Below are 58,591 nucleotides of genomic sequence, written 5' to 3' on the forward strand. Positions count from 1 at the left end.
AGTACAACAGTAATGCTGCTGAAGAGCTACGCGAACATGCGAAAGTAGCCGTTATTATAATTCCTTCAGCTACGGTCATGAAAGGGTAAAATTATTGAGCGAAAAAGAAGGAATGTTTAGGAGACAGCATTCGCTAAAAGCAAACTTCAACATAACTATTCAAATACATCTAAAACTCATAATTTTTTTGATGAGACACTCGTTGGAGCAGTTTAAGTTCAATTTGTTGCTCTTGAGGAAAAAAATGTTAACTGTAAAAAGCGGAATATTTATTCAGGACGGCTTCTCTTTCAGAAGAAGAGCCTAATATCGGCAAGTGTGAAAAAAAAAAAGTTCGAGGATGCTTAAGCTTAGCCTTTAAGAGTGGAATTTTAAAGCGCTCAAAGATCCTCGACTGCTTTTCACTCTTCCCGTCAACTGTAGCTTATGTAACCGTAAAGTTTATGGGGAAACGCTGGCAGCGAACGCCATGCACGCAGGCGAGCTTTTCGGTAGAAACGCGGCCTTTAACGTGGGCTCGTGTTAGTGCAAAGAAGCGAGCTCTGCCCACCCTTGAATGAAAGGTAGACACGCTGGGAAAGGCGTATATTTTTGAGTTTACGCCTAACAAAATTATGTTTTCTCTGATTTTCAAATTACAATCCGACGCTGTCAGGCCTGTAGGTTGTGTGTGAGTCATTTTTGACGCATTTTATTTAAAAAAAGTCAATAACTTCAGTAAACTCTCTGCGCTACAAGGAGGGTCTGTGTAGTTGGGTTTGCGCGGTTCGGAATCATTTTGTCGCTCAACGATGGTAGACGCTGCACGCGGGACGTCGACGCCGTATTTTCTGCGACACTGAGAACTTAAACCTTTGGCATTAAAAAGTTGGAGGACGCTTATGCTTCACCTTTAAGAGTGCAACGCCGATAGCATTAAAACATTCCTGAGTTCTCCTCACTCTTCCAGGCAACTACAGCTTATTTAACCGTAATATTTACCGTAAAACGCTGGCGGCAAACGCTATGTACGAAGCCGAGCTTTCTAGAAGAAACGCAGCCTTTTGCGCGGTCTAATCGCGGAGGTAATGGACGGCCGCGCCCCAAAAGATGCAATATTGTCAGATTTCTGCTGTTCTTTCGCACTTTTAGCTTTTGTGTCTGAGAAGATTTACCACGAAGGCACGCGCGGTCAGCGTACTGTTTCATGACATTTGTTTTTGGGCTGTCATTTTCACAATTCCGAGGAATAACTTGTCAAGAACGTGAGACAAGGTATGAGCAACTTCAGGGGTAGAATGGCGTGACAATATAACCCGCTTATACCGCGTGTCATATAGTAAGCCGTGGCCTATACATATACCTAAATGTGTACGGGAATTCTTGCTTACTGGGAGCCGGCTTCGTAGCCAAAGTGCCGGCTGCGGCGCTACACTCAGCACCAGGCGCTGTCTTCTCGCGGTACTTGCGGGGTCTGTTGGCCTGTACGGGTGTTTCAAAGATCTGTCGCTACCGCAGCTGCTGCGCTGTTCACTTATCGATTTAGTTGGGAAGCGCGATATACCGCTCATACTCATCTGTTGCTCGTTACTAGTACATGTCTGTCGATGGCTGCTCGAAAAACCAGAAAAAGAGGACGCTTTGCCTAATTTAGCGCTGCAACATACACGGACACACGAGAAGCTGGAGTTTGTGTGGCGTGTATTTGCTTGGCGGATTTCCCGCGGCGCCTGATAACCACCATTGTATAGCTACTTTCATTCAGCATAAAAGACTTCGGGTCCCGAAAGTTTGTTCGGTGGGCATTATCCTTTCCAATGTACACATGGCGATAGTGTAAGCCTTGCCTTAGTGTACGACCTCAAACCGCGGTAGCGCAGGATCGCTGACCATTAGCCAGCAATATTGACTGACAATATTGTCTCGGTGAAAGTATCCACGTCAAAAGAACAAGCGCCATTGTGCACCTGCCTTTGCACAAATATTTTAGATAAGCAACAATTTTTCTTTAAACTATGCGCTGGCTTGTAGTGCGCAAAGGCCAAGTAAGTGCCTTCCGACACTTGCATGGCGTAACAGTCTATTTTGAATTCTTTTGTAGGGTTCGAAAGAGAGGTTACCTGAAAGAGGAGCGACACAGAGCGAGTCGGCGGCAGCAAGATGCCAACCATCAGTGACGAGGACAGAAAGGCTGCCACGTTCGGGACGGCCATATCGGCCGGAGTATTGCTCCCAGCAGCTGCGGCTGCTGGTCCCTTTGCACCGCTGGTGGCAACAATTGGACTAGCAATGGCTGGTATCGGATGCCTTGCAGGATTCATTACTGTTCAGGCCCTACCAAGCGATGAAAAAAAAAAGTAACAGGTTCGTGTCTGCACTTGTCTCTATTGCGGTGGATTCTGTGATAAAATATTCTATGTGTTCGTCACCAAACACGACAACCAATTTCATTTATATAATAAATAGGGTAATATTTAATCATTTACTATATTATGGGGTTTTACCTGCCAAGTGCAGTTGAGTTCACATATAAAAAATAAGGAGAGTTTACGTTAGAACACATAGCAGTCACGCAATTTTCAAATCTAATGCAGCTTCTCAGTTTCTGCAAGCAAGCTGATAATGCCGTAGGCTTGTTGATTCGAAATAAAAGTTTGCGCTTTAAACTCATACATTCTCAAACAATCTGAAAAGAAACTTTAGCTTCCTTTACGGCATTCTACAATTTCATACTTGTATTTCCGTGTTTGTCATGTTTGAATGCCCATTAGCTTAAACCCTGGTTCCTGTTTAACTCATTTCATTTCTACATTTTCGCAAATTACAATTACACACTGGTAGTAGCAAAAAGCCGCAGCTTCGCCCAAAACGCCAAGCATCCGTTGCGATTGCAAATTAGTGGACAGCTATACAAAGTAAGCATAGTAGTTTCATCGGCCGTACAAACCTGTAAACATTGCCACACTAACTAAATTAAACAGTATGGTGTCCCCCGTACACAAACAAACCTGAACATATCGCATTTGATGACCGCGGCGACTCGGTGTAAAAATGCCAGAGTGAGGAAGCGCGGCAGCAGCATCGAGGGAATTGACATTCGTGCTTGAGCAGCACGCAGCAAACTTTGTGCAGGACGGCATGGGAGGGGAGGCGAAGGCCCAATATTGTCGGAGGCCGAAAACTTATGAAAAGAGCATTTCAAGATCAACATATACGTTGCAGGTGAATAAACGAGCATATCCGCTTATTGAAGAGTTGTGCCGAAGAGGTGGTAGATGTTCGTAACACCCTTAAACTTTTAAACTTAAAGCTACTGCGGTTCTGGCGCAGGACTCGAGAAGAGACAAAAATAAATTTGCGCTCTTAGCAAATGCACCATGTAATCTGTTTTTTTTTTATTGCAAAAACATGACGACTGTGTTTTTTCTTAGCTAGTATTGCCCTAACTTATGTAGTCAATCAAACACGCGTGATGTCTTTGAGTAAAACAAAAAATGCCCTCATTAAAAGATGCACAATATTAGGCGTGTGCTCACGCACGCAAGCGCAACTAACAGGCGGGCTAATTCCATACCACAACAGCTCGCTTTATGACGTCACTTTGTCGGTAAAAAAAAAACGAGTATTGCATTTGGGATCCCTTTTGCTTGAAGATTTGAAGTATGCATTTGTCTGGCTGAGCTTCAAAAAAACATTTTACTGTGTTCTCCGTTGCACTACTCTGTCGGGTCAGAGAGCTACTTACGAAGGATCTTTCTGTATTTGCAGGCACATCAAAGAATTGAAACCGTAAGGCGCCTGAAGGCAAATGACCGATGTCTCGCTTCTAAGGGGCCACCTGCATAAGAAATGGAAGAGCAAGCCAACGTAGTGTAGAAAGGCCTATTTGTGATTTCTGGAATTATCTAAACGCTTTGATGACATTTTTTGTTAATAATAAAAATGAGGCGTGTCGTACCACATTTATGCTACACTGGCCGTTTTTTTTTTCTTTACTTTAGCTGGAGAATAGCATGTGCAAAATCAGAGAAAAATGCAAAGGACTTCTGCGCATTTCCCAGTCCTGGACTTATTGACTGCGTCTTCAGCATCATCTCACAGTTAAGAGAATCATCACGTATTCCCTTTCCGTATTTCTTCCTCAAATAAGTGCGCATATCAACTGTGGGGTAGGAGGAAGAAAAAAAAGCAAATATTGGCAGACAGGTTCGCCAGTGTACGTATCGGCTGGCTACGCTGTGCAGCTGAGCGGGGTAAACGAAAAGAAAAGGACAGAAGGAAGAAAGGCATAAAAGAGATTAGAAATTTGCACATAAACGTGATCCAACGTGTTACATCTCTCACAGTCGGTCACTCAATCCACATGTCCTTTAATTTTGCAGCAATGCGTTCAAAGCGTAATGTGTCGAACACGGTCTCTGCCATATGGTGTTCTAGGTATCCCTCCTCCACCAGAGCACAAAACCTACAGCTCGCCAAGCACCATCGAGAGCAATCTTGTTGCCACACAGGCGCCAGCGCCTCCAGACAACTAACCCATTACAGCCTTCTTGCAGCTGCAGTTGTCGCAAGCAGGATGGTCGCAATTACAGTGCGGAAGGAGAACGCAGTTGTGAATTCCAAGCCGGAGCCACAGGTGGTAGAGAAATGTTTCTCGACCTTGTGAGGTACTTGGTGGAATACACAGCTGCCGACTTGTATCTGAACTTTGGAGACGTGCATTGAGAAGTCCTTGCTCCCCTGACAGTGTAAGTTCGTGCAGAATGGCTAAAAAGTCAGCGGTCATGGCATAGTGAAGAAGTAAGGGGTCTAGTGCAGCAGAATATGTAGTAAACATACGCATTATGGAAAGTAGGTATCAGAAGAAAAAAACAATATCTAACTTATTATTTGCAGCATATGTGCAAGTCTTTCGCATCACCTGAAGAAAAGTGTAGCTTACACCAGACACTTTTTTTGCAGTCACATTCCTCTGCGCATAAGTTATTCGTCCATGCTATGGAATTCAAAATATTATGTAAAACTTCAGCACTCTCAGGTTTTTCATATTTAAGCCTACTCGAACAATGTGCATCCTAATGTTCATAGCAATCTACCGAAAGCAATATAACATATTTTTTCAGGCAAATATAATATTTAGTTTGAAACCATTTATTTAGGGCTCTCGTGGTCAGTGTTACGTTAACTTATGTATAACTTGTACACACCTGGTAAACGAGAAGAAACGGGGTTAACCAAGAGGCCTGACTTATATTACTCATATCATAAGAGCCCAACAAACACTGACGCCAAGAACAACATAGGGGAAATTACATGTGCTTAATAAATGAAATGGAGAAATAAGAAATTAATGGAACCGAAAGTGGATGAAAAAGCAACTTGCCGCAGCTGGGGAACGATCGCTTTCGAAGAACCTTGGAACGAACGAACGATCGAACAACCTTCTCATTTCGCGTGCGATGCTCTACCAGTTGAGCTGCCGCCGCGCCGTTTCCCCATCCCCTTTCTTGGGTATACATGTTTCCTAGAAGAACTCTGGGAGTGTTCGTCAGCGCCGCCACTCACAGACCTTGGCGGTGGATGTGGAACATCCATTCTTCCACAGGCGTCACGAGAAAATGATATTTTTTGGCTGAACGAAACCGGTCTATAAACCCACACATGCTACCTGAAGGCATCAATGTTGCTGGATTCGAGACCGTAGTTATGTAATAAACGAGAAGAAAGAGGTTCACCGAGGGGCCCGATTTTTATTAGTCGTATCGTAAGAACCGAACAAATACTGACACAATAAATAACATAAGGGAAATTACTTGTGGTCAATATAATATGAAAAAAAGAAGCGATAAGTAATGGAAATGAAAGTGGGTGAAAAAAACAACTTGCCGGCGGTGGGGAAAGCTCCCACAACCATCGCACTTCGCGTGCGATGCTCTAGCGATTGAACTACCGCGGCGCCGTATTCCCATTCACTTTCTTAGGTATTTATGTTTCCTAGTAGAAGCCTGGGAGTGATAGTGAGCGCGGCCACTCAGACCTTGGCGGTGGATGTGGAACATCCATTCTTCAGCATCCGTCACGAGAAAACGATATTTTTGGGTGAAGGCAACCCGTCAACAAACCCACCCATGCTTCCTGAAGGCATCAATGTTGCCGGATTCGAGACCCTCGTTATGTAATAAACGAGAAAAAAGGAGGTTAACCGAGGGGCCCGATTTTTATTAGTCATGCTGACAGGTGAACTTGTTTGTCTTTTACCGGAGAGTGCTTACCGTCCACGAAATGTTACCGTTACCGTCCGTCCACGAAATGTTAGTGCTCAACGCAGGACGCGTTTACATGTATCGGAAGTTTCTAGAATGTTAATGTTTCTAGAAATTTAGCTCCCATCAGGGAGCCAAATGGAACAGAGTAAAATCACTATGTCAAGAGCATCTTTGGTTATCAGGTATAATAAGTGAGAAAAACAACTTGGCGGCGCGTTACCTATTTGTGGACCGAAATTAATTGCACAGGGAAGAATAAAAAGTTAGCGGAGTGCATAAGTGCTGATGTTAAGGGTTTGAGGAATGATGCGAAAATTGTGCTATTAGGTGACCTGAATGCCCACATACAGAATTTAGATGGTTACACGGACAACAACGGGAATTCAATGCTAGACGTCTGTGAGCAACATAACCTTGTTATCTTGAATACAGGCCCTAAGCGTGAAGTGCAGATCACGTTGGAAGTGGGAAACCTCCGATCGACCATTGATTACTGTCTGATGACAGAAGGAATTCATGACTAGTTGAGAGAAATGGTCATTGACGAGGAAGGGTATAGGGGTAAAAGGAATGACCATAAGTGCATCATTTTGAGAATGGGACATAAAGTTGGGAAAGTGAGCAGGAAGCGCAAAACAGACAGTCCCTGTTTTAACGCGGAACTGATAACAAATATAGTCACTAGAATCTAGGAAAAACTTGGCAAATGGCTAAGTAAAGAGAGGGTATACCGTGAGTAATAACGACATAAATACGGAAAAAGAAACAACGTGTGCGTTGGAAACGGAAGAAGAAACCAAGAGGCTGGTGGAACAGGGTGATGCGAAAAGGGATCGCTGAACGACAGAAAGCATCCTGAGAGCACAGGTAGGCAAAGAAGGCGCAGTTGTTGCATGAAGTTAGAAGCAAATGGCATCATCCGCTCGGCGTACAAGGTGGCAATGGAACTACCCCAGTCCACCAGCACATAGCGTCTCCTCCAGCTTGGAGTATACAACACCCTCACAGAGCTCGTAGAGTCACACAAGACTCCACAGATACAGCGTACTTTTCACTCTAAGCAAGGCCGTTACATAACAACGGGTGACACAACACGAAGGTGAGCCAGGGGTGCGCCAGGGGTGCGCTTTATCCCCACTGCTGTTTATGACGTATATGGTTAGGATGGAAAGGGCGCTGGAAGGAAGTAATATCGGGTTTAATCTTTCATACAAACACGCGGGTACAGTGGTAGAGCAGTGGTTTCCAGGTTTATTTGATGCGGACGATATTGTGTTGGTAGCTAACAAGCAAAGTGATTTGCAACGTCAGGCTAATATCTTTGGACAGGAAGGAGAGAGTTTAGGTTCGAAATTTGGTGTTAGAAAATAAGGTGGTATGGTATTCAGTGACAACAGTGAACAGACGGTGGCAATACAGGGCGAGGAAATACCTCGGGAAAAAGAATAGAAATACCTCTGTATATAGGTAAATGAAGGCATTAGATATATGGAAACACAGGAAAAAAATCAATTACGATAAATGGGAACAGAAATGCTGCCATAATCTGCCCACCATCCCTCAACAAATCAGCTGTTACCTGATCCTCCCCAGCTTCCTTCTCCCTTTGCATAGCTCCCAAAGCTTTCTTTACTTCTTCCGGCGTTTTTTGTGGGATTTGAAATTCCTCTAGAATATTCTCTCTTCCATTATCGTCGTGGGTGCCACTGGTACTGTACAGATTTCTATATAACTCCTCAGCCACTTGAATGATCTCATCCATATTAGTAATGATATTGCCGGTTTTGTCTCTGAACGCATACATATGATTCTTGCAAATTCCTAATTTCTTCTTCACTGCTTTTAGGCTTACTCCGTTCTTGAGAGCATGTTCAATTCTATCCATATTATACTTCGTTATGTCAGCTTTCTTACGCTTGTTGATTAATTTTGAAAGTTCTACCAGTTCTATTCTAGCTGTAGGGTTACAGGCTTTCATGCATTGGCGTTTCTTGATCAGATGTTTCGTCGCCTGCGATAGCTTACTACTATCCTGTCTAACGGAGTTACCACCGAATTCTATTGCAGACTCCTTAATGATGCCCACAAGATTGCTGTTCCTTGCTTCAAAACTAATGTCCTCGCTCTGAGTTAAAGCCGAACACCTGTTCTGCTGATTGATCTGGAATTCCTCTATTCTTTCTCTGACCGCTAACTCATTGATCGGCGTCTTATGTACCAGTTTCTTCTATTCCCTCCTCAGGTCTAGGCTAATTCGAGTTCTTACCATTCTATGGTCACTGCAGCGCACCTTGCTGAGCACGTCCACATCGTGGAAAGAATCTCTACAAGAAGTCTAAACAAACCTGTGTATAGAAACAAGTCATTTCACAGACAATAGAAGTACAATAAAGGGTGTATTAAGGTCATATCTACAGCATTCTATAAAGTAATTTTTTTAGGATGTCTTTAAAACTTCTTAGGTGACCTGTCTATAGAATGACTCTTCATTCGCCCTCTATAAATGTTCTATAGATGGTGTATTGACATCATATTTACTAAATTCTATAAAATAATGTCTGTAGAAAGTTTTAACACTTCTAATGCGGCTTGTCTATAGACTGACTCTCCATTGCCCCTCTAAAAGTGGTTTTCAGAGGGTTTATTGTCATCATGCGTACAACATTCTATGCAATAATGTCTGTAGAAAGCTTTTTAACACTTCTAATGTGGCTTGCATATAGACTGACTCTCTATTCACCCTCAATAAGCGGTCTATAGAGGGTTTATTGTCATAATATGTACAACACTCTGTAGAAGAATGTTTATAGAACGTTTTCAGAACTCCTAATGTGGCCTGTCTCTAGAATGGCTCTGCATCCACCTCCATAAACTTTCTATAGAGGTCGTATTGACATGTTGTGCACCAAATTCAATTGAATAATGTTTATGGAACGTTTTCAGAACTTCTAATGCGGCCTGTCTATTGTATGACTCTGCATCTACCTTCCATAAACGTCCTGTGGAGGTCGTATTAACATCTTATGTACCAAATTCTATAAAAATGTTTATAAAACGTTTTCAGAACTTCTAATGTGTCCTGTCATTAGACTGACTCTCCATTCCCATTCTAAAAATGTGCCGTCATATTACATATTTACTGAATTCAATAAACAAACGTTTGTAGGACATATAAAGAAGCTAAAGTGCGGCCTGTATACGGCTCTATTAGCCCCGAGAACGAACACGAGCGGCGCTGCGAGCGCCACTCGCGTGACGTCAGGGCACGGACTCGCGCCTGTCGTCTGCTACAGTTCGGGCGTTGTCCGGGCGCTTTCTGCGGTGTTTTCGTTTGTTCGCCCTCGTTCTCTCTGCTTGTATACTTATGGTGGTCGTCTCAAATGTATTTTTACGACGTCTTCCATTGCGAACATTTATTCAAAGAGCTAATTTCTTAGACAACAATGCAGCTCTCGAAGGCAACGCTACTGCCAGCCGAAGCGACGCAGACCAGCCCATTGCGGGATTTTCATACGCTGATAGGCAATCGCAAAAGCATAGCCTATAGGAATCCAGTTATGATACCATACCTGCCACGGTGCAACAAGTATGTCACAAAGCTGGCTATATATGACTTATACAGCAGTCACGTTGATTTTATTCCGCTAAAGCAGGTTTGCTCACGACGAGTAGTTCATGGTATAATATCAAATTTTTGCATTTCCTCACAGAAACGCTCGGCAGTAGCACGGGGACATAACTAATACTGGAGCTTAGATTCTACACGCCTCACTTGCTTCTTTACCTGCTTGTCAACATTAGGCGGTTCTTCACGTGTTTATTTTTTTTAAGCGGCGGAAACTTGAAGTAAAGTTAATGAAGGCTTACAGCTATTTACAGAGTACAAATAGGAATGTACCAATATATATTCCCTTTTCCGTGCTTCACGTTCAACTCACCTCTTTAGAGCGCGTTTGTTAAAGATTAATAATGTATGTTATGTTCCTCATTTTTGGTCTATGTTACCTAGTGTATATCATTTATTTATTTCAATGCCGCAGTGTGTTTTGCATTGTTATTGTGGAAGTATTTCAATCTTATTTCATATATTGTATAACTGCAGTGTTTTATGGCCACTATATAAATGTAATTTATGTGGCGCTTGATGTGTTGCCCCATGCAGCCACATTGTACCTAAGGGGGTGAGGTTACCTCAAGCCGCGTCTGTGCGGCTTTTTCCCCTCATCCACCTCGGTTTACCACTCCTCTGTACATGGGTGTCTGTAAATGGAAATTAATAAATCAAATCAAATCAAACTCACTTGAGAAATTTACTGGTACTTGTTGCTTGAGGAATATACATGACGAATCTGTTTGGCGAACTGACACAGGCTACTCGGCCCAATTGTTTTAGTGAAGCATGCCTGCTGGACCGCATAGCTGCAGCCAGAAAGAAGTCGAAGCGTCAATGACTAGTAGTATGGGACATATTGAAGGTATCGAAATTCCCGCGGTGGAGGGTCAGAAATCAAGTGAAAGTATATGCAAGGCTTGTGGTGCTTTCTTTATGAATGTTTGCGATTGGATTGGAGCAAACTTAATTTAGCCTGCAAGGCTCTCTTTTATGTACCGACGAAGTGAATTGTTATCCGTTTGTATAATTAAACCACGCTGGATCGAGACATCGTGAGATAGAAGGTGCTTGAATTTTCCTTTTGTAGGCTATCTAAGCTGCGGCGTAGTAGCTCGAGAATACTTTAGCCATTCCAGTTGGCGCTGTAAAAAAATGCTTTATGGTTTTAATTCGAAGTTGTAGTGAACTGATGGGTTTCGCGAATATAGCGTGCCTCGCCATACGGACAGTCGATTGCAACCGTTACATGATCAGGGGTGTGCCATATTGTCGATAAAGGCTACTGAGGGCCACTATGAAACATTTCATCACTTTCAATTGAGTGGCTCTCGATCTCAACAACGAAACTTTTCTCTCAGGTGATTGCTACTATGGTGTTTGTGAATTAACTATATAAATACTCTACATGACGCGCCGTCGTGTTAGCAGCCATGAGCAATTCGTTTTTTGGAGGCCTGTTTCAGAGGGGGATGAATGTAGCTGCAAACTTTTTCATAAGAAATGCGCGCCTAACTATTTTTTTACGCATTAATGAATGGCCATATTTGAATAGAACAACACACCAGAGTAATAGGAATCATGATGACAGCTTCGCTGGGCAGTGTCTTTCTAACATCGGGTAACATGTTGACGCCAATTACCAAATTTTTCTTCCACGTAAAATGCAATGCCTCTCATTGCTAAATACTAAAGGAATATGTTAAGTGTTTAGCGAAGCATCATACACAACTTCGCGCGTTGAATTTGCAGATATTCTTTTTTCAGTCAAAATTTACGGATAGACACGGCGCATATATGCATTGCGAAACCTAGTAGAACCCTTTAACGCTACTTAGCTTGCGATATCCAAGTCGCAAAGTTTCTCGACTCACACGCTTTTGAAGAAGAAACTGTGGTTAAGGTATGGCAGCTGAAAGAAGCCGACGTATTCTTCAATACGTACGGCTCGAGCCACCCATACCCCAAGCATACACGAAGGGAACGAGCGCGCGCGGCAGCCGAGCGAGCCGGAGCGAGCGGCGTCCTGGCCGTGACGTCACTCGCGAGAGGGTGCCACTCCTAATTCTCGGGGCTAATATTTGCACTCTATAAACATTCAACTGAAGGTGTTGAATACTGTTGAATAATATCTAAGAGTGTCCTTCTAACTTGGGAAGGCAACAGTGCACCCATGGGAAATTTTGTGCATGGAACAAACGATATGAAAAAGTGATGTTCATAACTTCAGAGCGAAGCGGACAATTGCATTTGCCGTTGATGTGGAAATATGTGCTGTGATATTGACACATCGTAGTAAGATTTCCGCACCGCAAGACGTTTCGATATTTAGTTATTTAGTTCGATGTACATAGCCGTATCACCAAATTCTTGTAAATTTACTGCTCACGCACTGTTCGAGGAATAAAAAGCCTGATTATTTCAACCCCATTTCGGGTGTCTTTAACTATCGAGCAAGAGCATTGTTAAAAACACACTCATTGACGAAGGTGAACGAGACACTAATCGAAATGAAAAATACCTGAGTAATAAAATGGAAGCGCGCGTTGTGGTTTCTATCGCATATGCAGGTAAATCACAAAGACAAGCAAGAAACACTAAGCAAAACTGCGCGTTAGCAGCCGCGTCATATCTATTTGCAAGAATGTAGTGACTGCAGCACTCCGGGCGGGAACACATCGAACGCCGCCGCGCATTTCTGGCACACACCACTCAAATGCGACAAATGCACGCTGCAGAAACGTGATGTTTTTTTTTTGTTCGAGGAATCTTCATGGGTCACACAATGCACAGAGAAGGCACGGAGGACATGAGCGCGACCCGCGCACGAAAAGCACACCGCCACGAAAGCAAGATACGGAACACATAAGCGTAACCTGCGCTTAACGGGCAAAATTAAAAATCATCGTATGTTTGTTGCTGTGTGACGGACATAGTTAGAAAGCTCACGGAAGCATCACACACTGCACACATGTACCTCCGCGGTTGTGTCGAGTTGTATAGAAAAAATTCAAGAAAACTTTCTAAAAACACATGCAAATTTTTATAAGGCTTTCCTATAGGATAGGAATAACTTTAATATGGTGCCGACAACCGACGGTTTAACGCGTCGTGACGTGTGCCAAGCGTTGACCCGGATTTATACCCTACTCTGCACTGCCCCTGTTGGGCCCGTTCATAGTGGGTGATGAGGCTTGTGCTTTTCTAGCGCACCCTGGGCCTGCTGGATGGCCCATAGTTGTGTGTCCTTGTCTGCAGGTTGCAGTGCGCCTTGAAGTTCGGGCGGGTACGTCCTGGAGGTAGCTGCCATCGGGAACCTTGCGCAGTCGCACATGATGTGCCATTGGTCCGCCGGACCCGCTGCACAAATACCGCACAGCCCACTCGGATATAGCTCTGGGTGAAGCACGTGCAGCATTGCCGGGGCGAGGAGTGACGTGGTCTGTATTTGCCTTAGGATTACGGCCTCCTCCCGACTGAGTGCCGAGCGGGGAGGCGACATTTTCCGATTACCTAAACGGTAACGCTTGGTTACTTCGGCATAACTGGTCAATCTGTCATTGGTTCCGAACCACCACATAGAGCGGTAACTCTCGGGGGCGCGGAAGGTAAGCGCTCGCGCAGCCGAATGGGCCGTCTCGTTGTGGTTTGGTGAGGATACGCACTCGCCGGCGTGCGCCGGGAACCACTTGACGCGGATGGTGCTGCCGAGGTCTTGCAGTTGGAGCTTGCCGATGATGGTGGCCGCCGGCGCGCATATTCGCCCCTTGACAAAGTTGCGCACGGCGTTCCTCGAGTCGCTGAGCACGGTGCCACACTCGGACTCGGTGACCGCCAGAGCGACGGCAACCTCCTCAGCGTCTGTGGCGTTCGTGCACTGCACGCTCGCTGTCGTTGTCTTGGTGCCGGTAGCCGCCGCAACGACCAATGCCGCGAAGCCTTCCCGCTTGTATTCCGCTGCGTCCACGTACCGGGAGCTCGGGTCTTGGGCGTGTTTTAGAGCGCAGCTCTTTGGCGTCCGTTCCTGGGTTTCGCGTCGTCGTCGGCCTCGTAACCAGCTCCGCCCCCCTTTCATCCCCCCAGCGCTAGCAGCGACCGACTGATACCGCTGGATGCCGCTGACACCGCTAGAGAGTCAAGATAACGTGACTGCATAGAACACCGTCGCCGCCATGCAGAAAGAGGAGGAAAGGGTCCCCCCCCCCCCTGGTTCTTAGCGCTGTGGAAGCGAGGGTATCATATTGTTTGTGTTGGCATCGGCGGCGTTGTCCCTGAAAGCAACTCCGCAGCTGGGGTTGACTCACTATCGGCGTCAGCGGCATCAGTCAGTCGCTGCTATCTCTTCCCTCCTCCCTTTATCGTGTTGTCCGCTTGCTGCACGCGCTTCTGCCCCCATCGTTTGCCGCTGGGTGTACACGCCGCCCCCCTCCCACCTCTTCCTGCGAGTCTCCGGTTGTCAAAGCGCCGGCTCGAACTTTGAAGTTGGCGAACTGTGCGCCGCAAAGTTGCCCAACGGCTTGCTGGTAGTAGCTGTCTACTTCGCCCCTACCGCACTCACGAAAGACGTCGTGCACTTCCTGCAACTCGCATTAACCGTCCATCGATCCACACCGATGTTAGTAGTGGGGGACTTTAATGTTGACATAAAGACAAACAGCGATTTCCTAACACTTATGCGGGAGAACATCCCGTTCCTCTCGCTCGTAACGCGTCCCACGGCTGTGACAACCTCGCGAGGCACTTGTATAGATCTCGTCTTTGAGAATCAAGCATTGGTGTACCAAGTCGAACATTTATCAGTCTATTTCTCCGACCACAAAGCTTCCTTCATGACTGTCAAGAACTGTTAGTGGAGTCTTTGTTAAAGGAATACGTGTGAAAAATAAAAAAAAAATTCTGTGATAGCGCATACATGTGTTGCTCGATTTCTTTGCCTCAATCTATCGAAAAGGTGAAACAGCTTATTTGCTGCGCTCAAATTTCGCATTAGGAAGTAACGTAATCGTCGGTAATTTTTTTCGGGTGAGGACCTTGGCCCGCAGCTGCCGCCGTTCTTGGTTGTACTCTGGGTGCAACCAATTCTCAGATTCTCAGATACCGTTTACGTTGTCCTTATGTCTCGGCTGCATCACTAACAACGGGTGGTTTTTTGTTGACTGATACCCTGCACTATGAACTCATCATTCTCATTCACATAAAGTATGTGCCAAATTCTCTGAGACCACGTTCTTCGGGATGGGGTCCACGTAAATGCGGGCAACCACCTCCTTTGTGATCTCACACGGATGTCGGCTGGGAGCTTGGGGGTTGTAACCCATGAACGTCAGTCTACTGCGGCCCGTGTTGGTGGTAGAGAGGCGCTCCATTTGCACAATGAGTTGCACCTCGCCTATTTCTTCTAGGGCGTTGTGAACGCCAAGCTGCAGGAGCCGAGCCGTGCTCGTGGTCTCGGACCTCACGCGTCCTACCCGCATCGGCAACTCCGTAGCACGAGACACCACACCAGGCCTTACATTCATCAAAGAGAGAGTGATAATTTAATTGAAACAAGGCAGAGAGGTCGGCCTGAGCTAAGGCACTCTAGCCTGCATTGCAGGAGGATGCGCACAGGTGAAAGCAAGTTGAACACTCTGATGATAAACATTCACAAATTTCATCCATGAAGCCACTATCAGGTTTCGTATCAAGTCTCTAGTCACCAATTCAAGTGAAATTAAAAATACAGTCGCTAGTACGAAGCTGGTGTTTGGGCCTCCCCTCCATGAGCAGCACAAGCGCCAAAGAAAAGCTTTATAGCATATAAAGAGCTGCGATAAGCGGTTCCTACATTCACCAAAAATGACCACATGGGCAACGTAACATGGCACAACACGGGTGTCGACCTGGGCAATGACCACTACATCCTCGAAATTACGATACCCAACCAATTACGGAGCATTACCATCATACGGAAGTGGACGGACTAGGACGGATTCCGTGAGGGACGCCTCACCACACCACAAGAAATCACAGAGATCGAAACCTGGACGGCGGAGCTGCGCGATGCAGTGTGCTCAGCCACAAAAATAATAGAAACTGACAAAGACGTCATCATCGTGGACAGCCGCCTTGCCCTATATCCCTGCCGGTGAAGGCCATAGGGTGGGACGTCACCAAAAGTCATGTTAACTGGCATGAACAGCCCGTATGCACATTGTGGTAAGGCGTGAGCTCAACTAGAAAACAGCCGACACTGTAAAATTCTTATTGCTTCAGGCTTATGTGTCGTCTATAGATTGACAAAAGTCGTTAATCTCTGGCCAAACCGTGTGCGGTGTAACCAAGCGCAGGTACCGGTGGATAATACGGAGTTACGTTTGATATAAACCACTGGAGTTGTCTACTGCTGAGATTGCTGTAGAGCCTATTTGTAGACATTAGTATACACATCGTGTATACCTCCACATTTGTTAACTACATGATATGATCTACGTAGTCCCTCTCGGCAATCCCCAGGCAGTCTTCACATTTGTCATAGTATCAATTTAGCGGCAGCAAAATAAAGAATACAAAACGCCGATCCAATCGCAATAATAGTTGTTATCAAGGCCAACTATCGCTTCAAGCGGATTCGAAAGAGGCATCAAGCTAACAACACAGAGACTCGTGATGTGTGTAGCTGAGAACGCAGACTTTGCGACTGTACGACGAACCGATGTCGTGCGTGTAGTATGCGCGTTGTCCTTTGATCTCGGATGCATCACTAACATCGGGTAGTTTTTCGTTGACTGATACCCTGCACTATAAGCTCATCATTCTCATTCACATACAGTACGTGCCAAATTCTCTGAGACCACGCAGTATTTCGCAGGCGGTATGCCTGCGTGGCCTCGCATTGCTTTACGTCATTGCTGCATTGACTGCTTTGACAGAAAATTTGCACTAACCTATGGGCAGGTATCACATTTGGCGGTACGCTGGAAGATATGCTGCAAATGCACTGTATTACTGATCGTCGCTGGCGACAATGCAAGCGCCTCAAAGGCCCTGTAACAGCTGTTACAAACAGCGCATTCATCTATGTGCGAGCTCCAGTTTCATACTATAGCCCATAGCGTTCGTAATACAACTTGCTAGAGCATTTTCATCATCCATGAAAAAAAAATTACCGACGATTACGTTACTTCCTAATGCGAAATTTGAGCGCAGCAAATACGCTGTTTCACCTTTTCGATAGATTGAGGCAAACAAATCGAGCAACACATGTATGCGCTATCACAGAATTTTTTTTTATTTTTCACACGTATTCCTTTAACAAAGACTCCACTAACAGTTCTTCACAGTCATGAAGGAAGCTTTGTGGTCGGACAAATAGACTGATATATGTTCGACTTGGTACACCAATGCTTGATTCTCAAAGACGAGATCTATACAAGTGCCTCGCGAGGTTGTCACAGCCGTGGGACGCGTTACGAGCGAGAGGAACGGGATGTTCTCCCGCATAAGTGTTAGGAAATTGCTGTTTGTCTTTATGTCATCATTAAAGTCCCCCACTACTAACATCGGTGTGGATCGATGGACGGTTAATGCGAGTTGCAGGAAGTGCACGACGTCTTTCGTGAGTGCGGTAGCGGTCTCACGAAAGCGGTATCAGTCGGTCGCTGCTAGCGCTGGGGGGATGAAAGGGGGGCGGAGCTGGTTACGAGGCCGACGATAACGCCGACGACGACGCGAAACCCAGGAACGGACGCCAAAGAGCCATTTGTGTAGCCAGCCCTCCTCCACAGTCTCTCCTCCTCCCTTCCATCATCCTCCCTCGCCCGGAGAGACGACAGCGCGCATGCGGGGCGGCGGAGCAGCAGATTCGTCGGCGAGCTGGTTACGAGGCCGACGACAACGCCGACAACGCCGACGACGACGACGACGCGAAACCCAGGAACGGACGCCAAAGAGCTGCGCTCTAAAAAAGGGAAAATGGAAAAGAAAAGCAACCCATTCCGCACGCATGGCGCGAACACAGAGAGAAAGAGACAAAAAAAAAAAGAAAAGGCGCTCGGGCTCGTCGGAGCACGCACGCACTCTGCGCCCGGAGCTCCTGCGCATGCGCAATGGCAGTGCACCATCTGTCGGCGTCAATCTGAATTCTCAACGAGTGCGCCAGGCACGCCAGGCAACGCTTGTAGCGGTGTGCGGTGTCTGTCTGAACCTTGGTGTCTGTGTATACGTGTATTCTTTGTGGCATCACATGTCAACTACACTGAAAGCCTATTTAGCGCCAGCAAGCGAGGACGGAAGGGAGACCACACCACAATGCGCTAACTTCAACAACTCAATTTCCAGGAAATACACCTATATAACCCACGCACAGCGGCGCCACCTCATCGAAATCTTAGCCATCCAAAAAAGCCGTCTCCTTCCCTAACAAGTCGACCGAAGGGGCACTAACACACGTATCACTATTCCGCCAGATAGCCTGAGCCTCAATAATTTCTCGCACATCTTTATCTTTGTGCTTCGCAAGAACCCGGCAGGATCCATACACCGGTGCGCAGCTGCATTCCTGACAGTGAGTTGACAGATGACCGTATTGCTTATTTTTGAGGTTTAGGTTATGTTCCCGTAATCGGACATTAAGACATCTCCCTCTCAGTCCGATGTATTTTTCCTACAGGACAGCGGAACCTCATGTACAACAGCTTCTACGCAACCCACTGGTGCTTTTCGATGATTCGTACAGCATCCGGCAGCTCGCTTACGATACGGGTCCGTTAATCGACACATTTTTGCCAGCTTTTATGGTGCTGAAAATATCACTTTTCTGTCCACCCGGTTAAGAGGAAGCTTTAGCTCGGGCCCAACTCTGACGCGGCCTATTCAAATACATGTAAAAACGCAAAAACGTTTTTCTGAGATAACCCCTGGACCGATTTTCATGAAATTTGTTGCATTTGAGAGAGTAAGATAAACTCTAGTGATTGTTGCAAGCAGAATTTTGATTTAGGGCTTCACTTTTGTTACAAAGATTTTCAAAAACTCATATGTTTGAAAAAAATAGAAGCATGACGTTTACGAACTAATAGCTCTGCATCAAGAACAGATATCGCGGTTCTGTAAACGGCATCGATTAGATCATTCAAAGCGGACAACTATTATATGTCATTTTACATCTTACGTGAATTTGTTACATTGTTTACGAGGGTTCTGCAGAAGTTGTAATCACATATTAATACATTTTTTGAAGTTCATGTGTAACATATCAATTTTGTCCGTTTTAGATGTGCTATCAGGTACAATTCACAGAATTTCGATATCATTTTTTGTTATTGAGTTACAGAGTTGTAAACTTGATAGTTTCGTTTTCTGAAAATTTGCAATTTCTGTCAATTTTTTATAAAAAATTGACGACCTAACTCAAAAATTCGAAACCAGCAGTCACTACATTTTAAGTTTTTCTTTTAAATGCAGCAAACCCAGTCAAATTTGGTGCAGTGGTTGCCGAGAAAAACGAATTCTCCTTTTACATGTATTTAGATAGGAGCACCCGAGCTAAAGATTCCTCTTAAGATTATGTGCCGTTCCATGCTGGTAGGGCACTGCCACTACCTTCGTTCTGCGTTCCGTGTGTTGATTTGCCGCGTCTCGAATTGTGCTATCTCACCTGCACCTTTTTAGCAGCCCCTCTACGAGCGAAACTTGCTTAGTTAGCGCATTGTGGTGTCGTCTCCCTTCCATCCTTGTTGCTGGCGCTAAATATGCTTTTAGTTTACCAACACGCCCAAAACGTGGCAGCTACACTGAACGGTATGTTTTAGCAAAGATATTTTCCGTCAATAGCTCATGATTAGGTGCGCGCATTTCGTAGTACCAACCGGCTGCAGGTAGCGCAGATGTCTCGGACGTAGTATCGGTTTCTCGTTATCATGATTAGAAAACGCGCTCTTGTTCCCGCTTCTACTATACGGAATGTGGTTGTCGCGCTTGTTAAATTTAGCGTCATAGTTGACGCGCGTAAAAAAGAAAGTACACCATGTTTTACCTTGATACTGAGCTTCCAATAAGCTGATTGTGTTTCTTGAGCAGCCAGTGGGGTAGATCACATTTGGTGGAGCTCGAAGCAATCGAATGTTTAAAGATGTTATGGTGATAGTATAAGCTTCATGGCGTAATTTTGCTGGATACCTGAGTAGTTTACCACTGGTGATAAATTTTAGTCTGTGATTGTTAAAGAACCTGAAAAATAACATGAGTTAGCACGGCGCTAGACACTTTGGTATTTTAACGCGCACTTTCTATTTATTCGATGTCAAAATTGAGCGGGAAATTCTTTTAAATCTGCCACCCTAGTTTAAGAGCTTCAGGCCATCTTATTCTTTTGCATACACAACTTATTCATGAATTCCACGGTTATATATAACGATTTGGAGCAATTCCTGCTGAATAATTCTCGATGACTCGTTGTTTTGGTTAGTGTGACAGTCTCAGGTGACGTATGTGTACTCGGGGGTGATCCGTACGTCAAACGTCTAAGGGAAATCTTATTTTTCATGAACGCTTCCATGGTTGCAGTTGATCTACATCAACCAACATCCATGGTTGCAACCAACTGCAACATCCATGGTTGCAGTTGATCTACATTGGTCATCATGGCAAGCAAGAGGGGAGAGTGGGTGCCTCAACGACTTTTTCGCGATGAGTGCTACTAGAATGTCACTGCGCAGTTGCTTGAATGCGATAAACCTGTGAAACGTGGCGAGTGGCCCTGAACCCAAGTAACGAAGCATACCTCTTTTGCTGCCTACTCTATAGTAAGGGTGAACGTATGACGTTCTATTAAAATTGAAAACTCACAGCGGTCAGCCGCTGGATTCCGTACGTTAAACAGTGCGACGCGAACATAACTGTCTTTCTGGTCATAAGTGTCATTTCGCGCTGCACTGACCTTGTCACGTATTCTTGTCAACGTGCCCCTATCTCGCATTTATCTTGGGATAACAGAACTAATTAGGCGCCGGAAATGAACTTCCCTGCTTTCTGGGAAAAGCACGCGGCCGTCAAGAGCCTGTCACTGAATTAGGCGCTGTCGCATGACCTTCCCATATCTCAGTACATCCAAGATACCAACGTTCACTCCTTATCGCTAGGATTAATAGAAACGGTGCACTTGGAATTCTCAGAATGGTATTGGAATTGGAATTCTCAGAATGGTATTGTATGAAGTTTACAACTCTGTGAGTCAGCAATGAAGACTGATGTCACAATTCTGCGAATTGCGTCTAATAGTGGATCTAATGCGGAAAAAATTGATAAGTTACATATGAATGTCAAAACATTTCGTAATTTAAAAATACTGCTCTTGCAGAATCCTTGTACACAACTAAAGTCACATAAGCTATAGGTTGAGATATCGAATTTGTCCGCTTTTATTGATCTAGTGGATGCCGTTTGCAGAACTGCAATATTCCTTGTTTATGCAGACCTATAAATTTGTAAACTTCGTGCTTCTATTTTTCTGGAACTTTCGAATTTTTGAAAATTAAGAAAAATTATTAGAAATAGGCTTCCTCTTTCAAATGCAACAAATTTCATTAAAGTCGGTTGCATAGAAAAATTGCCTTTGAACTGCACAAGCGAAATCGTAGTTCAACATAAGATCACGCTGACTTTAAATAAAAATATCTAAGAAGTCGCACAATGGCAATTCATTCTCTCGAAGTTGTTCACTTTTTTTTGCTCACTTCAACTTTCGGCTTAATCAGAACGTTCGAGGTGACGGTGCTTAAAGCGATGTCGGAGCGTCGGATAATCATGACGGTGATCTCTGAACAGTGAATTTTTTTTCTAAATAAACCACTATAGCTTGGTTTATTGGGCTCCTTTCTCAATGAGTAGGTTTACTGATAGCGGATCTTTATTAATTTATTTTTCCACAACGGTTCAATCATCAAAATCAAGTTGCCATAATTTTTATTCCAACTTCAGCCTGCCCACACCCTGCCTACATCCTGCTATCCCAATTCCACTCCTCCCCCCCCGCCCTCTCGCCAGCTCCCTAGGACTCGCAATAATAATCAACAGAAATTAGTTTAATTTCATTTTCGCCTGCATTCTTGTGTCTCTGAAATAATACAGTTGACAAGAATGTCCAGCTACGCAAGCTGCTCAGGTGTCACAATTTGTCGTAAGTACACCGATTCCCCATTTCGTGCTGACTCTCGTACGGCAAAATTAAGCACGAAGTCACACACGTGCTATGTTTTCTTCCGCGGTGTCTGTCATCGTTCATACCACTCACTTCCTACGTCACTGGATGATGTCACAACCGCTGACGCAGCTCTTCACGCATGTGACGACGTTTCTGCGGCCTTTCGTCTGGGAGCGCGAAGGATTTCTCACTTCAGCTTGACGCCGTGTGCATTCCGACCAGACGACACGTCGGAACAGCCCCCAAGAACGAAAGAAAACCAGAAAAACACGCCTCTCAGTTAGAAGCAGTTCCCTCTGATGTCGCTGAAAAGCGCCTTCTCGTTGAACCTCAAAAAACGGGGAGCACGCAAACCGGAGCAGAGATAGTGAGAAGAGCACTGATTCAATCAGGAAAAAAAAAGGACTGGCGAGCTCCTGCCCTCAGTTGCCTTCTTTCCTGAGAGCGTTATTTTCACATTTGAGTAAATGGGGGGTTCAAAACGATGATGATAAATAAGGATCACAGAGGTGTTCAGCGCATCTCTTCTCGATGAGAGTATCGCAGCCACTAAAGATTTTGGCATTCTACCATGGGAGAAGCGTGGCTCAACTTCACAGACATGCTTCGTCCACTGGAGGAGTGAAGGGTTGTAATAACACATTTTCATATAGCGTAAATGCCGACGTTACTAGGTGGTCATCACATCTAGGAAACCTATTTCTAAAGTACTGCAGTTTAATTTTCTTGATTTTCTTTTTTACTGCTACATCTCGACGAGTGCCTAATGCGGATCGTTTTATTTTTTTGCACAATGGTTTTGCAAGGGATACTAGCTGCGCCGTTGTTTCATTGACATTACAGGGATGTTCTACATTGAGTTGTCTACAGAAATGATCGCCGCCTGCATCTCCCCCAGATATTTTGACGTTTTAGTGAGAAGTTCTGGTGGTCGCAATCGCTAGAAATACTCGGGGTGGTCATTGAATATAATAATAAGACAATCTGGCTGACTCGCATATTTATAGGGGCATAATCTTACAATCCCAATTATCTTCAAGTAGCCCGGAAAGTTCGAGAACATGCTACATTATTCAGTTCATACTTGTACATTCGGATAGGATGGGTCAGTTACTTTTAATGTTTGGCTGCAACACTCGATATGCTCGAATTCTCATGCTTCGAAAGTGCGTTACACGTGGAGACATAAGTGCAACAATGGGTATCATTCACCTTGTAGTGCGCTGAGAGGTAGTGACTACGATTTCTTACAGGGAACCACGCATTAGACAGGGCGACATGGAGAAAGAAAGCGCCTTTTCGTCCTGTCGGGTGCGCCCTTTCACCGCAGTCCGCTTCACACGACGCGTTGCAAGAGGAACGAACTCTAACTGGAACAATCGCTGTGTTTACTAAGTAGGTATAATGCTGACCTTCAGAAAATGTACGTGGAATGATACTGTGTTAGACTACGTTTCCGATAATGGTTTTCTGCTCTCGAGGCGGTCCGTTATTTATGGACATCTCAAATAGGGGTGAATATCTACAAACTCAGTTGAGTGCCTTCTCCACTACTCTACATATCCTGATCTATTGTCCGAGTCTTTATCGACGACCTCACGGCTACCCATGGTCCGTTCTTCCTGTCAACCTATTCCCTCTGTCACACGCCCGCACTAATGTAAGTGCGCAGACTCTGTCTAAAGTTAAATGTTTTTCTCAGTAGGAAATGGTACGCTGGTTTCCACAATTGTGTGTACTTCACTGAGCTAAGACTAAGTTTGTTACTTTTTTGTTATATACAGGCGAGGAGTTACACTCAGTATTGGAAACTCATTTGAGCAAATCCCAGTAAAATATTTCAGAAGATGTCATGCGCGGACCAATTGAACACGCCAAATACACATTCCATCGGAAACCTGTCACCCATGCCTTATGCAGAGAAGGACGAGAATACATTGAGTGGCTTCGCTGCGAGTTCCAGATGTAGTTGACGGAAAAAGAAACCTTCTTCAAATAGCGCCATTTAAGTGCTTCGACCTTCTGAGGTGCTCCACGGAAGCCTATCGAAATTTGATTCACATGCGTGGACATAAGTTGGGCCTCCAGTTGCTGCATCGCGTCAATAGTTGTCTTCCTAAGGCATATCGCGAAACAAAACTAGAGATGGTGAGAGGGCCTCGCATGGACATGACGCGATGGTGGCAACGACGGCAAGCTCACGAATGCATAATGCAAGGTACAGGCAGGAACGGCAACCCTGCAGTTACCATTTTTAACCAATTCTCGGGGTTATTTTTTGCGAGAAACTGGTTTCCAATGATCGACTATATTACGGAGTATTGAGTGCTCATACTGAGCTGTCACCTAAAATTTACATATTTTGTAGGTACCTTGGTCGCAAATTCGGAATGAACTTTACGACTCGTCATATATTCGATACTTCTAACCCAGAGCACTAATATATATTTGCTGACGCAAACTGATGAGCAACACAACATTTCCAGGTATAATCAGAACACTATGGAGAAAAGTAACGTGTCTCGTAATGATACTGTGGTTTAGTTCGTGATAACCCATAATATAACCTAATTTGTTTAATAAAAATGGGAAGTACTTATCTTGCATATGCGCTGGTGAAATACAATTTCTAAAATATAGGTACTGTATTGACCAGGCATTTGCTTTACGCGGAACAAGCAAGTGCTCTGCGATCCGGGTGCTCGAACAATGGTTCCTTAAAGGGATAATATAAAATTTCTCACGGAACTTTGGTAAAGGGATTTTTATTGAAACGAAAATTGATAAACGATATCTTTCATAAACCGCAGCTATGATATCGCAAGCAACAGCGCGCTGCAGAGTTACCAGCCGGACAAGTATGTTTGGTCTTCTGCTTAAAAATAGTGCGTATCATAATTTATAAGGTTGCTAGGACTTGCAAAATACATATTTAGTTACTAGCCAAGCAAGCGAAAATATAGATCCTTACAATAAATGCTTCTCATTTACTCGAATCCGAAAATCGAATGGATCAGGATTGGGAATGGTAATCTTTGATCAACTCTGACGGTTACCAGGAGTTAAAGGCGTGAAATTAGAGGGTTTTTCACGCTCCGAACTTGAGTGTGAGAGAATTGGGGCGCCAATCCACAACGTTTTTTACAACCACTGCGTACGGTTTTGCCTCGCTTCCGCATCACGCTGCTAACGTTAACATATTCCATCCAAAGAAACAAAACATCCTGGGGGTGCGATCGAGCGTTTTTTTTTTCCTCTGAAAAATGATCTCAAATATTGTAATCATGTCACTCTTGCATATCGGCATTTTAGTCCACTTTGCGCCATGTGAATACAAATAAACTACGCCCTTTACTTGTGTATGTATGACGGCTGCCTACAAGCTTCATAATTACTGTCAGGTATCTACTTGCTAGGACCTAAAGAAATATATTCAAATATATATTTAGAAGAGTGATGGTGTGTAAGATTTCCCCTAACGCTATTTGACTGCATTTTCAGCCATGGTAATCTATATGAGATGAGAAAATGGAGAGAAGGTGGCAGGGCGTCCATGTGTAATACTTCAATAAAGACTGCTGCTCAACGTGAGGCTATAAAGTATACAGAAAAGGTACTGCAATTGCCCCAATATAACCAGTAGCATCGCTACACTTCTATGTCAAGTGTTGAAACAAAACAGCAACTTTCTTGAGGCACTGCTCCTAATGCAAAGAAACTCTGATGGCTCCGAACCATGGTGCACAGACAATCCTTTCGTTAGATACGTCCGTGTACTCAATGAAAATTCGACTTCGCGATTCAATAACTATGGCGTCCTTTTCCTTAGAATGGTATAGCGGGTCAAATTTGGGGCCGTAGCGACGACCCGTATATGAAAGTTTCGGTTTTTGTGCCGTTATAGGCTCACTATAGCGCATGGCAATCTGTTGCCGGCACTCACAAAGCACTCGGCTCCCTCTGGAACGACACACATCAGAGCCCGCTTTGCAGCACTTTCATGGCGTACTCTAAATAGGGAATAACAACACTTTTGAGGGTTTACAGAAAACCATTTAGAGATACCGGACCTCTCGAGTTGCCTTCGTATAAAAATGGTTGGCAAACAAGAAATACCGCGGCGGTCGGCTTGTGTTCCTCCAGCCTCTTGCGTGAAAGATGGCTTTGAAGAAACGAGCTGGCTTGGTGTTTTAAGGGCAACCAGTCCAGTGGTGGCTTGCATGAACATGTCACGGAAATAATTATACATTTAAGAACTCGTTGGTGTGCGGACTAGACGTTGTCTATGGAACATCCAGGAAAGCTTTCGAAATTCTTTATTATTTGCGTTACTAAATGTTCATGCAAGCCGCCCCAGGCCCAAGGTTTAAACAATGAAGCCCGTGTGCTTCATTGCGATTTTTTCAGCACACCGTTTCTAGCGTAATAGGTGGGGGGGGGGGGGGTGCTGTTTTGCAATCGGTGGAGATAACCGATGAGAACCCTTCTGCAACTCAACCACATCGGCCGCAAATAATTATCTCTGTCTCAGTTAAAGAGGAAGGCCCCCAATAAAAGTCTATCGCGATAGGCGAAAGCGTATCTGCATGCCTCTGCTGCTGTTGTCTGAACAGTTCTGCGAACGGACGCTGCCTTGGCCGCGAGCATGGGGTGCAATCACAGCCATATGGCTGCAAGGTCTATGTGCGCGCCCCCTCACGCGCAGGTCCGCGCTCTCCCACGCGCCCACTCGCGATGCCCTACTGGCATGGCGCCCCCTTTCCTTGCTCCCCTCGCCGGTGATCATCGCTTTCCTGCGTCTACCACGGACTGCGCCCGGACACTCAATAGCCACTAAATGCTTACGCTTTAATAAAAACTGCTGGTGTCTCGCATAAGCACCCTTTCAGCGCTCTCTTATCGTGGCAATTATGTGGTCTGTGGTGGTGAAGTGCGTGTTTCTGGGTTGTGACAATTTCTGTGGATTTTTAGTTAATTCACCTTTTTGTAAAACGTCTTACACCAACATACAAGTCATTCTCGCTAGTTACGCAGGGGCTCACATACAACGAACGGCGCGCGTTACACTTGAAAACCTCGGAGAGCAAAACACAGGTTTCGAAAGCCACTATAACTTTATCAGAGCGTATCTAATGTAAACCTTCTTACGTGGAAGTATAAAACCACCAACAGGATAATGGGGGCGCCGATTAATGCATTTCGGTCATTCTGCGCGAACTTCACACAAGCGCAGAACATCTGTTTCTAAAGAAAGCACTTGTTTTACGGATCATGCATTAATTGCCCAAAGGAGAGACCGGGAATGTTATCTCTGAGCTAGAGATAATAGAGGGTGATGAATTGGACTGGGACGGATGAAGAATAGGGTCATTGTCTGCAGAAACGCAACTGGCCAAAGAAAAAAAAATATCTTTACTGAAATGCAGAACTCACGTAAAAAGCGGACGAAAAAACTGTTCAGGCAGAAAGAAATGTGCACAGAAGAGTGTTTTCAGAACGTCTGATAAGCCACGTGATTAATCCAAAAAGCTTCATCTGGAGACTAACAAACAACTAGATAACGCATCGAAAGCTTCAAAAATCTGTTCAGAGAGATAGAGAGAGAAAGAAAGACATCGTTTTTATCGAATAAAGGTGGTGACGCCGGAAACACAGTTACACGCTCACCAATATAAAGAACGAAAGAGCTCAGTTGTGTCACCAGACAGAGACAGTCCGCATCGGAGGCCGGCAAGCCACTAGCACGACTGGTAAGATTTCCTCCGTAATGGCACGATTGGGTATGTTGTCCAAAATCCATCATTGCTCGCCTGTAGTACAACAGTAATGCTGCTGAAGAGCTACGCGAACATGCGAAAGTAGCCGTTATTATAATTCCTTCAGCTACGGTCATGAAAGGGTAAAATTATTGAGCGAAAAAACAAGGAATGTTTAGGAGACAGCTTTCGCTAAAAGCGAACTTCAACATAACTATTCAAATACATCTATTCAAGATGTTGACTGTAAAGAGCGGAATATTTATTCAGGACGCCTTCTCTTTTAGAAGAAGAGCCTAATATCGGCAAGTGTGAAAAAAAAAAGTTCGAGGATGCTTAAGCTTAGCCTTCAAGAGTGGAATTTTAAAGCGCTCAAAGATCCTCGACTGCTTTTCACTCTTCCCGTCAACTGTAGCTTATGTAACCGTAAAGTTTATGGGGAAACGCTGGCAGCGAACGCCATGCACGCAGGCGAGCTTTTCGGTAGAAACGCGGCCTTTAACGTGGGCTCGTGTTAGTGCAAAGAAGCGAGCTCTGACCACCCTTGAATGAAAGGTAGACACGCTGGGAAGGACGTATATTTTTGAGTTTCCGCCTAACAAAATTATGTTTTCTCTGATTTTCAAATTACAATCCGACGCTGTCAGGCCTGTAGGTTGTGTGTAAGTCATTTCTGACGCCTTTTATTTTCAAAAAGTCAATAACTTCAGTAAAGTCCTTGCGCTACAAGGAGGGTCTGTGTAGTTGGGTATGCGCGGTTCGGAATCATTTTGTCGCTCAACGATGGTCGACGCTGCACGCGGGACGTCGACGCCGTATTTTCTGCGACACTGAGCACTTAACCCTTTGGCATTAAAAAGGTGGAGGACGCTTATGCTTCACCTTTAAGAGTGCAACGCCGATAGCATTAAAACATCCCCGACTGTTCCTCACGCTTCCAGTCAACTACAGCTTATTTAACCGTAATATTCACCCTCAAACGCTGGCGACGAACGCTCTGTACGAGGTCGAACTTTCTGGTAGAAACGCGGCCTTTTGCGTGGGCTGATAGCGGAGGTAATGGACGGCCGCGCCCCAAAAGAAGCATTATTTTCAGATTTCTGCTCTTCTTTGGCACTTTTTATTTTTTTGTCTTAGAAGATTTACCACGAAGGCGCGCGGGGTCGGTGTACCGTTTCATGACATTTGTTTTTGGGCTGTCATTCTCAAAAAATCGAAGAATAAGTTTGTCAACAGCGTAAGACGAGGTACGAGCACCTTCAGTGCTAGAATGGCTTGACAATATAACCCGCTTATACCGCGTCTCATATACATATACCGCGTATACATATACCTACCACGTATACATATACCTAAATGTGTACGGGAATTCTTGCTCACTGGGAAGCCGGCTTCGTAGCCAGAGTGCCAGCTGCGGGGCTACACTCTACACCAGGCGCTGCCTCCTCGCGGTACTTACGGAGTCGGTTTGCCGGTACGGGTGTATCAAAGACCTGTCCCTACGGCTCCTGCTGCGCTGTTCGCTTACCGATTTAGTTGAGAAGCGCGATATACCGCTGATACTCATCTGTTGCTCGTTACTAGTACATGTCTGTCGATGGCTGCCCCAAAAACCAGAAAGAGATGACGCCGCGCATAATTTAGCCCTGCAACATACAAGGACACACGAGACGCTGGAGTTTGTGTGGCGTGTATTTGCTTGGCAGATTTCCCGCGGCGTCTGATAGCCGCCATTGTATAGCTACTTTCAACATAAAAGACTTCGTGCCCCGAAAGTTTGTTCGGTTGGCATTAACCGTCCCATTGTAAACATGGCGATAGTGTAAGCCCAGCCTTAGTGTACGACCTCAAACCGTGGTAGCGCAGGATCGCTAACCACTAGCCAGCAATCTCGAATGACAGTACTGTCTCGGCGAAAGTATCCACGTCAAAAGAACAAGCGCCATTGTGCAGCTGCCTTTGCACAAATATTTTAGATAACCAACATTTTTTCTTTCAGCTATGCGCTGGCTTGTACTACGCAAACGCCAAGTAAGTGCCTTCCGTCACTTGCATGGCGTAACAGTCTAATTTGAATTCTTTTGTAGGGTTCGAAAGAGAGGTCACCTGTAAGATAAGTGACACAGAGCGAGTCGGTGGCAGCAATATGCCAACCATCAGTGACGAGGACAGAAAGGCTCCCCAGCGCTTGACGCGCTTAGCGACCGCAGCATTGCCTCCAGCTGCTGTGGTTGGTGGTCTCTTTGCACCGGCGGAGGTAACAGCCGCACTAGCAGTGGCTGCTGCCGGATCCACAAGAGCCATTGCTACTTCGTTCTTGCCAAGCAATGAAGAAAAAGGTTATTGTCTCCAACTGTCTGTATTGTGGCGCAGTCTGTGATAAAATATTCTATATGTTCGTCATCAAACACCACAGCCAATTTCGTTTATATAATAAATAGGCTAACATTTAATAATTTACTAAATATGGGGTTTTACCTGCCAAATCCAGTTGAGTTCACATATTAAAAAAATAAGGAGAGTTTATGTCCACACACATATCTGTGACGCCTATCTCAAATCTAATGCAACTTCTCATTACCTGCAAAGAAGCTGATAATGCCGCAGGGTTTTAAACTCATACATTCTCAAACAATCTGAAAAGAAAATTTAGCTTCCTTTACGGCATTCTACAATTTCATAATTGTATTTCCGTGTTTGTCATGTTTGAATGCCCATTAGCTTAAACCCGGGTTCCTGCCTAACTCATTTCATTTCTACATTTTCGCATATTAAAATTACACTCCGGTAGTAGCAAAAAGCCGCCCCTTGGCCCAAAACGCCAAGCATCCGTTGCGATTGCAAATTAGTGGACAGCTATACAAAGTAAGGAAAGTAGTTTCATCGGCCGTACAAACTTGTAAACATTGCCACACTAACTAACTTAAACAGTATGGTGTCCCGCGCGTACAAACAAGCCTGAACACATCTCATTTGATGACTGCGGAGACTCGCTGTCAAAATGCCGGTATGAGGAAGTGCGGCAGCAGCAGCGAGCGAATTGACCTTCGTGCTTCAACAGCGCGCGGCCAACTTGGTGCAGGAGGCTGCGGGAGGGTGGGCGAACGCCCAAAATTATCGGAGGCCCAAAACTTATGAAAAGAGCATTTAAAATCAACATATATCTTGCAGGTGGATAAACGAGTATTTCTGCTTATTGAAGAGTTGTAGTGTGCCGCTAGAGGTGGTGGATGTTCTGAACACTCTTAAACTTTGAAACTTAAAGCTACTGCGGTTCTGGCGCAGCACTCGAGCAAAGACACAAATAAATTTGCGATCTTAGCAAGTGCACCGTGTAATCTTTTTTTTTTCAAGAACACGTTTCTTAGCTAGTATCGCCCTAACTTAAGTAGTCAATCAAACAAGCGTGATGTCTTTGAGTAAAAAAAATGCCCTGCATCATAAGATGCACATAATTAGGCGTGTGCTCATGCACGCAAGCACAACAAACACGCATGCTAATTCCAGACCACAATTGCTCGCTTTATGACGTCACTTTGTCGGTTAAAAAAAACATCATTGCATTTGGGATCAGATTTGCTTGAAGATTTGAAGTGTGCATTTGTCTGGCGTAGTTTTAAAAACATTTTACTGCGTTCTCCGTTGCACTACTCTGTCGGGTCAGAGAGCTACTTACGCAGGATCTTTCTGTATTTGCAGGCACATCAAAGAAGAAAAACCCTAAGGTGCCCGAAGGCAAATGAAGGACGTCCCGCTTCTAAGGGGCCGCCAACATTAGAAATTCAAGAGCAAGCCAACGTAGTGTAGAAAGGCCTATTTGCGATTTCTGAAATTATCTGAAAGCTTTGATGACATTTTATGTGATTAATAAGAATGAGGCGTTTTGTACCACATTCTTGCTACACTGGCCGTTTTTTTTTTTACTTTAGCTGGAGAATGGCATGTGCGAAATCAGAGAAAAATGCGACGGACTTCTGCACATTTCCCACTCCTGGACTTATTGACTGCGTCTTCAGCATTATCTCACAGTTAAGACAATCATCACGTATTCCCTTTCCGTATTTCTTGCTCACATAGGTGCGCATATCAGCTATGGGGTAGGAGGAAGCAAAAAAAGCGATAATGACTGGCAGGTTAGCCAGTGTACGTAGCGGCTGGCTACCCTGTGCTGTTGAACGGGGTAAAGGAAAAAAAAGACGGGAGGAAGAAAGGCATAAAAGATATTAAAAATTTGCACATAAACGTGATCCAACGTGTTACATCTCTCACAGTCGGTCACTCAATCCACATGTCCTTTAATTTTGCAGCAATGCGTTCAGAGCGTAATGTGTCGAACACGGTCTCTGCCATATGGTGTTCTAGGTATCCCTCCTCCACCAGGGGACAATAGCTATAGCTCGCCAAGCACTATCGAGAGCAATTTTGTTGCCACACAGGCGCCAGCGCCTCCAGACAACTAACCCATTACAGCCTTCTTGCAGCTGCAGTTGTCGCAAGCAGGATGGTCGAAATTACAGTGCGGAAGGAGAACACAGTTGTGAATTCCACGCTGGAGCCACAGGTGGTAGAGAAATGTTTCTCCAGCTTGTGAGGTACTTGGTGGAATATACAGCTGCCGACTTGTATCTGAACTGTGGAGACGTGCATTGAGAAGTCCTTGCTCCCCTGACAGTGTAAGTTCGTGCAGAATGGCTAAAAAGTCAGCGGTCATGGTATAGTGAAGAAGTAAGGGGTCTAGTGCAGCAGAATATGTAGTAAACATACGCATTAGGCAAAGTAGGAATCAGAAGAAAAAACCAATATCTTACTTATTATTTGCAACATATTTGCAAGTTTTTCGTATCACCTGAAGAAAAGTGTAGCTTAGACCAGACACGAGTTGATCTTATTTACCTTTTTCTTCAGTCACACTCTTCTGCGCATAAGTTATTCGTGCATGCTATGGAATTCAAAACTTGTGTAAAACTTCAGCACTCTCAGGTTTACCAAATTTAAGCATACTCGAGCAATATGCAACCTAATGTTCATAGCAGTTTGCCGAAAGTAATATAACATTTTTTTACAGCAAATGTATTATTTCATTTGAAAACACTCATTTAGGGCTGTTTTGGTCAGTATTACGTCAACTTATCAATTACGTGTACATACCTAGTAAACGAGAAGAAAGTTGGTTAACCGAGAGGCCTGATTTTTATTACTCAGATCATAGGAGCCCAACAAACACTGATGCCAAGAACAACATAGTGGAAATTACTTGTGCTTCATAAATGAAACGGAGAAATGATAAATGAATGGAAATGAAATTGGATGAAAAAGCAGCAGAAGCTTGATGTGGGCTGGTTGGTTTTGCATACTTGAAGAAAAGAGCGCTAGGAAGACACCGACTAAAAGAGGCACATGTACGACGGACAAGGCGCTACTTCCAACTGAATGTTTTTTTTTTTTAGGAAACAGGCTTTTAAACAGATACAACCTAGAATGACCCATCGTGACATCCCGTCCTCTCTCTAACGTTGCAGTTTTTACGCAGTGAAAGCGGCTACGAAAGTGGGGCGGTCCCGGAGATGGGCGCTTCAAAGCGCCAGCTGTAGCGACAGCACCAGGAAGTGGCCCGCGGCACAGCCGCCAAGCATTTCAGAGCTTACTGGCTTTCGAATGAAAGGAGTATGCGCGCGCTCGTGGCCTAATGGTTATAACACCGTGCTCGGCGGCCGGCGTTCGATGGCACCCCATCGGTCGCGCATTATTTTTTCCTAAATGAAAGCGAGGGGAAAGAAGAACCTACCTGCCGCAAAGTGACAAGAATGAGGTTGTGCTATTGTGCGGCCGATCACCGAAATTTGTGGCTAATAACGCATTACATCAATATTGCAGGTTCCCTTCAATATTGTAAAGAATTCCGTTGCTGACGGTGGAAACATTCTTCAATATGTGCGAATCCACTATTAGAAACACGTTCATTTCCCAGCCTGCGTTATTTTTAGGAGTACACTGCCCCGGTTTCATACACCAGAGGCAGGGGCGTAGCCAAGGGGGGGGGCTTATGGGGCTTCAGCCCCCCCCCCCCCCGAAATTTTTTCGTGCTGTCCATGCACCGCCGACCAAAGCCACTCCCGGCGTCGGAAATCACTCTGGATTTTGTCTAGAATGGCTTTTTGACGCTCAAAAAGACATTTAACCGCGAAGATTGCGAACTCGGGCTGGATTTCGTGGCAACGCCCATACACCGGCAGTCACATAACGCCAAGCAGTCCCACCCGAGCACAAAGTTTCAAGGGCGCTTTGATGGTGAGCGGGCTCGCCGCGGCATCTTTACGGGTATTGCGAAACATTACGGGTATAAATCTCATAAGCTCTTTATGTGAAACGTGCACTGACCTTTCCAAAGTTGTGCTTTAAATTTTCAATTGCGCAACTTTGTGGGTTTAATGTTGTGATAAACATTTGACGCCAAAGGTCCATTGACTTTTCTAAAGTCTTACATCGGAACATACAACGAGACAAGCCAAATCAACACACTAGCAGACGAGTTGACAAAGCACGCAGCGAGGTCCAATGAGACGATGTGTTGGGGTGGTTCATTTGTGCCGTCATGTCACATAAAAAAATATCAACACTTTTTTAACCTACGCCAGAACATCCATGTCAAGACACTAAAGCCAGCCAAAGTAACTACGTTCTTATTTATTTTTTCTTCTTCGCCGAGGACACATTGAGCCTCTTCAATTTTTTTTTTTTGTTCTCGCTACCCTACCCGTGGGCTGCCAGAGCGAGCCAGAGCGCATATGTTTTTCTCGTATGGCCCCGACCACCGCGCGGTGCACTTCGGTGGGCGTTCGGTTTGCTCTGGCCGAGCGGATTTTCACCTGACAGAGTTTTGGAAGCTTTCTGGCTAGCAGACGAGAAAAAAAAAAACAATGGTCGCTCGCCGCCATCACTGTGGGGACTCGAAGGATAGCACCGCGTTCCTTGAGCGGAACCTTTCCGGAAAGTCTTGTTTCGCCGGTGTAGGACACTGAGCAGTATGCGTATGGTTCTCAGTGGGCCAATCGTCTCATGTTTTCTTCGGTATTAATTCCGTAGCTCCATTAGGCGCCCGATGTAGGCATTCGATTCTGGCCAACGTACTTTCCTATGCGTTTTTTTTCATTTCGGTGCTTTCCCCCACAGAAAAAAAATACATTGTTGTGGCGCAGCCAATTGTCGCATGGTGAAAGTTCGATTTTGATACTTCTATTGCGGAAAGTAATGGGCAATGGGACGCTTCAGTTGCCGGATACGTTTATTGTATTATTGCGAAAGCAATTATATATGCCAGGCGCATTCCTGCCATCGCCCTGATGTTTCGTATAAAGTCCAAGGGTGATAACATCGTGACCACGCGCTGCATACTGTATGTGCGAGTGAAAGCGTAGGAGGGGAGGTGGAATGGGTGAGCCGACGATGGTGGCTCAGTCTTGTGTGCGCAAAGGAGAAAAGCGGGGAGCAAGCGCGCCGCCTTCCGTGGCGCGCAATACATGGGGGGGAGTGGATGGAATGGGGACGGAATCTAGGATTCTGTGAACCTATGATTGTGCAACATGTTTATTTGCCTTGTTTGACGCATTACATACAGTTACTTTTTCTTACATACATAGACTTATTGCAGACCTTTACGTATACTTAAATATCTTGTTGCGAGGTTTTGTGTACACATGCAGTGAACTTTGTTTCCAGTGACACTTTTTTGTCCTTTATCAAGCCGTATTTTCGCATTTGTATATCCCATTGTATCTTTACATTTTTAATGTACGAGGGCGAGTCAAATGAAAGTGAGCCTACCCTAACCGCGCAATAATGGTTCGGTTCATTATCTGCGAGGCATGCGCGTAGGAAAACGGCATGTCTCATTTACAAAAGTGACACGCAGGTGTGAAGATAAATGTTCTTTAATGCTCTCATACACTGGGTTGAATATGGTTGCGTCACATAATGGACACTTCAAAAGTTGTACAGCTCGGTGTCGCCAAGTTTTTGACAGCTAAAGGTGTTTCCAAAACAGAAATAATTCGCCGTATGGCTGCCGTTTACGTTGAACACGGCATTTCATTGACCACTGTGAAGCGTTGGAGCAAACGGTTTAAAGGACATTGTAAAGACATTCCAAGACCGGGCCAAAACCATCGTGCAATCACCCCCCTATCAATTTCAAAGGTTCATGATCTGATGAAACAAGAGCGGAGTATAAGCACTGATGAACTGGCAGACCATCTGAACATCAGTCACGGTTCGGTTCACGCCATAATTCATGAGCTTCTCCGTTATCGGCTCTTTGGTGTGCAATGGATCCCCAAGATTTTGATCCATCGCGAGAAGACGAAGTAGTTTCGCGCTGCCTTGACTCATCTGATCTGGTATCACAATGAGGATGACGACTTCTTGTTTGCAATTGTGATCGGGGACGAACCTTGGTGCCACTACTACGAGCCGTAAGCACGACGGCAAAGCTTACAGTAGAAACATTCGAATTTATCACGCCCAAAGAACGCAAAGGCCATCATTTCCGCTGGAAAGGTGTTGTTGACTTTTCTTTCGGTCGTCAGGGTCCATTACTGATAGAATTTGCTAAATCTTGAAAGGCTATTAATTGTTTCAGATATTGTGAAACGCCAGAACGGCAGTGTGTCGCAATCAAGAACGAACAACGTGGAAAATTGATGAATGGGGTAATCTTGTTCCACGACAATGCCTGTCCCCACGTCGCTTATGTGGTTAATACAAAACTGGCAAACTTCAAGTCGGAAACGCTGCAGCATCCGCCATACAGCTCAGACCTGTCACCTTGCGACTTCTACATTTTGGGGCAACCGAAAAAAACAGCTCAAGGGAACCAGATACAGACTTTTTGAAGCAGCAACCCAAGGAGTTTTATAAGACGGGAATCACGCGACTCGTTAGTCAATGGGACAAATGTCTAAATTCTCATGAAGACTACATTTAAATAAAGTACCCCGTTTTTGGCTCACATTCATTTGGCTTGCCCTCGTATATCTTGCAGAATTCCTGGTTTTTATACGTGCCCTGTGTTGCGACTATGATTTCGGTGCAATTACTCACGATACACGACCGGTTACAGCTGCTTCTGCGTAATACATTAAAACAAATTACAGCGTCATTGAGATTTTTGACTGGCCATTGCATATACACAAGAATGTAAGCACGGTTCTTGAACGACAGTTTCATTAACATATTTGTCCTCAACTTGTTCAGTTCATTGCCTTTTAATTTTTCATATCAGTGGCATGCACTGCTTTCCTGGTTTCGAACTGATATAGTTCTAAAGTTCGTGTGATATTTTCTTTACCTAAATAGCCAAAAATATGGAAGCATTGATATCAGTTATCTTGGGCAAAATTTTTGGCACATACGAGTATATTCTTTTATGAAAAAATACATATTTTATTGTTTTGACTATGCGTAACGTTCAAGAATTCGTTTGCAGAATCTTTGGCAATGACAATGCAGTTATTATTCATGGATTTGACCCCTTGACAAATTGTTTAGGAGGAAGCTTTAGCTCGGGCCCAATCCGACGCGGCCTATTCAAATACATGTAAAACGCAGAAACGCTTTTCTCAGATAATCCTGCTAATCGCTTTTATTGAAATTCGTTGCATTTGAGAAAGGGAGTTAAATCCTAGTTCTGTTGGAAACACAACTTCGATTTAGGGCCTGAATTTTGTTTAAAATATTTTGAAAAATTCGAAAGTTTGAAAAAAAAAATAGAAGCACTACGTTTACAAACTAATAGCTATGCATGAAGAACAGACAAACCCGCCGTGGTTGCTCAGTGGCTATGGTGTTGGGCTGCTGAGCACGAGGTCGCGGGATCGAATCCCGGCCACGGCGGCCGCATTTCGATGGGGGCGAAATGCGAAAACACCCGTGTACTTAGATTTAGGTGCACGTTAAAGAACCCCAGGTGGTCAAAATTTCCGGAGTCCTCCACTACGGCGTGCCTCATAATCAGAAAGTAGTTTTGGCACGTAAAACCCCAAATATTATTATTATTATAAGAACAGACATTGTGGTTCTGTGAACTGCATCTATTATAACAGTCAAAGCGGACAAGTTTGCTATGTCAATTTGTATCTTACGTGAATTGGTTACGTTGTGTACAAGGGTTCTGCACAAGCCGTATTTCCACAATACTAAATTTTTTTGAGATTCATGTGTGACATATCCATTTTCTCCGCTGTAGATGTACTATTAGATGCAATTCACAGAATTGTGATATCGTATTTCATTGTTGAGTCACGGAGTATTAAACTTGATTGTTTCGTTTTCTGAAAATTTTCGATTTGGCCAGTATTTAATAAATAATTGACCACCTAAATGAAAAATTCGAAACCAGTTGTCACTCGATTTAAACTGTTTGTTTTAAATGCAACAAACCTCCTCAAATTTGGTGAAGTGGTTGCAGGGAAAACCGAATTCCCCTTCTACATGTATTTAAATAGGAGCATCCAAGCTACAGCTTCCTCGAACAAAATTTCTGGCTACGCCACTGGCCCCATGTGTATATACATACATAGATATTATATATATATATGTATATATATATATATATATATAATATAAATCTTGTATGTATAAATCTTGTCTATATGTATATATATATATATATATATATATATATATATATATATATATATATATATATATATATATATATATACTCACACACATGGGGCCAGTGGCGTAGCCCCCCCCCGAACGAAATTTCTGGCTACGCCACTGACCAGAGGTGCTCTTTGTAGAAACATTGATGAACCCCTTAAATGTACGTATATGGGAGGTGCCGCCTTTTTGTGATGTGCGAGAGAGTGTAAATATCATCTGCAATGACATCTACCCAAACAATGCAAAATTTATCTCTCATAATGTTTTATTGTACTACTATAAGATTATTTTGTGAGTTTAGGTATAGTTACGGTCATTGCAACAGACGCCTCACAGTGTGGGCAAACATCTGAAATTGGCATTTTCGCTACTGCTCTAGACTGGTCATTCTCAATTAGGATTCCGTATTACTTATGCGTATTTCTGACTGAATATCTAGCTGTAGTGTTATTCTTACGTAAAATAGTTTCATCAATATCGACAGTAGTCGCAATAACGGATTCTTTATCTTTATGCACATCGCTCACAACAAAGAGTGGTACGAACCTTTTACGAACACTTCATTTCCTAGTGCCTGCCCACATTAACTAGATTACTTTGGGCGCCTGGTCATAGGGGATTATACATGAACCAAATGGCTGAGAGTCTTGCCAGAGCGGCCCTCAATGGCCCTGTACTATCATTACTTCCGGCATGCCCTTACATAACTACTACTGGATTCAGTAGAAATGCAATTGCTCTAGACTGTTTCAATCTAGCGATAGCAAATTCTTTAGAATATAGACACCTCCTATTCCTTTAGCGCAAAAATTACTTTAACGCTAGAAAAACAAGTAATTTTTAGCCGGTTACGCTGTCGAACGCAATTATTAAATTGATATCTTATCAGTACTCACCTACAGGGCAGAAACCTGGAGGCTTGCGAAAAGGGTTCTACTCAAACTGAGGACGGCAAAACGAGCCATGGAAAGAAGAATGATAGGTGTAACGTTAAGGGATAAGAAAAGAGCAGATTGGGTGAGGGAACAAACGCGAGTTAATGACATCTTAGTTGAAATCAAGAAAAAGAAATGATCATGGGCAGGACATGTAATGAGGAGGGAAGATAACCGATGGTCATTAAGGGTTACGGACTGGATTCCAAGGGAAGGGAAGCGTAGCAGGGGCGGCAGAAAGTTAGGTGGGCGGATGAGATTAAGAAATTTGCAGGGACGGCATGGCCACAATTAGTACTTGACCGGGGTTGTTGGAGAAATATGGGAGAGCCATTTGCCCTGCAGTGGGCGTAACCAGGCTGATAATGATGATGATGATGATGATGATGATGATGATGATGATCTTATCAGGGCTGGTCTGGCACCCTCGCCTGTGTGCCCATTCTCTGCAGTAGATGACACCATAGATCATATTTTCTTATTCTACCACTGTTTTTCGGTTTTAAGGAAAAACATTTTAGAACCGACGTGCACGCAGCTTCGTTTACACTTTTCCATTTTATATATCCTTTCTCTAAAAGCTTCCTCTTTTCGAAACTACCACACTTATGTCTGCTCTGCCATGGAGGACTTCATGTTTGTTTCAAGAAAATTCTCTTAAGTTCTTCATACATTATTTTTATCCGTTTTCACATGACACTTTTACCAGTTTGTGTAACACCAACATCTTTCTAATACCAATGGAAATCTTGGCGAATCCCCCGCAGTGGGTACGCGCCATTGAAGAAGAATATCCGATCCTATCTTATTCAATCGAACGTGAGGCACTCAGTCGAAACATGCTTCGATCTTCTGAGCGCGATTCGGTTTGTAGGATACATGCTACCACGGGTGAGGAGACTACCATGGACTGGAGCACACGAGACACGGAACCTTCAGCCCGTCCGCGCCCTGGGCAACACCTCGATGAACCGACAGAAACACAGAAGTGTAAGTTTATACATTTATTAGGTGAGACAAGGCTGAAGCTGCACGTTAACTTGGTTTTCTGCCCAATAATGTAGCTAGGAGCACGTCTACCCAAAAGTGTGGCTCATAGTACGTTAGATGTATTTCCGTATTTTTTTTTTCAATTTCCAGGAAGGTGCATTATAGCCTATATTTAAGAGCAAGCTCTGCTCTGTACCCGCGTTGGTTTCTCAGCGGCTATGGTGTTAGGCTGCTGAGTACGACGTCGCGGGTTTCAATCCCGGCCACGGCGGCCGCATTTAGATGGGGGCGAAATGCGAAAACACTCGTGTACTTAAATTTAGGTGCACGTTGAAGAACCCGAGGTGGTCGAAATATTCTGAGTCTACTACTGTGGCATGCGTCATAATCAGAAAATGGTTTTCGCACGTAAAACCCAATAATTTAAGCGTTGCAAGCTCTGCTCCGTGTACCGTATGACATACTGTGCCACATAACAGAAATATTGCCAGAAGAAACGGGTTGTGATTTTTGAAACGTTGAGAATTTCTTCGAATGCAATGTTGAATGTTCGCTGTTTAGCAACGGGCTGCAGTGCGGGGACTGTACATAAACTATATGGCGGGACATCAATGCTTTAAATTGACAGAGTGAACTTTGCTCCATATTTCGACCATTGTGCTTTATGTGACAGACAAACATTGTCATTGGGCTTAATATTGCATGAAGCTGCAATTGAAACCTAGACCCATTTTTTATGAAGAAGGCTTCTCAGTTGAAAATTTTGTCCTGGTGCGGGGGTTGAACACGGAGCCAATGTGTTTCCGGGCTGGTTGCTCATGCACCTAAGCTACCAAAAAGGCAAGCTGATCGCTGGCTAGTGATTGAACTAATTCGATTGGTCTCACGAAATAACCTAAATTTGTATGGGTTTTCTTTTGTGGATTCTTGTAGACTGTAAAGTGCAAACAAAGCTTTTTTTATCAGGAAACTACCTCCTCGTTGTGGACTTCCGCAGAACTTACATGCCGTAAATATTTGGTGGTAATGTTTTGAATTAGGAAAGTCAGCATGAACCTGAAAGCTTGTGAGAGATCTGTGCCAACTATAGAGTCTACACGTACCACCCTCGATTCACACTCAGCGTTGCCAAACTACTCTAGTATCGTCACTGGTGTGCATGTGCCTAATTATCCGTGGCCAGATTCACCTTTGCGCTGTGGCCTTTGTTGCTGATTATCGTCCGCTTCAGTTAAGGCCACGGAGTTGTATAGGCTAGCACGGAAAAGATAGCGGTCATGATACGCGCCGACAGATAAACGCGTCTGTTGTTTGTAAAGGAACTTGATCGATGTTTGTGCAAAGCAGCTCACTTAGTCGAAAGACTGCTTCTGTGTGGAGTCAAAGTATGCACTATACTTCCACTTCTCAGCACACCTGTATTTCGATATTTATTTATGTGCTTTGTCAACACTTAGCGAAATATCTTGATTATACTGCGTAGATCGATGTCATCGATGTCGCATGTTCGATCCCTACCGTGAAAATTGCTAATCAAGTGGGGCGCAACCTAAATGCGCTCGTTTACTCAGATATGGCCCCGCGTCTAAGAACCGCAGCTGGTGCTTGCTTGCCTCCTGCTACGTCGTGCCTGATAATTATATCGTGGTTTTGACCCTCAGAACACCAGAGTTTTTTTTGTTTTTTTTATGTGCCTCGAAAGTATTGATATCTTCACAATTTGTAACTCCTGGAGTCCAGCGAAATCTAAACCAAACACATCTTCCTACCACTGTCACCACATATGAGCTCCTTTCATGTCGTACACTAGCCTGAATAGCGCAATGTTGCATGCGTTCTAGCGTTAAGCTCTAATCTGGAAGGCCTCATTTCGGTAAAACAGTGTGGCTGCAGATTCACCCGGAGACATAGTGGTATCAAATAGGCCCAGAATATTCCACTTTCGATTTTCTTTTGCTCTCGTGCCTTCCCCGCATACCGCATGCATTGCTTCTCTGCACTTTTTTATTGGAGACTTCGGTAGCAAAGTGCGTGGTCTTTTCTGAGCAGTAGAGACTATCTTCCAAAATTGTTTCAGAGAACCGCGCCTGCGTGTCCTAACGTAATTTTCAGATCCTGTCTGCAATTTAGGAGTATATACCGCTATTTCCGGCCGCGAAATCTAATAAACAATGTTGAATTCGGTGATCATTTTTTAATTGGTTGTTTAAGTGAAAGACTCGACAAAATCGGAACAACGCAAGCAAGGAAATAAGCGGTACCTCACGGCCACGTATGTTCTGTTGTAATAAAATTGGGGTACTCCTCGTCGAACGTACTTGAGGTAATAGGGTAGCTTGAATATGTTATGAATAGACCAATGCAGTCAAGACCAAGGAGAGCTAACCGAGATAAAGTGAATAATTCGCTTTACCGAACACGCGGAACTTACCGGGCGATCCATGTGTTATATAACTCGCTCATAGCCAGCTATGGCGCATCGAATTTGGGGTGTACTTTGCTAGCGTCCCAAAGGTTGCTTGCACGTCGTAAACGCAGGTTTAAGGAGAGTTGTATTTTCGTTTCTTTTTTATTTCTTTTTGCCACGCTGGCTTTAGCATGCGCACGGGAGGGCTCCGAAGCGTGCTAAAAACCGCACCTTTTACGTACCTGACTCCGAACCCCTAGAAGAGGACTCTCGGCTACCGGGGCCCTGTTAGTCCAGTCACGTGATGTATCGAGAGTGTGCAAGAGCATTTCTAAACGAGCGTCGATGTACCCCTAGGTCGTCGGAATACCTGCCCTAATTAACAATAAACACTGCACTATTTTTTCTAAGTCATCCCGGTGCCATTAGTGTGCACGCTTAATTCTTTCTTGATTGAAAAATTTCTTATAGTAACAACTTGTGGCCTGGCATAATTTGTATATTACTGATTCAAAATGGCAACCCCTCCTGTTAGCTCCTGCAATATACGCGAACGAGGTGCATTATGGCAACATGTTGCGTTTGACTTCTCTTTCCTGGCAGAAGCATTCTATTGAGCATGCTCTATGCAATCAGACTATTGTAATATTCCGTCTAAAATCAATATTATATTGAACATTCCTCTGCGATCTCTAACACAATCACAGTTCTCGAAGAATCTTTTGTTGGTGTAATGGCTTAAACTGCATTCACTATTACGGGGCCGTGACCTGTCTTTTGTTTTCAGCATGTCGGAGGTACGGCAACCCCTGCAATGCCCCCATCAGCAAGCTGTGCGGCATCGTCATCGTCCTGCTGCTGGCCACAATAATCATCCTGGTGTTAATCAGCATGTACATGATGAGCCGCAGTGGCCGTTCTGCTGCTTCCCTTGTGGCTGATCCCGATCTCGCTGCCGCCTGCAGTAATCATTCTGCGGGATGCTATAACATCACCTCGTACGTATGCTACTCTACGTACGTGAGTACCTAGGCTAGCGTAGGGTAGTTGTACGTACGTGTTTTCCTAGAACACACTTAGCTTCAAAAGGACACCCATTCAGAGACAAATGCAGCCTGTCGTTACTCTGTTCATTCACTCCGCCGAGTGGGATGCGGGAACTTTCTTTTCACTGCAGTAGTCTCGAAAACTACAAACACAATAAAAGTCCGGTTTAGAACCAAGAATAAATACCCTTTCAGTTTGGGTTCGACGCGCTCCAGTTTCAATTTGCTTCAGCTACGAAGCGGGAACATCAAAAATGTAACTTTTTATGAACCAGTTCGCAACATTGAAGTGCTTGGTTCGCAAACCACTTCGCTTGGCAAAACGTAAACACTTTCCGCTGCTACCAACCCTTCCACATGAGCGAATTTCGTCAGTTGAAGGGAGAAAAATACTACTTGGAAGCGTCCGATGTGGCCTTTGTTTATCGGCATACACAGACAGTCCGTCCCCCTTCCCACATACAACTTGTGTGCCGTAATAATTTCTTAGGGGCCTTTGCCGACTGAAGAATTTTCTGGAGGAATTGCGAATCTCTCAGGTATTTTAGCCGCCCTACACACTTCAATCGTTTCGTGCTCAAACTATAACCGCTGTTTTTTTTTTCTCGGCTCAGACAAAGTACGAACTCGGGAGCGTTTCCAGAATAACGGTTCTGGTTCGGGTTCAGTAGTGGCCGAAATTCCGCTCAGAGCACGTTTTCCAGTAAAAGTTTGGGACTGATTCGGAACCAGCAATAATTATAATAAAGCTATTGCGACCCTTCCTCATCATAATTATCAGCCTATATAGGTGAGCTGCGCGAAAACGGCTGTAATTAGTTGCCTAGTTACCTACCGTCCCCTACCATACCTATATGTACGTTCCCCCGGCACCCTTTCCGTAAGTCTAATAGCCTACTGGTCCTCCGCCCTACGTAATAAATGACTTGCGCAACTCGAGTTTTCTCTTTTTAATGTCAGCTTGAATAATGGCTACCCCTCCCCATTGCTATTTAATCAACACCGCTATCGTACTGTCTTTCAACGTTACGAGTAACAATATTCATGCTCAATGCTCATTGCGCGGCCGTCAACTTCTTCTGGAGCGTCTTTTCTAACCTCCAAGTTTCTGTACCATATGTTAGTGTCGGTGGAATGCAGTGACTGCGCACTTTTACGGCGAAAGCCCCCACACCCCCGATGGCGTGGAAAACGCTGCGTGCGGTACAGAAAGTCACGTGATCTCGCCTCGCACAGCCACGCGCTCGTGCCACTGCTGGCGCGTGCGTCGTCTCCTTCCACAGCTGGCTCCGATGTCACTCATCATGTCATAAAAAAAATTACCGACGATTACGTTACTTCCTAATGCGAGATTTGAGCGCAGCAAATAAGCTGTTTCACCTTTTCGATAGATTGAGGCAAAGAAATCGAGCAACACATGTATGCGCTATCACAGAATTTTTTTTTATTTTTCACACGTATTCCTTTAACAAAGACTCCACTAACAGTTCTTGACAGTCATGAAGGAAGCTTTGTGGTCGGAGAAATAGACTGATATATGTTCGACTTGGTACACCAATGCTTGATTCTCAAAGACGTTCACAAAGACGTTCACAACTGGGCCCTTAATGCCATATTGGCCTCCGCCGTGCATCAGTCGTCGCACTTGCATGAATGGGATTCGCGGAGATACGAGTCTTACACTCACCGCATTAAGTTGTGGAAGGTGCGCTGGCCTCGAGGGATATTTGTAACCGTTTGTTGTCGAAATAACAACCAAAACAAGCGCGAACGAGACCGACCCAACAGAACCAAACAGGCGCGGGCGAGAGCTGTGGCGCGAGCAGACGATAGTACGAAACGAGCGGATCGGCTGAGACCAGACACGAGTGCGCATCGAGCCGTAAGGAGGGTCCGCATGACACCAGCATCGCGCGCGCACGTCACTGAAGGGGCCGCTCTCATTGGTCTCCGCCATTCGCGGCTCGTGTCCTTCGTCTCCCACTCCAGCGAAGGGGGGCGGAGCTGGTTACGAGGCCAACGCCGACGACGACGCGAAACCCAGGAACGGACGCCAAAGAGCTGCGCTCTAAAAAGGCAAAATAAGATAGAGTTAACTCAGGCACTCGAACGCACGACCTCCAATCAAATCAATCAAACCCACGCCCTTTGGTTGACCCGCCGTGGTTGCTCAGTGGCTATAGTGTTGGGCTGCTGAGCACGAGGTCGCGGGATCGAATCCCGGCCACGGCGGCCGCATTTCGATGGAGGCGAAATGCGAAAGCACCCGTGTATTTAGATTTAGGTGCACGTTAAAGAACCCCAGGTGGTCGAAATTTCCGGAATCCTCCACTACGGCGTGCCTCATAATCAGAAAGTGGTTCTGGCACGTAAAACCCCATAACTTAACCTTTGGTTGTAAGGCGAAGTTAATTGCGGCGCAGTTAAATAATATAGAGTCTATTACGGCACTGCAACACACGACCTTTGGTAGGAGCCAGACCCACAACCTACGCTGTTAATTGCTCGGGACCGAATTAAGGCACTGTTAATTAAGGTAGCGTGAATCAAGTCTCTCGAGCCCACGACCTATGGTGGGAGAAAACAAGTAATAAGAAGTAAAAATGCATTCGAATGAGAATGTCAAGTAACTTAATGCATGTCTCTTGAGCGCGCAGCTTTTCGCCTTCAATCTCTTGAGCGTATGCTAAACAGGGTGAAAGCGAAAATAAAATTCACTCTATTTAGCGTATGCTAAAGGGGCGACTTTTATTTTCAAGGACAGCGATAAGCTACAGGTTTTCAGTTGTTAATGCCTACCTTATGGGCACCAACTCATTTTTTATTCTTCTGTATATTCCCTTCTCATGATCAGACTCTCTTGTCAGTAATTTGCCTAGGTAGGTAGGACTTCTTGTTGGCCTAGTTGGGTAAGGTTAATCTTGAATGAAATGGTACGAAATTTGGGAGCACGCTTAAAGTTCGCCTTCAAGAGTGGAACGCGATAACATTCAGACTACAGACAGCTTCACACGCTTCCCGATAACTGCAGCTTATATGACTGTAATGTTTTCCCGGAAACGCTGGCGGTGAATGCTATGCACAAAGGCGAGCTTTCTGGTTCTCTTTTTTTATGGTGTTGCAAGGAACCGAGTCGGCCGCGCCGCTTCTACTAAGACTTACAGCAAACGGAAGCTGGAAAAGGGGTTTGTGTTGGAGTCCCCGCGTGAAAGAATTATGTTTTCTCGTGTATTCAAATTAATATCCAAGGCAATATGACGTCGGTAGCTTATGTGTAAGTCGCTCTTTTCAAATTTTGTGAGACATTTCACTTGGAGAAATTCGGTTAGTTCAATAAGGCCTATGCGCCACACGGAGGGCTTGCTCTGTTCGGAATTACATTCTTGGCCGCGGACGCCGACACCGACGCCGGCGTCGCATTTTCAGCGACACGTGGGACTCTTAGCGCTGTCGCGTTAAAAGAAATACAAATAAGATTATGTGACAGGAGGCACGCCTGCCCTATCTTCTACACTTATTTGTCGTCTTGTTCTGTGGCATTTCTACCAAAACGGCCGAGATAAATATACTGTTGCGCATATTCCGCAGGCTCATCGCCAATCACGAATTCCCATTCCCTCGCTACGCTATTGGTCATCATCTTTGTCTTCTGCGTTTTAATCTCTCAATCTACTCCTTCACTTTCTCGGTCAAGGCTTTCAAACATTTCTTGCAAGCCATCATAATGACGGAACAAGACAGTGATTTAAGCCCACCGCACATTGCTTAGGTGCATTTTCCTTCTTCCCTGTAGAATTTCACTCCTAATGCTTTCCACTCAAGCAAGTCGAACGCATCTCTTAATAATTTCCTTCTTGAACAACCTTCCATCACCTATAGGAACACGAAAATTTCGTTAGATAAGAGCCCTTAACCAAGTCAAATTTTCGTGGACACCCTCCGTGGTTGCTCAACAGCTATGGTGCTGCGTTGCTAAGCACGAGACCGCCCAAACAAATCGCGGCCATGGTGGCCCTGTTTCGCTGGGGTCGAAACGCGACATCGCATGTGTGCCCCTGCATTCACTGCATCTTAGAGAAACCGAGGTGATCGAAATTGATCCGGAATCACCAACTACAGTGTGCATCATAAGCATATCGTGGTTTCGGCCCACGAAACTGTACAACTTATTTGGAATATTTATGCTTTTATGCAGTAGCATCTAGAAATTTGAGCACGAAGTACAATGAGCTCGCATAAAACGAAACCTAAATAAGCAGGTGATGGTTAGAGCAGGTAGAGACGCGAGCACTAAGAAAAAAATAAGCGCATAGGTCAACTCTTATCTAGTTCAACATGTCATATTGAAGCTCCTTATCGGTGAGATGGTCCAAAGTTTCACTCACACATGATTGTGCGCCCAGCTTTCTGGTGTGAAAAAATTCCCATATCTCACTTTTCAGTTCCAGCTGGCAGATGAGGGAACTAGCCCTCGCATTTCTAGTTCCGCTCAGCCCAGACCTTGTGAGTGTTCCGGCATTGGGGAGACAGCACGGTAGACTGGAAATAGATATATGCGAAGCTTTCTACGTCAGTAAATTGGGCCTACAATTATGTCTGAGTTAAACTACAATCCAGCTCGCCGATAAGCAACTTAAATGTTTCAATCTACCTCTAAAGATTCTAAGACAAGCACGTGTCGAGGGGGTTTGTGGCTAGGGGTACTTTTTTATTCGCTTGTATCTTAGGGCTTGGCCTTTACGCATGCGTGGCGTTGACCCACAGAATTTGTTTCGCAGTAAACTTAAGTTGGAAGTCCAGTCTTGTCTCGTGAAACTGCTCCTGCAGGAGGGACAAGAGATCACTCAACATTTTTTTATAGTTCTAAAGCAATGAGTGGTGCAGGGCCATTCATAGAGTCATAACATGGCGTGCGTGGGTACCCGTTATATTATCGGCCTCGGTTGCCATATTATTGCTTACTTTTCGGGAAGCTTCACAAACTGTCCGCTGATGCGCAGGTACCTAATGGTGGCACTGAACTCCAGCGCTGACCCGTGCTCCGACTTCCACGAGTACGTGTGTGGGAGGTGGCAAGCGAAAGGCGCTGACCGAGGTCCTTACCGCGAATTCCACATTAACTCCTTTAATCACCAAGTCGCTCGGCAGCTAGTGCTCAGAGCCGACACTTTCTTCCGAAACTCCAACCGTACTGGTGGTGTCAGCCTCGAAACCCAGATGGCAGTGTTCTTCGCCAGCTGCTCACTAATGACCACTGGCTATGACACGGGTGGCAACAGCACCGAATTGATGAGGACGCTTGGACTCAGCATCCGTGAATGGACAGACGCGGACAGGTTCGGTGCCCTGCTGGAGCTCGTTGTCACGACTACACTGAAGACTGGTCTACCTTCGTTCCTCAGGGCACAGTTCTTCCGGGGTCACCCTTTCCGCATGGATGTGGGCGAAACGCTGGATTCGACGTTCTCGCATGACAAACGAAAGGCAAGGACGACCGTTCTCAACCTTTTGGACGACTTCGACGACGAGCTGGCCTCAGCTCGAGACAACTACTCGGACATAGTGTCAGTTGACACGCTCGTTCAGGGCCTGATTGCTGAACGAAGCAATCTTTCGTGGTCGATGCTCAAGAGTCCCGAAGAGCTCAACTATCTCGTAGCGGAGGTGGCGTGGGCGCACTCCCTAGAGCGTGGTATTCCAGCGAGGCTAAAGAACGCAGAGAAAAAGAACGGGTTGGAAGTTAGGGGAGTGGAAATCCTGCGGAAGGCCATCGAGATATTGAAACTGCAGCCATTGCCGGCCGTTGGTCTCTACAGCCTAATTGTTTTACTTTCACAGGTAAGCCATACTTGATTCTAAGAGAGGAACGCCCGCAAATTGTGTCCGTTAATATCATGGCCACATTTATGTAAGCAACTCACGTCATAACGTTTCACCAGGGCAAAGTGTCTTAACCACTCTTTTAATATCACCGTTATGGTGCTTTGTGTCTTACACATATCATCTAAACTTGAGATGTTTTACTGAAACGCGTGCAATTGCGGCTTCTATTTCTTTTATTTCCTTTGTAGTAAAGATCCCCACTTAAGTGATCCAGTTTACTAGCTCCACATGGTGCGCATGAGGTCACAGTGCTTAAAATTGCGTGAAATTCTTTCTCCCAGCAAACCAATAAACTTTGTGGCCCAAGTACCTTACGTGTCACACGCACTCTGGATATAATTATGTCACGAAAACGTGAGATTTAGCGGAGAATTTTCATACGGCACGTCGTCCGCTATATGATTTGCTACTGTGAACACTCCGCCGATGTCGTTTCCTGGGATTTCAGCTAGACACACGTTCCTACGTGGAGCGAAAGAATCAAATTCAGGACCGCACGTTGTTACTACTGTAAAAGTATGTGTATATTGAAGGCACTTCAAGGCAATCTTCAGACACATTACTTATAGCAATACTTTTCAGTGCAGAGCAACTTCCTGCATCCACCTTTCACTTACGCAATATTTAACCTCATTAAGCACTGTCCTGAAGTCACGTAAATACTGCAATGAACTGGCTGTTATTGCGTTTTTTTAAAGAATTCCAGCCTGTATAGGACGATTATGTGCGAATGGGAGGCCAGGGACCCTTAGGAGTGGACACAAGATCACTCGAGCTTCATTTCTAAGATAGCTTTCTTTGATGAGTTCACTGTGCACTTACTGTTTATTTGCGTTCTTCAAATTATGTTTTGTAAATCGTTGGGACAATAATTTATGTCGGCCGCAGGTGATGAAGTATGCGCCATCATTGGGCTATGAGGTCGAATCAAAATCAGCGACGTCAGTGACGAAGTGTCTTCATCTCACGGCGTCGCACTTCGACCGACTCTACCCGCTGTGGATTGCACGGACATTTCAGCACCATGAGCAGGTGGTCCTAGCCAGAGCCTTGTTCCAGGACATAGCCTCCACGTTACGGAAGGAACCTATGGTTAATTGGGGCCTCTTCGTCGATAATCGTCAGCTGAAGAAGACGCGACTCGCTACCTATGGTGTGTACCGAAGGATGGGTACATGGCAAAGAGTCTGTGGTCAGTATTGCGAATCTAAGAGGGTACTAATAGGGACACAGTCTTGCCATCTTACACAGCACATAAAAAGAAGAATGAATCATAGGAACATCTCCACTTTGCCGCCTCTTATAGCTCAGCTGCTTGCCTTGGACATTAAACGCCACCAAGTGTGATTAAATGTATAAATTATTTACGTTCACGCCTGACCGTAAAATAATCTGGTCAAAAAACCCCAATGATAATTTTTTCTTTCCATGCTGGCCTCTGTGGATGGCTTGTCCTCCCCTCTATGTTTTCACAGAAATCACACAATGTGTGGGGTAGATTTATAAACCGAATAAAATCCACTTAATGTAATCATTACGTTCTACTGGTTCTACAGCTGGTGTGAAATGCAACACGAGTGCTAACACACGTCACGTTTGAATTGGCTTATCCCAGGTGCACCAACGATTCGGTGGTATTTAAACCGATTCGCCCGCACCGTCCCAAATGCTACAAGTATGGAAAGCGGCTTCATTTACGCAACGCCTCTTCTGTCAGCGGCCTAATATAATAATTTCGTGGCACAGACGAAACCGCGGATGACCGTCTACCGGGGGCTCCACTGGATGCAGCCCTGGGAGAATCGTTTCTATCCAACCTGGCGACAGTCAAGGCAGCCAGGGTGGGAGAAACGCCTGCCCCTGCCGAGTACTGGCGGCATCAGCTGAGCGGCCACGTGGGGTACCGAGCTGATGGCGACTTTCTCATCAGTTCCGCCTACCTCTCTGACGTTGGGATCTACGCGGACACCCCCGCGGATCAGGAGCTCACAGCATGTGAGTGGGTCAGCGTTGGTAGTTCAAACCTACAGTAAAGGAATAGTGCAAGTCATTCTACTAACAAGTTTTTCATCGCATTTTATAGCTGGAAAATTGGTTTTGTTCAATTTACAAACACTGTACAAGAAACATACCGTGGCAGTTATCTGCAAAGGCTATGCCACTGTAGTGTTCTTGTCATGGCCGTGTTTACTAAAGAAACGATACTCTATTGCATGTAAATTCAATTAGCCATTTGAAGAACAATGCTACATTAACAAAAAAGACTGCGTAACAAAAGCGCTGCAAAAGCTCATGCCTACTATTGGCAAGAACTGCTATGCCACTATTCTATTCGTATTCGATTGCGTCTCAAATATAACTATTCACCCACCCCAAGTAAGAACACGAGCTTTACCTTGTCCATAAACATGAGCAGATTACCACGTTGCCCCATGATGGTGTTTATGTTTGATTGACAGCCCCTTCGAGATGGAGCAGTGAACAATAGCGAAACGGAGTGATGAAGAATAGTCGCCTAGCCTGCTTGATTTAGTTAGGTGTGTTGTGTAAGTGTTTCTTTCTGGCACTTATGTGTACATCCTCTTAATATTTGTTTCTTTTCGCTTAAAACTTGTCTACCATGTACCAACCACTACCTATGCATGCAACAAATATGGTCGCATCAATCTTTTTCCTGCTTTTTCATTAACCAATAGTCTAAACGTCTCTTGCTTATCTGGACTGCAGACCGTTCGTTAAGGAATAGCGACTTTTACTGACGCTTTGTCCAACTACATTGCGATTCAAACATTTTTTGTGATGTGCGAATATGCTTGTGAATGTAAGAGCATAAAGGGACTACATTGTAACAACTACGTATCTAGAAACACTTCACGCCAGCAGTTGCATACAATACGGTCGGTCACTGCAGGTTTGCTTGCTCTCTGCGTAACCTCTGCGTTGCAAGAGGTCAGTATTAGCGTCGTCGTTGCCATGCGCCTCAGGGGTAACGCAGCGTTCCGTAAACACTAATACGTTTACGAACACCCTAAAATAACAAGGCGGCGAAGGTGAAGACGTCGAAAGTGTCAATGGCTCACTGGTCCAACTGCAGTCAAAATGCAATAACCGCTTAGAACGACAGAAATCTGCGCTAGTTGGTAAGGATTCATTATGCAAAAAAAAAGAGGTGAGGGGTGCCGACAGGACACAAGAGTAGAGAAGTGGACAACACGAACGCCGACTATCAACTGAAGGGAGCACTGAGGCGAAGGGGCGCTGAGGCTCTCTTCAGTTGATAGTCGGCGTTCGTGTTGTCCACTTCTCTACTCTTGCGTCCTGTTTGCACGCCTCGCCTCTATTTTTGCATAATGCAATAACCGCATCAACACAATCAGGTACAACCACGCTGGCGCAACTTATGTTCATCATAGTACTCCTGGAGAAACGCTGTTACGGATAACACATTTCATGCAACGGCTCAAAAGCATGACAGGGCAAGTTGCTGAAGCGAACGCATCAAACTGACCAAATGCCTGCATCGTCTGTAGCAGCGAAACGGCACCCAAATTCCCAGTGGCTGCGACGCCACGTCACAACCGCGCCTCGACGAAGCAGAGCGGGCGAAACGGAGCACCTGCTGCCACAGTAGCGCGCCAAGACTTGCGTGAGAGGGATGTGGGAAGGTGGCGCGCGGTCTGTATCTCTCTCTCACCCCTATTGAGCTTAGCTGCTCACGCCTGCAGTGCTGGGCCCGGTGCCGCTTCCTAGGTCTTTTGTTGCACAGAACTTAGGTGGCATGGGGCGTTGGCACGGCAGGCTGCTGCTAATTGCTGGATGGGGCAGCGCGTACCGCTATAGAGTCTGAAGCAGCTACATCGCCGGCGGCCGCAGCCTTGGCCGTAGCGAAACGTAGCCGTCCGCGTCAGCACACCCCAGACGATGTAAGGGAGCGGATGAACGCAGCTAAACGAAAGATGAGGCAGCAGTGAAGTCCACCATCGTCGTCAACTGTCCCACGCATGGTGGGCGAAACGAGCGTAACGCAAACATTCACAGAGCAAAACTGCGTTCAGCGGGCTTCGATATGGGCCGCACATTAATGCTTTCGTATTCACAAGTTATAAGTGCTTAGGCATCCTCGGATATTTTCCACAATGTGCCTATGCGTATGCTTCATACCAGGTGATCAAGCATCACTTCTTAGATACAATAATTCCTTAGCCTTTTCTTTGTCTCGTCGCCTTCATAATTGCGCGTCCCACGGAGACGCCGCAAAGCGTTCGACACATTTATTTTACCTTCTTCAAAGAGGCCGGTCTCGTGACTCGCACGCTAGGAAGATACGCTAGGCATGCCGCTTCGTTACTCCATCCTTGGGAAATTTTAGGTGTAAACTGCACCGCCGCTGTCCTTCCTACAGCTGTATAATAAATGCGTCCAGGGCACACAGCTCACACCTCGCGCTCGAACAATGTCACACGCCGATCAAGTAAACCACGCGTGAATCAACGCTACTTTTGACTAGCTAATCTCCAATATTACGGAAATCCAACCTTTCACTCCTTACACAGTACGACACCTAAGACGTGTGACAGAATAAAGCCAGACGTTGACGTGTGTGCCCTTTTATACACTGTAACGTAACGTAAGCAAAACCTGAATTTATGCATCGTTTCTCGTGTTGTTCACGCAGACCTGCGCTACGCGACCCTGGGGGCCCTCATTCTGCGCGCCATCTTCGAGTCCGACGCCACTAAGTACTTCCCGTCTTGGGCGCGCGAGTACATTGTCGAGTGCTTCGCGCGTTCGGCGTCCTCCGTGCTCGGCCAACACGTCACCCCACGTCTCGCCAGAGCGATCGTTCGATTCCGCTGGTCGGCGCAGCTGGCCTGGTTTCTCAAGGCCCGACATCTGGGCGAGAACACCACCGGCCCTGGTGACGGCCGCAAGAAAGCGCAGTCCGCAACGAAGGCGCTAAATAAGAACTCCAGTCTCAAGAAGCTTTTCTATCAGCTGGTCTGCTTCGCAGAGTGCGGGGATTTGGATGCGAAAGAGCTTTGCAACGACCTGGCTGGGTTCGATCGGCACTTTGCCCCGACGTTCCGTTGTCCCAAGAAAGCGGCCGAGCACCTGGGAGAGTGCGACTGCCCCGGCCTCAATCACTGCGACACGTACTTACCACTACGAAATGCAACAAACACGCTCACCTAAAGGGTGCTAATCACCGTGTGTTAGTCCTTCGCTGACTAACACACATTGGACGAATTCTTCGAAGGAGCACGTTGAGAACGCTGAAGGCTATTGTGGGTACGTTAGTTATAATAGTCCATTGCCAATGCTCTTTAATGCCGCGGCTGCCGATATCTTTAGCCCCATCTCAGCGGCACTTTTGCGGCTTTGCAATGTTTATGTATCTTGTGTTTGAACTATGTAACTAAACAAAACCAAAGCCCATTTTTTTTTCTGTTCGTGTAGTTTTGCTCTTTATAACATTAAGCGGCTACTCTACGACATTAAAAGCTTTGTTGCACGCGTAATGATCCCGGTAATTAAATAAGTTTTTCGCCTCGTTTTTGCGCACCGCAACATAGGCCACAGAGCCATCCGTCCTTTAACAAAACTTTTGCATTGACTGCTTACTTCGCTGCCATTCAATGATGTTATCAATAAACGCTGGTGCTGAAAACATGGGCAGTGCAAGGATGCTTTGTTGTCGTCTGGAAATCCAAAAGAGCTCACACCGTTACAGTCAACCACCCGTTTTTCACGAAAGTGCAGCTAGAGGGCGTCATCAGCTGCCGTTTATATTTATATTGTACCACGATAACGCAAACACTGCAGCTTTTCGCTGTATTTACCCAAAACTATCTCCACGAGGAAGACGGTAGGCATGTAGCACTCCACTGTTGCCACATTGGGTAAGGCGCATATAGTGCATTAGAAAGAAAGACTTCGTGAGTTGGTAGGCTTTCGTGTTGAACTCGGCGTCGAGGGGTCGGGTGGCCCGGCCGGTCGTCTGAGCAGCGGTCGATTTAGGTACCACTGGCCTCCTTGAATCCCTTGGGTTCAGCGAGAGCAGTGCAAAAGTAAACATGTCCGCAACAGGGATTAGTAAGGGGCGATTGGAGGATTGGTGGAAGAAAAGTAGGGAAACGAAAGAAACACGGAGACGTACACAAGCAAAGTTCGCTATAGGGGACCAGAAAATTTGGTTGTGGCAGTTGGCAGTGTTTTTCATTTTTTCTTGTTTAATCTAGGTAGATCATTAGGCAGTATAATAGCAAGAGCTTGGTGGCGCAACCCACCGTCCCGTTCCAAACGGGACGCTCACAACATCCATCCATCCATCCATCCGCAACAAATCATGACGATGACTATTCAACAAAGCGTCTTTTTTTAAAATAAATTCATGACAACCCTTAAGGTCCTGCTAGTATAATACAGCAATATCTTTTTTACGGAACAGAGAGTGGAACTAGCTCACGACACTTTCTGGATTTGCGATTCCCGGAAACGCTACATGTTTTTTAACGTACTCACCTTTGATGCTCTGTTCGTACTTCCCTGTTAATTCCAGCTTGTTGAGATTTAGAGCAGATATAGGCCTTTAGGTGGATAACGAGCCTGTTCAGTTTTATTCTTTTACAGTCTGCTTTAGTAATTTTCTTACTCAAGACATCCGGACTAGCCTGTACAGTTTTATTCTTCTACAGTTTTCTTAAGTAACTTTTTTACTCAACAGATCCGGATTTAAAAAATGGTACATTATTGAAAAACGTCGATAAAAACATCTCCTTCAATCTCTTCCAAAGTCACCCAAGTTGTTCTTCGAACTTCGAATTTATATTGAAACAAAGTTATGATTGTTCAAATATTGTGTTTCAAAAGAGGGGTCCGCAATACAAACATGAGCATTCCTTCTGAAAAGGCAATACAGTAATAAGCCTGTTTCACTTCTAAATCTTGCTCAATGGTGAAATATTTGTGGTCGACGGAAAATATTTTCTTTAAGAAAGGGAACTGTTCGAACAAAATGTACTCGCGTAGTTCACGACTTCAGTACAGCGGCCGATATTCCTCGTCAACGTGTAGCACACCCAGTGGCGGTATTCCTTTGTAACATCTGATTGCACACAACGGAATAACAGTTTTGAATTTTAACGAATGCATTCATTCAATGCGTGTTTTAGGGTGTTCATGGCCTTCATGAAATGCATCGACGATCTATGCTTCCGGATAGAAGACGCCAAGAGTCTTGGTTTAGGTAACACATGAGTGTTCATTTTCGCACCAGATTTGATAAACCAAAGTTTAAAAACCCTTCATTATTTAGGATTAGGTGGTTGCCATTCTGGGAAGAGACAAAACGTGTTTAGAGCAAGTCGCGCCTGGTCTTCACTGCCAAACATACCACGCTCGAATGCCTTGAGCCCAGGTCACGAGTTCCCACTCCTTTCTTTTTTTCATCACAGCAGCACTCAACCTCACTCGCAGGTGGGTAAATCAGCTGTATGTTCTTGAGCTTGCCTTGCAGTTTTGCGACCGTTTCACATGCCGATGTCTTGGCTGCGACGCCGTCACAGGAATTCTACCCATGTTCGGTCACAGGGAACAGCCATATTACTGATTCACAACTTTTGCATGAATGCCCATAAAATTTAAATTTGTTTTGAGATGTCTTGTGGCGCCGTCGCTTACGCAGGTGATGTGACTGTGGGGGTACTTCAAGGCACCCGCGGGTATTACCTAGTGCGAAGCAAGCATGGGCTGCGTCATGCAACGTAACAGTGTAACTGTGTGTTATTTTTCTGATGATTACACCACAAAGGAAAACTGACACTTGTTTTTTGAGCCAGTGGTAGGATTTAATCTCATTCGAAACAACTTCAGCCCAGCTTACTGTGAAGTAAAATGAACAACGATCGAATCACGCTTGCTGTTCGCATTGTTTGCTTCATAAATGTCGGCAGCCTGCGTCCGCCGTATATAGTCGTATGGAGTCCACCTAGGGAGGGGGAGGGGGTTATTCTGCAAGAGTCCACCTAGTCGACTGTCCATTTCGGCTGCTGCGTATTGAATACAGCTGTATGACCGAGGAGGAGACGAGCGGCTTCAGCCAATCTGCAGTGGCCGAAATGGACTGTCCACAAGGTGGGCTCCTACAGAGTACCTCCCCTGGAGACCTACTTAACTAGTTCATTTACACACGATGTCAGCTGCGATGTTTTCGCTACAATCTTGTCATTTTCTCTCGCCACATAAGTAACCCCGACTCATTTGAGGCCCCCCAAGCATCATATAGTTGTCCCGTCGATTATAGGACAGAGTTAACGGTCACCTAGGTCGCATTTCACGGCTGGTGAGAAGCGTACGCACAGTTCTTTCAAGTCATCCATGGTACAGGCATAACCCATGAAACGTTTTAGAGCACAAATACAGAGCTAGTCGTAAGCACGATGCACGCGAAGGTATCCTTCTTGGTGGTGAGCAAGCAGAACCTACTGCGGACGAAGCGTAGTGAACTTCGAAAACGCATTTTAAATGTACGGAGTAGTCGCATTGAACAAACGACATAACTCTTGTAATAAGATAGTGATAAGTCTGAGCATTCACTACTTGTCACCTCAATAAGGTCACCGTCAACGCATACGTCGTCGTTCTTTTGTGGGCTCCGTCGTGAGCGCCCAAACTCCTGTTTCGTAGTAGTCAATAGCGTTGTGGACATATTGAGTGCTTAAAAAAGACATTAGTAGTGAATCTGGGGCTATCCCCACTGCTTGCTTTTCAGGCCAACTTCGTGCTTCGTGAATCGTGTATATTCATGAATGGCCAGGGCGACCAAGATTTTTCGTGGATCAAGTTCACTGACTGCAGTATCAACAATTCTTCGTGCT

General features: G+C 45.1%; 1 protein-coding gene and 1 long non-coding RNA gene across 3 annotated transcripts in view; both read left to right on the top strand.

Moving 5' to 3' along the window:
* Nucleotides 1–3,941, top strand: part of LOC135911888 (uncharacterized) — a 13,716-nt gene extending 9,775 nt beyond the window's left edge. Inside the window, exons 2-3 of the long non-coding RNA XR_010567488.2 lie at nt 2,081–2,343; nt 3,748–3,941. This is a non-coding gene — a long non-coding RNA (uncharacterized lncRNA). The remainder of the gene's footprint in view (nt 1–2,080; nt 2,344–3,747) is intronic.
* Nucleotides 3,942–13,116: 9,175 nt separating this feature from the next.
* On the top strand, nt 13,117–55,337 carry LOC135911849 (uncharacterized). 2 transcript variants are annotated; one of them, XM_070528195.1, is made up of 7 exons: nt 13,117–13,295; nt 40,264–40,379; nt 43,574–43,784; nt 48,833–49,670; nt 50,604–50,868; nt 51,462–51,710; nt 54,391–55,337. In XM_070528195.1, exons 2-7 carry the CDS (start codon nt 40,295–40,297, stop codon nt 54,906–54,908), a joined length of 2,166 nt encoding a protein of 721 aa, XP_070384296.1. In that variant the 5' UTR covers nt 13,117–13,295; nt 40,264–40,294; the 3' UTR covers nt 54,909–55,337. The 2 variants fall into 2 exon arrangements, with proteins under 2 accessions (XP_070384296.1, XP_065300257.1); XM_065444185.1 differs by lacking the exon at nt 13,117–13,295 and having other exon boundaries at nt 40,170–40,379.
* Nucleotides 55,338–58,591: the final 3,254 nt, after the last annotated feature.

The sequence above is a fragment of the Dermacentor albipictus genome, chromosome 10 (assembly GCF_038994185.2).
Source record: "Dermacentor albipictus isolate Rhodes 1998 colony chromosome 10, USDA_Dalb.pri_finalv2, whole genome shotgun sequence".
Classification (NCBI taxonomy): domain Eukaryota; kingdom Metazoa; phylum Arthropoda; class Arachnida; order Ixodida; family Ixodidae; genus Dermacentor; species Dermacentor albipictus.

What these genes read in the sequence shown, in the direction of transcription:
- LOC135911849 (XM_065444185.1), top strand. Translation starts at nt 40,229, where the DNA reads ATGCTTCGATCTTCTGAGCGCGATTCGGTTTGTAGGATACATGCTACC. An exon ending in ACCGACAGAAACACAGAAGT is followed by an intron (nt 40,380 to 43,573) that starts GTAAGTTTATAC and finishes TTTTGTTTTCAG; the next exon opens with CATGTCGGAGGTACGGCAAC. An exon ending in GGATGCTATAACATCACCTC is followed by an intron (nt 43,785 to 48,832) that starts GTACGTATGCTA and finishes GCTGATGCGCAG; the next exon opens with GTACCTAATGGTGGCACTGA.